The sequence below is a fragment of the Camellia sinensis genome, chromosome 9, assembly GCF_055761805.1.
Source record: "Camellia sinensis isolate YWXY chromosome 9, ASM5576180v1, whole genome shotgun sequence".
NCBI classification, from domain to species: Eukaryota; Viridiplantae; Streptophyta; class Magnoliopsida; order Ericales; family Theaceae; genus Camellia; species Camellia sinensis.
In genome coordinates, this window is record NC_138969.1 from 122,305,756 (window position 1) to 122,377,844 (window position 72,089).

The following is a 72,089-nucleotide window of genomic DNA, read 5'->3' on the forward strand; positions in this document are numbered from 1 at the left end:
TAGTCGTTTGGATGTGCCATGTAAGCACAGCTCTATGGACAAAGTTTTGAACTACTTCCATTTGGCCCCCATTAACTCTGTTAAGACACACTTGTTTTGGTTTGAGGCCGTAGGTAATCTTATGATTACTGGCCGGTTATGTCCTTAACCCACGTGGGTGGGTTCGGATCATGACAAGATCATTCTAATGGTTGGCATATACAGGAGTGGTCTCTGCCTCACTATATTATCCAATCATCTGCTTAACATTGCTTGAGGTGGCTTGGTACTGTTTCAGCTTAAGTCATCTAGATCTGTGGATGCTATTTGTTGCACGTTTCGCACATTTTGGTTTCACATCAAAGATCCTCATACATATTATGGTTCTACAAGTATGGCACCGGCATGTTCCTTCAAACCCAAACCCAAGCATCTAAACAAAATTGCATCAACTGAAATTAAAAAAAGAAAAGAAAAAGAAAAGAAAAGAAAAGGTCAACAACTGAAGTTCACTAATTTTTACTAATATTAGTAATTGAATAGCATGACAGAAAGGCACCACTTTTGAAAATTTAATAAGTTGATCATCTTATGTAATTGAACTAATCCAAGTTGGCGCCTTTCACAAGTTGCTGAAATCCACTAATCCACTTGTGTACTTGAACAACATGACACCTGTAGGTCTTCAAAAATTAAGACACCAATTTGGGATAAATTTTCTAACAAATGAAAAAGCTGTGTCCCTGTTCTTTCACACAAAAGAAAATCTAAAAATTTCAATACACACATTGGTCCATTTATTCCTCTTAAAACAATCACTCAGAAGAAAATGAAGTATAACATCAAGTGTAGCAGTGACACTAACAAACCATACAAAGGATAACATCAAATGTAAATACAAGCCATTAACATTAACAAAATGTGGAACTACAAGCCATTAACATTAACATCTAGCCATTAACATTGACATCAAGTGAGGTCATAGCAGCAACATCACTTTCTAGAAGCAGTTTGCTTCACAGTTTCAGCTGCTATGACTTCACTTTCCAGCCCAATTTCAGCATCAGTTTGCTTCACAGTTTCAGCTGCTATGACTTCAATTTGCAGTGCATTCCATCTCTTTCTGCTTGTCGATAGCCTAAAACGGAAAAAGACAGAATTTTCCAGAATTTTCAGCAACTAATGCATGCTTTAAATAGAATTTTCAACAAGTAAATACATGCTCTAACAGAATTTTCAGCAACTAAAAAGACAAAATTTTCAGCAACTAAAAATTAAAAAGACAATAAGGACGAACCTGACTACACGTTGAACTATTTGATTCTTGAGAATATCGAAACCCAATGTCATATCCACATGAACCTTGAAGTAGTGACTGGAATGTTGGTTGAGCAGAATACCATTGAGGCATTGAATTTGGCAAATAATTTGGCACTACATACATCTCCCGCAAATTGTTCGCCTACAACAATGTCATTTATTAGGCTTCGCAATCATGGTTTGAGTCACATATTATATCCACACAAAAAATACAATGTTAAACTAGCACTTACATGATATATGGGATACATCAATGGCGGAGGAATAGAATTACCACCCATGGCCAAAGATGGAGAAAGAGGATGAAGGGGAGGAAGAGGTTGAAGAGCAGGAACATGTTGATGAACATAGATATCTCCTCCAACAGATAATGGAGAAGGTGTAACTGTTGGACTAACTATTGGACTTGCAATAGATTTTAACGAAGCTAAGCTGTTAGCACAGGATTTTTTTTTTTTGGAGTTCGCCACCAACGCCGCTTCGAATCCACCTTTTACCCTCTTTTTGCCCTTACTAGTTGCCACCCTTTTCTTCAATCCTTTTGGTTGTACAACATGATTGACATCTTCGCAATCCACTTCAAAGCTTTGGGTGTCATCATCGTTACTTACTTCATTTCCAACACCAAAATGAGCACTTAACTTGCGTTCAACATGTGCACCTAATGTAGCAAGATGTGCAATACAAAAACTATAAGTTTATTCGATTTCAGCAGCTCTACTTGCTATTGCTCTAAATGTGGTCATCAATGTCTTATACCCCGAGGCTTGTTGGAATTTCACATCTACTTGAATGTCATTCCCCTTAATGTCCTTCATAGTTTCGGCTCTTGCTTGTTTGGTCCGCCTCTTTAGAATGTATTGTGGAGAAACCTCTTTCATCTTCAATATGTCTCTAATAACCTCCAATGAGTGACAACACAAGATTCCTTCCCTTTCAAACTTTCTACAATTATAACCCAAAGAGCTATCTCTCTCCATCTTCACTTTCCTTGCATGTTTGTTCCCAACATCAACAACTGTGTAAATGGTACTAGCCTCGCCATATTCAATTGCTTCTATGTCCGATTCAATAGATCGAAAGTACTCATTTTGAAATTCCTCAAAAATCTTTTTTGTGTACACATTACCCATTTGAATTAACATTCTTATTGTTGCTTTCACCTTTGGCAACCTTTGGCACAAAGCATATCCTGCTTCTAACTCCTTGTATCGCTTCTTGTAAAGTACCTTTTCGAAATGCATGAAGAATTCATTTAAATTAAAATCAGAACGAATGTAATCCTTCAAAAAAGCATTAAAAGATTCACTAAGTTGTGTGGTACTCATTCCCGCAGCCTATGTTGATCTAACATATGGCTAGCCCCATTTTTCTTTCACCGCAAAAGTCAATTTCAACCAATGGTTTTCATGCGCATCATATTTATCAAGTATTTTTGCCCACTCTAACTTTCATTGATTTGCATCTTCAATGTCAAAGAAGAATTTATACCTTTTACTCCCTTATCTTGGAACAAACAATTAACATGTTTTAATGCATTTTGCATCAAATGCCAAGTACACAATCGGTGACTCGTGTCAGGCATATGATGGGTATGGCTTTAGCCATTGTAGCATCTTGATCGGTGAATAAAGTTTTTGGTGCCTTTCTTGACATAGCCTCTAGAAAATTTTGAAACAACCATACAAACGATTTGGTGGTCTCATCATACAACAAGGCTGCACCAAATATGACTATTTCCCTATGATGGCTGAATCCCACAAAAGATGCAAAGGGTCTATGTTCTTTGTTTAACTTGTAAGTCGTATCAAATGTGACAACATCCAAAATTGGGCATAATCCATGATCATTTGTGCTTCAGCCCAAAACATATTTGTTATTTGCTCCTCATTATCTAACTGAAAAGCATAAAAGAAGTAAGGATTTTGCAAAGATTTTTCTTTAAAGTATTGCAACACATTGCCTACTTTCTCATATGGTAAACTTTGTTGTCTTTTGGTTCTCAAATAATTTTTTTGATCTAATTTTGTAAACCCAAGATATTGCCTCCCACCAGCTTCCCTACCCATGAGTTCAAAAGACTGGCCTAAATGAAGACCAGATTGTGCTACCAAATCTAACTCAATTGCTTGGGTAGTCGATATCTTTCTTTGTGACGGTAATATGTGGGCACACTCGAGTGATACAAGATCATGGTTGTGTTTTTCTTTGAAATCAGTCACAACAAATTTCCCAATACCCTCATCTAATTTAACATAAAGTCGAGCCTCACAACCAGTCATAGTTTCAGCTCTAGGGTTTTTTTGCTATGGGTCTCGCTTGTCAACCTCCCAAAATCCCTCCTTGTTGCAAACCAAAAGTCTACAAATAAGTTGGTTAGTGAACTTGGTCTTCCTACAATAATCCCTTCTTATGCTAAACCCCATTCTTCTTTCATATGTATCATAAAAATCATACACACATTGTTCAAAATCAAATGTCATTCCCTGTTTTGGCTTCCAAGCACAATCATTCTCAGGTTCCATATCCATATCAAAATGCAACTGAAAACCAATATAAATAAAATCTTAGCTACATAAATAAAATCTTTATTTCAGAGACAAAAAAAAAAAAAAAATTCTGCACTATGATCAGAGAACTCACTATCACACTTGGATAAAGAAACAAGAAATGAGAACTAAGGAGTGAGACCCAATTAAGATCAAATAATAAATCAATTAAACTATATAATCCCAAACTTCAACTACTTGGTTCTCTTTAAAGTGTCTAAGAAAAGGTATGCAAGCCAAGTACCTTTGGTAACACTGATTCATGGGCAACAAGAGTCATTTAGTTTTGGGTTGGGTCACTACACAAGGTTTGGCAAGCCTATTGTAGCTCAACGGATAGGAAATAACATAAAAATACAAATTGTGAACTTTAAGAGCCTGATCATCAATTATAACAAGTGAATTTTTTTTATCTCTCTATATGTTCACATCAAGCAATGGTGCATCTAACTGCCCTAAACAACATTGTCAATTTTCATTTCACCTTTCGGCATACAAAACTGCCACATTAAGCATGTTTTAACCAAACAATGTGATTGATTCCAAGAGTAACAAGCTACACTTGAACAAAGTGTCAAATAGTAAGTGCTTGTCATATATTAACAATCAAGAGCAAGACAAGAAAGTACCATACACTAAATTTGCAAGCTTAATGCACAACTACAGATAGATCTATATACAGACATCTACACAGAGACATTAAGTCTTAGAAGACCCAAATTGTAAAAGGTGAATTTTCCTCCATTTTAGTCAAACCCAAATTGTAACAATTATAACAAATTGTAAAAAAACAATGTCTAACAAATTGAATTAACAGTCATGACTCACGGCAAAGTCATCAATTATAACAAATTGTAAACCAATGTCTTTACAAAGCTTAAACATAAAAAAAAAAAAAAATTTCGAGACACAAAAAAAATATTCCAGAGAGATAAACTTATAGTCCCATGAAGACTAACTTCTAATTTCAGTTTGAAAAAATTCCAAACAAACACACAAAATGCAGTTCAATTATAGAGACAGAGATAATGAAGACTAACCTCTGGTTTGCGAAGTGAGGGCAGACAGAATGAGGGCAAAGCAATGGGTTCGGTTTGGGGAGTGGGTCGCTGTAGAGAGGGTCTACCGGTAAGGTGGAGGAGAAGAGCGTGACAGCCCTGGTTTGCCAAGTAGACAGAGTTTGTAACGGTAACGAGAGTGGGTCACCACCGTTGGATCTGCAACGATGTCGAGACTGGGTCGCTGCCGATATTCGGTCGCTGGTGAGGATGGGTTCGACAGAGAAGAAGGAATGAGTATGTGTTTTTGCGAGTGTGATTCCAAACCAAAATCTGTATAACCTCTATATAGGCCATGTTTTGTTTTGGGCGAGAAAATGAAATTTCAATTTCATTTTTTTTTTTACTTTTAATATCCGTTGGATCTACAACAGTTGATCTCAGTCGTTGCACATAGGAAATCAAGGAGGATATGCAAGGAGGGGATCCAAACTCGAATGGTTTTACGATTCAGATGCATTTGCAAGCAGTGGTGCTCTTCAATGGGCACTCCTGAATTCATGAGAGAACACCTGAGGAAGTCAAAGTCATAATCAAATAGTAATAATAGAAGAATCATGATTGCTGGTTACCTTAGTGGCAGTTTCATGTTCAATTCATTGTTGGTTTATTCGAAACCACCATTCAGCAACAGCTTAGTCGCCTACAATAATTATCCTTGGAGCAATTGGAACCCGGCCAGGATTTAAGGTAGTTGTGATGGATTATTTGTTTGACTACCAGAAGGGTACCAGGCATCACATTTGGAACCCTTCAACAAGACTTTGTCCTTTGTTTACGAAAAAAAGATGGTGTGGTTTGGGGTTTCGTCTTTTGACTTAACCGATTAGACTGAACCATTTCGGTTTGACTAACTCGTCAATTTAACCGTGATTTCTCATATTGATTTTCTTAATTTTAAACAATCAAAAAAATCTCCACTTCTATTTAACCATATCAAAATAAAACTCTAATTAGTTAATCATTTATTTTATAATCCTACATTGGGAGAACAAGGAAAAAATGAGTTGTTTCACTTATATCAAGTGAATCTTATACTCTCATTTAATATCGTAGTGTTGTACATAATTCAGTTCAAGACAGTTTAAATTTTAAAATAAAAACTTTAATTAGTTTATGATTTATTTGATAATCCTACATCGGAAGAAGAAGGAAAAAATGAGTTGTTTTACTTATATAAAATGAATCTTATACTCCCATTTAATATTTTAGTATTGTGTATGTTTTAGGTCAAGACAATTTCAATTTAAAATAAAATTTGAAAATTTTAATTAATTAATTTTTGTGTAAGTTAGCTAGTCTTTTGACCTAGCTGATTAGGCTGAATCATTTTCAATTAGACTGATTCGGTGGTTTATCAAAATATATTGGTTAGATTTATTTGATTCGAAATAAATTAAAAATTGACTTGCTTAAAGATTTTGATTAGAAATAAACTTTTGGCACAAACAATTATTAACTTTTATTTTAAAATCTCACATCAAAAAAAAAAAAAAGGAAAAAAGGGAGTTGTTTTACTTATATAAAATTAATCTTATACTCCTATTTAATATTATAGTGTTGTGTATGTTTTAGTTCAAGACATTTTAAATTTTAAAATTAAAATAATATTTAAAAGTTTTAATTAATTAATTTTTGTATAAGTTGATTAGTCTTTTGACCTAGCCGATTAGCCCGAACCATTTTCGGCTTGCCTGATTCACTGGTTTAACTATGATTTAAGCGATTATATCAAAATATATTTGTTAGATTTATTTGATTTGAAATAAACTAATGATTAACCTAATTAAATATTAAATGACTAATATTGTTTCTTTCAAAATAAAATTCTTGTCTGAACAATTGTTAATTTTTATTTTACACAATTCCACATCGGGAAAAGAAGAAAAAAAGTAAGTTGTTTCACTTATATAAAGTAAACATATGCTCTAATTTAATATTGTAATGTTGTGTATGCTTCAGTTGAAAATAATTTAAATTTTATAATAAAATAAATTTTTTAATTTTTAATTAATTAGTTTTTGTGTAAGTTTTTTGATCTTTTGACTGATTTTAACGATTTTATCAAAAATATATATTGTTTTATTTCTAAAAGGTTTATTTAAGTTTTATGACAAACTTTAACATAAAATAAACTAAAACTAAAAAATTTATAAAATGAAATTTATTTTTATTTTATCATAAATATATTATTTTTTTAATTTATTCTATTTTTTTTCATCTTTACCAATTAAATTATGACATCTATTTCTTATTATGAATTTAGAATATACAATTAATGTCATAACAACTGCAATATATATATTCTAATAAAATGGTTAAAATTTAGTTCATTCTAAATTATTGTTCTATACTTTTAAAATAAATTTTATGTTCTAATTTAACTTTAAAATTATTTTTAATTATTTATTTAGCTTGTGTGTCGCATGGGTTCATATGCTTAGTATATATTAAGGAAAATAAGATTTCTAACTATGAGAGTGGGGGTTTTTAACTATGAGAGCTCTACGAGTTTCAAAACTCAAAACCAATTTTGTTGATTTTTGGCTATTTTTTTAAACAAGAAAAATATTAATTGGCTACTAAAAATTAAAAATTTAAATCTAAATCATAGTCAATTCATTTGTTATTTCATTTATTTGTATTCGGTGATACAAGCCTACGAGCTTGTATTGTAATTCATTACATGTACACGAGAGAGGATATTGTAATTTATTCATTCCTAGATGCTTTTGCATGTTTATTGTTATTGAATAGACTGATTTAAAGGAAAATGTAATATTATCCGAGTAACAAAAGTCAGGACGTTACAGAAATAATAATAAATCCTAAAATAAACCAACCAACCAACCAAACCAAGTCTTAAGTCCCATCAGATGGAGTTGGCTACATGAATCATTCTTCTTCACTTGGCTCTATCAATAAATCCTAAAATAACACAAAATTACATATTTAACTCTTAAAATTAAGAAATCCTAAAATCAAGCCAAAATAAAATAAATCAAATTTGATTCTTTGTCTTCTTTGTCGCCTGTGGGAGCCGAATAATTGGGCAGAATCAGAAGCGTACGCTGTAAAAAATGGACGCTGCTCGGCTCTAACCTGCACAATTCGAAGGCCGACTTCAATTAACCGGCCGAGTAACTATGGGGCCGAACAAATAAGCAGTTTGTGAGCCAAAAGTGGACCAGGCCCTGAGACTATAAATAGAGGGACAACAGTTAAAGAAATGTATGTGAGAACTACTCTGCTTAACTTAGAATACAAGTTATCTTGAGTATAGAGACTGACTTGACCGTCGGAGTGCTAATTCCGGCACCTCCGACCGGGGCGTTTATTCCTTTTCAGGTGACTAGCAGAGGATCATTGACGTCCTCCATGATTAAAAGAGTATTTCCAAACCACTTCCCCACACCCCGTCCCACATATTTAATTATATATATATATATATATATAACTTAAAATTGGATTATGTATATAGTTTATTTAAATTTTAATTTTGTATATATAGTTTATTTAAAATTTAATTATCTATATAGTTGATAGACCTATAAAATTTTATATGGGATAAACTCTTCTTCATAGTTTATCTCTGTGTACCTATACATACCCCTCTTGTGGGCTCTAACCTTGGCACACATGAGAGAAGCTAAGTATATAGAATCAGTCATAGACAAGGCACAAAGGCCATGTTTGTTTGGGTGGACATGAGCTTGGGATTGGACTAATAGTCCAATAAAATTATTAATCTGATGTTTGGTTAAACAATTGAAGTACGGACTAATTATTTTAAACTTGACTATTAGTTAGGATAGGATACATAATCCAACCGATTCGTAGTCCTAGGACTATTAGTCATGGGAATGTTAATCCAGTCCGCCCAAACAAACATGACCAAAGGGTGTTCTCACTTGTGTGGTGATCGTCACAGTTTAAAAACAATGTACTTTTCAATTTTCATTTTTCATTCCAATTTCCTTCTTTTCAATTTTTCTTTTCAATTTTTTTCCCAAATTCATAAATCAAACATAGCTAAATGTACGTATTAATTTGGTTGGGGGCGTCATTTCTTTAAACGCCCCAACCTAAAACTATAAATTTTGATATTTTATGTTGAACACCTCAATTAATTTCATATTTACACTTCCACACCCACTTGCCGTCAGGCCTATTTTCATCGCTAGAGCCATCTTCTGCACCTTGCTCCGCCTCTCATAATCCCCTCCACCCAATTCAAAAATAAGCTTGTCGGCAACCTCTTCCATGCCACCCTCGGCAACCATGCTGCTTCCCTCTCTTTGCTGCCCCTCTAGAAACCTTCACCATTTTTTTTTTGTCTTTGTGTCAAAAACCCCTCCCTCATTACGAAGCCCTAACCTTGCCCCCTTGCTCCCGTCTCAAAACCCTAGATCTAAAACCAATCTTGATTGCGAACCCTCTTTTCTGCTGCAAAACCCTAAAAGGAAATGAAAGGCAAAGAGGCGATGATAGGAACAAGAAGAAGTAGAAGAAGAAGAAGAAGTGAGATAAGGAAATGGTTTCGGCGAGTGTAAAATATAGTGGCAACGACAACGAGAAGTAGAGAAGGTGGTGCGACAAGAAAAGTGGTTGGGAACGACTAATCAGATCTGTGTGGTTGGCCGGAGGGTGATTAGAGCTGGAAAGAGATGGTCAAAGTTAGAATTTGAGTTTAGTCATGAAAAAACTTTAAAATAAAACTTTAAAAAACTTTAGAATTTGAGTTTAATTTGAACAATGGTAGGTATCATGAAAAAACTTTCATGAAAATGATCATGAAAAATTTATGACTCTTGGATTACACTTAAAATAAAACACCACACACTAATCAAGGTAATCTAAGGGTCATAAATTTTTCATGATCAGTTTCATGAAAGTTTTTTCATGATCCCTATCTTTTCTCTTTTGATAATTTGATTAACGAGTAGAATATTATTATTACTATTTTAAATTAGAGTGCCCAATCAAATTAATGAAGATGCATTTAGTCTCCACTGAATTGGTGGTCCCATAGAATTAACAATTCCTACCATTTCTCTACAAACAAACATGATTCAAGTGGAATTGACGGATTGTTTATTCAATCCTCCTACCAACACCAAATCAAACATGGGTGAAGTGTGTTAGCAAAGACTTTCCAAGGCAGAACATTCCAAGAAGATGTGTATAGATTGTAACTCTTTTCTTTCTTTTGACTTGGAAGGTTTCAATTGGTGGGCCGGGTGGGTTGCTTTTTGTGGGTCATATAGAACCTTTATGTTATGTTTGGTTGGGGGATTTAGGGAGGGATTTGGAAAGGAAAAGAAAAAAAGTGTGTGAAACTAGGTGAAATATAGGTTTATTTTATTCATATTTCACTTAACTTTTCCCTTTCCCGTTCCCTTTCTAAATCCATCCTCAAATCTCCCAACCAAACACAACATTAATGTTCATCCGGTCCTTTTTTGACATCATCAGTGGGAAACTAAACTTTTGATTTTGATGAATCAATCAATCAACATTACCTTCAAAAAGAAGCTCCATATATTAGTTTCGATTATATTCGATGAACAAATTTTGAAGATCTTTTGAAACAAAAGCGCAAATAAAATTACAACTGAAAGGAGTTTTATCAAACAAAATTGTCAATTATAAAAACCTAACATGTGTTTTTATAAAAATAAAATAAAATAAGGAAGTGGATAAAAACACTCATTGTTTAAGAATTGTTTTATGTCTTTATGCAAAAAATAAATGTTCAATATATTTTAAAATGAGAAGTTAATGTTGACAAAGTTTTCTGAAAATTGTTTTTAGGAAAAGTTTCTCAAATAACCTTTTTTTGTGTTTTCTAGAAAATAAAAACGCAAACAAATAGGCATCTTCTTATTTTTACCTTTGTCAAACTAATAATATTATATGAAGAAAATGGAGGTAGATTATATGTTGCACAAATTTGAGGACATGAAGGAAGGGAGATGACCTGAAAACATTTGTGGGGTAGGAGTTTTGTTTCTATTGTAGCTTCTATATCCCTATTGGTTTCATACAACTCTTTTGTCAGGTAGATGAAGCTTCCTGTTGCGAAAAAAAGCAACTAACGCCGGAAAATATAACTTAACAACCTAGCTCAAGCTCAATTCACAAGCTCAGCAGCTCAAGCAGCCATGACTAGCTCAGCAGCTTCAGTTAGATAGACTGTTAGTTTGTTACACTATTAGTTTGTTACAGATATTTGTTATAGATATCATTAGTTAGTTAGTTAGAGATCTTGTGTATATAAGTGCTTGTAATCACAGAATATGAATAAGAAAAGTTTATGATCTTTCTTCATGGTATCAGAGCTACCCTAAAGCTCTCACGGGCTTCATATCAACTCATCCATGGCTTCATCTGTTTCTTCATCTCTTCCTCCTAATCTCAATCTTTTGATCTCCAATCTGAACTCCTTTATTACAGTCAAACTTGATTCTACAAACTTCATTATTTGGTGAAGTCAATTTCAAAATATACTTTGTGCAACTGAGCTTTTGGATTTTGCATGGGTCTATTCTATGTCCTCCATTGTTGATCAAGAATTCAAGTGCTGAAGAAATACTGAATCCAGATCAAGCAAAAATGGAATGTTATTGATGCACATTTGCTTAGATATATTACAACAACTCTTACACCAGCCATTTTCACATCAGTTCTTCATTTGCAACATAGTGCAGAGGTATGGGAAGCATTGTGTAAACGTTTTACTCTGCTTTCTCGATCTCACATTCCTCAAATGAAAAACAGATTGAATAATTTGACTAAAGACTCTGAGTCTATTGAAGATTACTTGAGTCAAATTAAAGAACTTGTTGATCAATTAGCTTTAGCTTCATTTCCTATTGATGAAGAAGATATGGTGTTGCTTACTTTAAATGGCTTACCTGATGAATTTGATGCTCTAAAAACTACCATTCGTGCCAAAGCTGAAGCTATTTCTATGGCTGAATTGACCTTTCTTTAGTGTTTTGAATCTATTCACATTGAATCTAAGCAAAAGAAGAGTCAGAACAATCTTGCATCCTTTGTTGCTTATACTGCTACCAGAGGTTCTCAGTCTAGCTATCATGGTTCCTCATCTTCTAGAGGACAATCAATTCACAATTACAGAGGCAATTCTCGAAGTTCTTTCAGAGGAGGCAGATCATACAATAGAGGCAGAGGCAGACAATCTTCAATTCATTTAGGACTGATCTGTCAAATCTATGGCAAAACAAATTATATTGCTTCAGATTGTTGGCATCGCATGGGTACAACCTATCATCAATCTTCTTTTGCATCTTTTCAGTCATAGCCATAGTTTGCTTCTTCACCAAAAGCTTATGCTGCCTCTGCTCAATCTGAATCTTCTCCTTGGTATCTTGATTCTACAGCCTCTAATCATATTACACATGATCTTGCTAATCTCAGCATGTATCGGCCATATCAAGGTAATGATCACATCACAGTTGGAAATGGTACATTACTGCATATCCAACACACAGGCAAAGGTATTTTGCCTACTCATTATTCCTTCAAACTTAACAAGATTCTGCATGCACTTATTTCCTCTAATCGTGTTTCTGTGCGTAAACTTACTCAAGATAATGATTGTACTGTCACATTTGTTGATTCTTCCTTTGTGATTCAGGACAAGAAATTGAAGGCAATCTTACACTAGGGCTCTAATGCTCATGGTTTATATCATTTTTCCATTACTTCTCCTGTTTTGCATTCATCTATGTCTTTATCTCATGCTTCACTTACTTCCACCACTGCAGCTGTTTCTGCTCCTGTCTGGCATAAGAGATTGGTCATCCCTCTCCGTCGAAATTTGTACATATGAAAGCTCATTTGCCTGATCTTGCTAATAAAACTTTGACTGCCTTGTCTCCTTGTGTTCATTGTTGTGTGGCCAAAAGCCATAGACTACCATTTATGCTTTCCAACTCCACTGTTAACAAACCTTTATCCCTCATTCATAGTGATGTTTGGGGACATTTCTCCTTTTTGTCTACTTATAAATACTATGTTCTCTTCGTTGATGATTTTAGCAAATTCATTTGGCTTTATCCTTTATGTTACAAAAGTGAAGTGTTTTCTAAATTTTTTGATTTTATGGCTTTTGTTGAAACTCAGTTCTCTACTAAATTGCAAGTTTTCAGGACTAATGGAGGCACTGAGTTTGCTCATAATCAAATGACAAATTTCTTAAACCAATCATGGTATTATTCATCAAATGTCTTGCCCATATACACCTCCTCAAAATGGAGTTTCTGAAAGAGAGCATAGGCATATCATTGAAACCTGTATTGCCTCATTACACCACTCATCTGTTCCTAGTTCTAAGCTTTTCAATCAATCTCGCTATGAAATTCTTTTTCATTTTGTTCCTGATTACTCCATCTTTAGAGTCTTTGGTTGTCAATGCTTTCCATGGCTTCGACCTTACACTTCTAACAAACTTTAGCCTAGATCTACTGTTTGTGTTTTCCTTGGCTATCATCCCTCCTTTAAAGGGTACAAATGTCTTGATATTGCTACAGGTAAAATTCACATTTCTAGGCATGTTCTTTTTCATGAAACTGGTAGTAGTTATGTTCTTCTTCAAGAGCTTATTCATCGTATGCATGCTGCTTTAGCCATGAAGGAATTGGGGAACATCTCTTACTTCCTTGGTATTTCCATTCAGTCAGTTGGGGCCAACTATTTCTTATCTCAATAGAAATATGCCTATGATATTCTCATCAAGGCTGGCATAACTTCTTGTAGCCCTGCAATTCCCCTATTTCAGTCAAGTCTGCCCTTGATCCAGCTTCTTCTCTACCATTTAATCAGCCACAATTATATAGAAGCCTTGTTGGTGTTTTGCAGTACCTCACTATCACTTGACCTGATCTTTCTTTAGCAGTTAATCAGGCCTATCAGCATATGCATGATCCCACTAATGGTCATTTTGCTTTGGTAAAACGTATTCTTCAGTTTTTTAAAGGGTCTCTCACTCATGGCCTCACCTTTGCCCCCAGTTCGTTTACTCTTCAAGCATTTTCTGATTCAAATTAGGCAAGTGATATTGTGGATAGAAGATCTACCTCTGGCTACTGCATTTATCTTCGATCTAACATTATTTCCTGGTCTGCTAAAAAGCAACCAACTATGTCTCAATCCAGTACTGAAGCAAAATATAGGGCCTTAGCCCATGCCACAGCTGAGTTGAGTTGGTTACAAATGTTGCTTCATGATCTTCATCTTTCTCCTACTCCATCTCTTATTCTCTGGTGTGATAACCTCTCTGCTATTGCCCTAGCCTCCAATCCCGTGTTTCATACTCAATCTAAGCATATCGAGGTCGATTGTCACTTTATTCGTGACAAGGTTGCTGCCAAGAAAGTTGTTCTCCAATATGTTCCTACTGAGGATCAAATAGCAGATATTTTTACCAAGCCTTTGTCCAGCTCTTGATTTCATTTTCTCCAGCTCAACCTTCTAGTTGCTCCATCTCCCATTAGCTTTCAGGGGACTGATAACAACCCAGCTCAAGCTCAAGTCACAAGCTCAGTAGCTCAAGTAGCCATGACTAGCTCAGCAGCTTCAGTTAGATAGACTATTAGTTTGTTACAGATATCATTAGTTAGTTAGTTAGAGATCTTGTATATATAAGTTCTTGTAATCACAGATTATGATTAAGAAAAGTTTATGATCTTTCTTCACATTTGAATACTGATAAAAATATAGAGGTCTATGCATTGCAAATAATTATAGATATATATGTTGATAGACTCAAGGATCTATATCCAAACCTGTATGATCTCAATGATGACATTACTTCCCTAAACAACATGTATCCTATATCGCGGCAATCCAACCACAAAGACCATAATACCTACCAACATGGCAATGGCTGAGATCCCAAATCCCTTGTCCCATACCTTGTTGTCTTAGATCCACACAATAAGTGTTAGACTAACAACAGTACCAAGGCATCCAGCTAGTAAGAGCCAATTGAAGAAGCTGGGCATCTCCCTAGCCTCTTTCGGATTTTTCTCTTCGAATTGATCGGCATAGGCCGGCGACGTCGCTTTTACTCCAGTACCAATGGCCACAAAGTAGAGTGCTACGAATAGGAGTGCAGCGTTGCCTCCTTTGACTTGCGAGCAATGTGTTGTTGGATCATAAATGTTGCAAGGAGGTGGTATGAGTTTGGGGAAGTGAGCTTGCTACAAATCACAAATGGTTATCACTTCATGTTGTCTCCTCAACATTAATATAAATATATGGATCTCATTGTCAAATCCAATAACAACGAAGGAGATTATCAACATGGCAGGCAAAACCCTATTGGGTATGCAAAAATTTCTCATTGATCAGGTGACAAGCAGTGAGTGAAAATGACTTTCTTACGATTTTTTGTTATAAAAAGTTGAGAATTTGTGTGTGTGTGTGTGTGTCCGTGCGTTCAATCCTTCAAAAATTATTGTATCTAATATAATGGTTCCCCCAAATTAAATCTATCATTCCCAAATTTTTTTTGAAAAGTCCACTCCGTATAAGAGCTGTCCTTCAAAATTTAACATCTCATGTAATGAGCCATACAAACATCTCATGTATTGTTACATTATACAAATGTAATGAGCCATACATATAAAATTTAACATCTCGTGTTACGTTGTACTTAATTTTTTTTTTTTTTTTTTTTTTTAATTTTGTTTGTTTGCACTCACTGATTTACTTTGCACAGATGCTAAATACGTTCCTCAATATTTTCTTTACACTCAAATGTACAATTGCTTATTCATACAAGGTCTATCATACATAGAGTGGTATGGAAAAAAATTTGTATTGGTGTATTTAGAAGCTCGAATTAATTTGTTTGTTGCACTCTCTCATATTCTCTCTGTCTGCACTCTCTTCAATGTTCAAACATTCGCTGTCTCTCAGTTTTTCATTTTTTGAAATCATTTTTGATGTTATTTATATTATTTAGATTGAATTTTGTCAAACAGTCATGAATAATTTTTTCTTTCCTCTTCATTGTTAGTTCATGGATATTATGGAGTTATCACAAAAACAAAAAAAAAAATAGTCCTGACTCTTCCCCTTGATTCTGTCCTATGGGGGCTCTGTTTTCCAGCAAACTTCAATGTCATGTTGCTCGAAAAATTACCTAAAGGCTACAAATCACTATGCAGGACCCCAAAAAAGTACCTGAAAGTGTTTTTTTTTTTTTTTTTAAAAAAAAAGAGTATATTTTATAGATTTAAACTTACTACAGTATGGGCACATCCAGAATATATTACAACTAAAAATTTTGTTTATTATTATTCCATTCCATTCCATTCTGTCTCATTTGAATAAATTATTATTCCATTCCATTCTGTCTCATTTGAATAAACCAAATAGGAAATTAAGAATTAGGATAACTATTAGCAATTTTGCGATTACTTAAAGCGAGCGAAGCGGTTAGCATTCCTCCATGTTTGTTCCTCTTGGCTGTTCTACCCTTCCAATCTACCTAACCCACAACAAACTCAGCTTTCTCCTGCAAGAGATTTGGAGAAAAATAGGATTAAACCAGAAAAATAAATTCAAAACCAAACAGGGTACTACATGAAATGAAAAATAAAATCCACATACCATAGCTAATAAGTTTTCTGAACCATCTGCAAGAAAGAATATTGGAAAGGTAAGAATGGTGGAGATTAAACTAGAGCAGTGTATAAATAGGGCTTGAAAAGGCCATCACATGAAAAAAACAAAAACAAAATATGTATATATATACACAAAACAAAAACAAAAACCAAAATATAAAAAGACAAAAAAAGTATCATTGAAAGTGAGGTTCACTCGCCATATATATTATTAGAGTGGAGCTATTCTAATCCAAAAGTTAGATCCATTTTTCAAATTCGATAATGTAACAGTTTATTATAATATCTAAAGTAACTATTTCTCTCAAGCCTTCTTCAACCAATCGTCTCTTTTACACATCAACGGGTATTAAAATGAGTGTTGAACATAGGCTTCTATTATAAAATTCTTATTGATTACTAATATCACGTCATTGGTAGCACGATGAGACTTAAAATTTACTTCATTTCATGTTAATATGTCTGCCTTCAGCTGAATGTTTGTTGTCAACTTTGAAGAGAGAGATTGATGAGTTATGAGTATGATTCTAAATTCTAGTATCAGGTAATGTAACGACATTGATCGTAGAGTATTGGTATCGGTAATATCGGCCGGTACGTATCGAAAATCAGATGTCACGGCCAGGGGCGGAGGCACATGAGGCCCAGAGGGGTCACGTGCCCCCCCTCAACTTTTGAAAAACTATTCTTTTGCCTCTAATAAAAATATATATTTCAATTTAATTCAAGTAATATCTTGAAATTTTTATATCACTATTTTCTTTACTTTTTTTATAAAAAAATGTTTAATTATGCTAAAAAACATTCTTATAGATTTTATAGTAGAGAAATGTTATATATCACTAATATTTTGTCACTATTTTATATCACCTCTTACACGACACATAATTATTACACAATTAATGACAAATATTGCCATGTAATTCAATTATTCAAAACAGTGAAAAAAACAAGTAATATATAATAGTCTCTGTATATTATTTATTCATCTTTTTCTCATTTCTTTCTCTATCTTCACTATATCTCTTTATATGTTTGTATCTTAATATAATTTCATTCTTATATTTTATGAGTGTATATGTAATTATTTTTTAAACCATGATGATCATCATATATAAAATAAATTAATAACAATAGAGTTAATGATTAGTTAACTTGATCTTATATTTAAATATAACTTTTGCATCGCACTAATTTTTTGTCCTACCATCAAATAAAAATTAGGTTAAATTATGATTTTTGTTAAGATTTTAATTCAAATGTACCTCTTCTAAGCAAAAATCCTAGCTCCGCCATTGGTCATAGCCGTGAAATTTTTTAATCGTTTTTCAACACTTTCTTTCTCATTGTGGTGACTATCAGCTCGTCACCAATTGAGTAACTACTTGTATAACAGTTACACCCCATTACGGAATGGTTACACCCCGTCTCATGACATGCAGGTTCAAATAAATATAGTGCACATTAAAATAAATAAATAAATAAATATTTAAAATATAACATATTTATCATAAAAAATAAAATTAAGAATTTTTTAAATATTTTAAAAAAATAAATCCAAAAAATTTTAAAAATACAGCTCAAAACTCTTTTTAAAACTTATAACTAAACAAATTTTCTCTTTTGAAAACTCAATTCAAAACTCATAACTCAAAATACGATTCCACAATTTTAAAAAATAAAATAAAAAATTATTTTTTTGAATTTTTTCTTTTAAAAGAGAGTTTTGAAAAGAGTTTGATTTGGAGTTTTGAAAAAAAAAAAATTTGAATTGAGTTTTAAGTTGTGTGTTTGGTTATGAGTTTTGAAATTAATTTTTAAATTGAGTTTTGAGTAATTTTGAGTTGTGTTTTTTTGTTATAGATTTTGAAAAGTGATTTGAAAATTTTGCTTTTGGAATTTGGAATCATGATTCCAAAGGCAAACCAAACACAGCCATTAATTTTGATTTTTTTGCACTAAACTAATTTTTCTATTTTTTAGAAAACAAATTATAAAAGCTCACCCAAATAAAGAGGCATTTGGGTGGGGTGTATTTGAACATTGATTGTTGTACATGGTGATATGATGAAGAAAGGGGACAGAAGGGGCTCATGGAGGTAGAGAGGTGCTAAAGGTTAGGGCAAAGAAGAGACTGAAGGAGCAATGAAAGTTTGCTGATAAATTTGAAAAGGAGAAAGAGATAGGGGTTAGAATTTTGGGGTTTGGGTTTGGATCTTATAAATTTGGACAAAATTTGGTTTTGGAGGCAAATTGAAAAAAATTACGAACATTAAAGGTCAAAATAAAAAATTGTGAAATTTAAAGGGAGCAAAGTATAATTTAATCATTTTGACATGTAGTGCCATGTAGCATTTTCCATCCAAAATTGGCCGGAAGTTTGTTTTGAACATACATTGCGAAAAACTACAAATGTTAGGGGCCAAAATGAGGAGTAAAAAAAATTAATGGTCAAAGTGAGAAAATTATAAAATTCAAGGTGGCAAAGTATAATTTATCAGTAAAAATATTTTTTAAAAATAAGATTTTAAGCCTTTGGTGTTTGAATTTAGTAATATTACGAACTCAGACTTAATTATTTTGAAATTACTTAGAATTATCTTCTTATTATTTAGATTTATTCTACATATAAATCTTATACTACACAAATTTAATTTCTCCCCTACAACCATTCACCCAGAAAAATCTATTTTCTTGATTCCTAGAGTAATTCGTTTGATTTATGAAGTGCAAAAACAAGCCTTTTAAGTCTATATCATGCAAGGCTTTAGCTATATTTATGATTTTAGAGAAAGTCTATGCAATTTTCCAAATCAGATTGAAAAGAGTGGTGCGTAATATTAATACAGAATAAAATGGCAATGGTTGATATTGTCATTCAAATTAAAAGTGTCACATCGCCAAGGCTATTCATGCGCGTTAAATAATTTAGACGTTTGAGTTTTTTATCTAATTTCACAGTATAATGTGAAATATAGATAAGAATTTATATTTGATAATTTTATAGAAAATTCATATTACTGCAAAAAAATATTTGCTAGAAATAAATTACGCTATCAGATCTCAAGTTGCCACCTAATATTTTAGGAAAATTAGAAAATTTTTGACTCGTGCCAAGGCTACTGTTCGATATAATCAAAGATGCTTGATTCGAAACCTTAGGTATAAAGGGAGAAGGTCATTAATTGAACACCCACACTCACCCGATCAAAACATTAGCTTCTATTAAATCATGATATAATTTTTATTTACTTTATATGCTCATTTTTTAATTTATTTAATAAATTCTAAAATTACTATATGAAGCAAACAAATATAAACTGTGTTGTTCATTTTGGAACGGTTCGATTTCATTATTTTGAAAATGTTTTGAATAGTGTTCAAAAAATAGAAAATTGAATTTTACAAACATGAAAATCAATTTTATTCCAAATTGAACAACACAACTTTCACCCATCGGCATGCATAAAGTTATGTCAAATAAGCAAATAACCACATGGTAAGATATTAAACATAGTAAGAAAAACACACACAAGCAGGATGCTAAAGCATAAAAAATTACATATTTACTGGCGTCCCGTGAACAATTACAAACAAAATTAGCAAAATATGCATAATCTTATGTAGAAAATCTTAATACAATATATACACAAGAATGCAACTAATGATTTGACTTTTAATACATGGAATTTGAATCATCTCAAGACAATGCACAAAAATTCCATAAAAATTGACTAACTCACAAATGCAAAATTAGTCGAATCTAAATGCATTAAATATGAATGTAAATCATAGATATGATGAAAAGTAAAATATGATGCTATTTACACAATATGGTATGCGAGTAAATAAAAGGGATTGAAAAAAATAGAGTTGGAAGACATACCTAGAAAGGGATAGAAAGAAGCAGACTTGAAAATTATTACAATACTGAATAATTACAAAATCAAATAAAAAGACGTGAGATTAAGAGATTATTACAATACAAACTGAATCTAACAAATAATACGAATAAAAAATAAAAATAAAATAAGTTACTATTGATTCACCGATTAATATTCTTCCAGCGAAACACTACTCATTCGAAAATTATTCAAATTTTATAAAATAAATAATTCAAATTATTAAAACAAAATTGTGATAAGCCTCATAAATCCAACCAATTGTCTCTAGAGAAGCATAACCCTTACGGAAATATTTTATTTAACTCAACATCAATTAATCGAAGAGACTCTAGAAGGAGAATCTTGACTTTGGTTTTTTGGTTTTGTTTGGGTCGGTCAGTAGCCAGGGAACCAGCGTCGCTGATGCTCTGAGAAAAGCCGCCAAAGTCCTCGAAGACCGCCGTGAGCGAAATCCAGTTGCCAGCATAATGTTGCTATCGGACGGTGACGATGAGAAGGTCCAGTCACAGAATGGAAATCGACGGCACGGATCAGCTCAATCGTTGACCCGTTTCGCTCATATTGAAATTCCTGTACACTCTCTTGGTTTTGGAGGGAAAGGCTGCTACAGCCACGAGCCAGCCGAGGAAGCTTTCGCTAAGTGTGTTCACTAAGCGTGGTGGTTCAAGATCTCCGTATTGAGTTCCGCTTCGCCTCCGGTTCCGATCAGAGATCTCGGCCGTTTATTCTTGCAACGGAGGGCCCACAGCGCTCAGCTCTGGAACTGTTCGACTCGGTGATCTCTACGCGGAAGAGGAACGAGAATTACTCGTCGAGTTGTGAGTCCCCACACCTGTAGTTGGGTCCCACTATGTGCTCTCAGTTCGATGAGTTATAGGGACCCAGCAACTCAACAGATGATCAACGGTAGAGAACAGGCTTTGTTGGTCCCACGCGCACAAGCCGTTGGATCAGATTCAGTTAGAGCAGCAATAGGCTATCCAACGGCAGAGGGAGGTGGTGCTTACGGATGAGAATGGGGAGCTGCTGACTCCATCGTCGGCTTGGAGAGCCGCTGAACGGCTGGCTAAGGTGGCTATGATGAAGAAGTCGTTAAACAGAGTCAGCGATTTGCACGGCTTTGAAAATGCTAGATTTTAAATTCATGCAAAACAAAATCAATTTTCAAAAAATGTTGATGCTATTTGACAGAAGAAAAAAAAAAAAAAAAATGAAAAAGTTTCTTGAAAAATTGGTCACTGGTATTTTGTCTTCCTAGTGTTGAGAAATATGTTTTTAGAATTGCAAGTTTGAAGAAAATATATGTTGGTGTAGCATTTAGAAGAGAAGTTATCAGATAAGTTCTTTTGTCACATTTTTTTTTTTTTAGGTCCTCTATTTGCTATACATGCACAATTCTTTATTTTAAGGCTTCTACTTTCCTCTTCCTTTTCCTACATGTTTAGATCAGATGGACTCCAACAGGCAAAAAATGTTGAGTATTATGTAGCACATCTCTAAATTAAATTGAAAATTTGATTTTAAAAAAGGAGAATTTGGTGATAGCCCCCTCACTATCTAATTTGTCTTTCAAAAGGACAAGAATTATATAAGTACTTTCAAAACCTCCTCATATTTTAAAATTTGTTTCTTTTACCATATTACCCTCATAAAATTTTATTTTGTATGAAAGTAAAATTTTACTCTGTATAAAAGTAAAATTTTACTCTGAAAAACGAGTAAACTGTGAGACTTTGAAGCTAAAAATAAAATTTTACTCTGTATGAAAGTAAAATTTTACTCTGTATAAAAGTAAAATTTTACACTCTGAAACTAAGAGTAAAATTTTACTCTGTATAAAAGTAGAATTTTACTCTGAAAAACGAGTAAACTGTGAGACTTTGAAGCTAAAAGTAAAATTTTACTCTGTATAAAAGTAAAATTTTACTCTGAAAAACTAGTAAAATGTTAGACTCTACACAAAAGTAAAATTTTACTCTGTATAAAAGTAAAATTTTACTCTGGTTCTATCAAATGAAAAAACAAAACAATAGAACCAGAGTAAGATTTTACTCTGGTTCTATCAAATGAAATTTGATAAAAAAACAACAAAAATAAATCAAAAACAAAACAAACAAAAACAAAACAAATTAATCAACAAATCAACATATCTAATTGAGAAGAAAAACTTCTAAAACTCAATCAACAATCACAAATCTCAATGAAAAGAATACATATGTTCAACAACACTCATACACACAAATATATATATATATATATACATATATTCTCAAAACCTTGAATGAGGAATGTAACGACTGCGAGATCTTCAGATTTGGAGATCGTCTTCATCGATTTTGTGAAGTATGATCGATTTGGAGATCGTCTTCATCGGCTACGAGCTCAGATTTCAAATTTTTCATACGTATGATACTATATATATAAGGGCAATATTGTGATAAAAAAAAAAAAATTATAAAATGTCCTTATTAAGGTAAGCATTTCTTACTCAGGGACTTTTTGAAAGAAAATTAATTGAGTTATCCTTTATCCTAATAAAAAGGCCTAAAAAAGGGGTTCCACCAAAAATCCCAATAATAATAAATTTCAAAATATTGTTAATGTTATTTAAAAAAAAAAAGTATATATGCTTCATCCAAATATTTTCACTGCTCACAATTAAAACTAATATACCCTTATTTAGTTTATTAAAAAATTATTTACAATCAAGTTGTTATATAAACAAATCAAATTTTAATATATTTCCAAACTCATTAAAGTTTTAAATTAAATTTAAACAATTCAGTACTCATGACTCGACTCCTTTCGTTTTCCATTTTAATTGGATTTGCAACAATGTGTAGTCACATGAACCGTAACAGGTAAAAATGTTAGCATACCTCTAAATGAAATTGGGGAAAAAAAAAAAAAAAAAAATATTGAGAGAGAGAGAGAGAGAGAGAGAGAGAGAGAGAGAGAGGAAACAACGAAGTGCTACATGGATAGAGGGGTTTGGGTGGGCATGGTCCATGGATAACAGGGACAAAAGGGTACGGAACGGCCTAGCCCTTTCTGCAAAGTGTATTATTAGAAAGTTAGTAACCCCACACGGAATTGTGTGGGTCTGGGTCTGGGTCTGCCTTGTCTTCCTTTCTTTACGCTGTGTTTGGTTGGGGGATTTGGAAAGGGAAATGGAAATGAAAGGAAAAGGAGAAAGAATTAATAGAATTCCAAATCCCAACTATGTTTGGTTGTGTTGGTTATAAAATAGAATTGATGTCCTAAAAGGTCTCCTATTTCTTTATTTATTTCTCACCCCCTTTCTTTTCCCATATATTTTTTATTATAACCAAACATAAATAGGATTACATTTCTCATTCCTTTTCCAAATCCCACCCCAAAAACCCCAACCAAACACAGCATTACTTTTTCCATTTCATTATGAGAGAGAAAAAATATATGAGATGATGACTCTATTTGTATTTGACAACGTTTTTACTCTTAATCATGAATGGTAAGGTTAAAGGTGCATCTTTAATGGAGTTCAATCAATTTTTGAGTTTGAAACCTTCATAAAAAAATATATTATTATTATTATAGAAAATAGTCTTCTTTTTGTTTATGTTATATATATATATGTAGGCTTGTATTAGCCAACATTTAAATATGTGTTGATTAATGATCAAATAATATATATATGGATTGCAATTACACTCTATAGAAATTTAAGAAATAAAATTCAATAAACTAATTTGATAAGTGTCAAATCAATTTTTAATATATATTTGCAAGTTTCATATAGCCTATTCTTATTATGATTTTTTTTTTTTTGGGGGAGGATAAAAGGTACAACTTATAAAATTGAATAAGTATATTACAAGAAGTTCCTTTAAATATGTGTTGATTAATGATCAAATAATACAAGGTGATTGACATATATATGGATTGCAATTACACTCTGTATAGAAATTTAAGAAATAACATTCAATAAATTAATTTGATAAGTGTCAAATCAATTTTTAATATATATTTGCAAGTTTCATATAGCCTATTCTTATTATGATTTTTTTTTGGGAGGGGGGGGATAAAAGGTACAACTTATAAAATTGAATAAGTATATTACAAGAAGTTCATTTCATGTCTGTCACTGGTTTATTAGCAATACAAGAAGGTACTTAAAGAAATGAAAATCAACAGTGATATTGGCTCATTTTGGGAAGTGGGTTAAAAGCCACTTCTTAGCTTTTAACCCACTTCTCCTCTCACATCAAAAAGTCAAAAAAGTCAAAAAGTCTACTTTTAATTCACTTCTCAAAATTAGGGGTGTTCATGGGTCAGTTCGGCTCGGGTTTATCCTTAATTCATCAGCTAAACCGACACATTTGGGTTATAGAATCGGCCATCCGTCATCCACCGAACTACTATTCGAAATCGACCGAATAGAAGAGATCAATTTGGCGGTCGGTTCGGATGATTTCGAATATCTAACAATTTTTTAAAAAAAATATGAAAAATGAAATAAAATTTCAAAACAACAAATTTAAAATTATATATATATATATATATATGTATGTGCAGACCTATGAAAAAGAATGGAAGAGAGGAGAATATAAGAAAGAGAGAGAAACGGGGGGAAGACTTGCCATTACCCTCAGTGACCGTCCACACCACCATTCAACAACATCACAATCATTGCTCATCGTAATCGCAATCGCCACCATTGTTACTGAGCTGAGGAAGATAGTGAGAGATGGGTTTGTCATGAGAGAGAGAGACACGAAAGGGGAAAAAAACAAAGATGAGAAAGACTTAGATGGGTTTGTCCCTCAAAAGGAGAGAGAAAGAGAGAGCCAAACGGGGGAGGAAAAAAAAAAGCACATAAATAATAAAGGATGGGTTTGTCTTTCAAAGAGAGAGAGAAGAGGATGGAGCTGAAAGGGAGTAAGAGGGAGATGAGAGGTTTCAGAAGAAGAAAGGAAATGAGAGAGATGAAACATGATGATGTGGGGCAGACAAAGGGGTAGGTGGGAAGTCAGATCTATCACTTGGGAAGATGATAAATGCATTGGGAAGATATAAAAGTTTTCTTGAAAAAAACAATAATGATGTTATACTTCTGTTGTTTTATTTTTCTAGGCAAGTAAATCCCAAGTAATGGTTAAAAGTATATATAATACACGTATATATTTTCGGTCGCGTCGGGTTGGGTGAATATTTTTTAAATAAATCCGACCTCCGATCGAAAATTAAATAAAATTGAAGAATTTCAACCCCAGCCAATCGTGAAGTTGGTCGAAACTGCCCGTACCATGAACGGGTCGGTCAGGTTGGGTCAATTCTACGAGTAATTCGGTTTTTTGAACACCCCTACTCAAAATAGACCATTGTTGCCCATGCTTGTAGGGAGATCAACATATTTGTTCGCCTTTCGATAGAAAAAATTGCCCAACAATGGGATTCATTACCGCTTGCAAACATAATAAGAATAAATGTTAAATGATTGAGAAAATGAGGATATAATAAGGGGGAAAATATAGATAAATGGTAGTTTTAAAAAAAATTTATAGAACTTTAATTAATAGTATTGTCATGACCTAAATATGTCCTTAAAAGTTTGGCTCATAACCGGCCAGTAATCACACGATTACCTATGACTTCATACAGAAAACAAATGTCTTTAATAATGGGGCCTTAAGCGGAAGCAAATTAAAGAAATAACGTCCATTGAGCGGTGCTTAAATGGTCAAGATAAAATACTTATTTAAAAGGAGTCAAGGCATTAAATTACACATCCACAAAACCAACATAACAAACACCAGACAAAAGTCTTAACATAGACATAAAGTCAAAAGACAGCAGTTCCATCTTGGAGTTTCGACATGACAGGTCCTCATAAGCAATTTCTTGAGGCTGACTCTAAGGTTGACCTCTAGGCTGATCATCTACATACATACCACATAGAGAGTGAGTGATGCTCAATGAATAATAGTAAAGTAAAGAGAATCAAATGAATAATCTTGCATTAATAGAAAACATAGTATGTGAACACAATACATTTCCACAATTGCATCCTTCACAACATTATCCATAATTACATTTATAGAATGGCCTTAGGCCTAACATATTAAGGAACAACTTCAGGCCCAACATATAACAGAATGGCCCCGGGCCCAGATATGTGTCACGACCCAAACCCGCCCCTATGGGTTTAGCACCGTAACCGGCCAGTAATTCGTGATTACCGAAGGCCTGCTTAACAGTCAGACAATAATACAAAGTACAGGGGTATGGCGGAAGCCAAAACAGTAAGTAGACAATGTCCAATGAGCTGCGACAGTCTATATGCAAAAAGACTTTTCATACATATATACCATTAGTGCAAAACAGTATGTACAACATTTACAATCATTCAGGACAGGGACTTAATCCCTACTAAAACAGTACAGTAACAGTCAATACAGTCTATACAAAAACAGAATAGAAAGGGGGAAACTAAAACACCCCCGTAGCCTTAGCTTGAACGCACTCGGAACCTCGCAGTGAGGCACATAGGTTGGCTTGACAAAACTGGAGTTTACCCCGACGCTTCTAGCAACGATCCGGTGCCTGTACACTTACATATATTTATGAGCAGTGAGCTAAAGCCCAGCAAATAACATAATGCGTAAAGAGATTAAGAATGAATGTCCTTACAGTATTGAAAACAATCATTTCAATCAGTATGTCAGTTATTCAGTCGTAACAGTCATATGTGGTACATCCATTAGCATAGCAGTACAATAAACAGTAGGTCTTAAAAGACCGAACAGTCTGTGATGGCCATCATAACAGTAAACAGAAGTTCCAAGATAGGAATTGACAGAGATCTCTATAACCGTAACAGTAACAGTAACAGTAACAGTAACAGTAGTTGCTAAGGATACCACAATACAGTTCAAAACAGAGGACAAACATTCATTCAGTTAACAGTAAATAGTTCAGAAAACAGTTCAATTGATCATTCAGAAAATGTTCATTTTCGAATATATCTTTACAACATTGTTACTCACAGAGTTCTAGGCTACAGATAAGCTAGAGCGCGTCTCCGGATGCCAACCCTACACAGTTACAGAGTGAACACACACTAAGCTACACAGTTGGAAAAATAGTAACTTAATCCCTATCTTGACTCGGTGTGGTTCTACATCAATATCCTCATTAAGATGCCTTAAACTAGGCCTAAGAATGCCTAGGCTGGGATGGGAATGCAAAGATGCATTTTAAAAGAATTTTTAGAATTTTCAGAAAACAGGGGTCTCGCTCGAGCGTCGATTACTCCGCTCGAGCGGACATGCAGACAAAGGTTTCCGCTCGAGCGTAGACTTACCCGCTCAAGCGTACTGAAAAATAGTCAAATGTGCTGGATAGGTGAAATTCACGCTCGATTGGGTGCTTGACACCTGCTCGAGTGTAAGACACAAGGTCCCGCTTGAGCGTAAATTACCCCGCTCGAGCTAACTTAAAAACAGTGTAAAGTGCTGGGAGCACGAATTTCACGCTCGAGTGCCAGTCACCCCGCTCGAGTGTGAGTTCAAAATCTGGAATTCTCAAATTTGAACCTCAAGCTCAAATTCAACTTCAAATGTAACAAATTCGATTCCTTTGGGCCCATTTCTTGGAAAACACTTGTAAATACATAGTATGACATGATTCAAAGCTCAATTTATAAAATCAAGGCCCAAAGGTGAGGGAATTAAACCCAATTTCAAACAATACTTCAAGAACATGATGAATGTGTAACATGCAAGACTTTAAACCACTTTTAAGCTTTAAAAGCTAGCTCAATTGAGCCAATTCTTTCCAAAACATGATGGAATCATGGACTTTAACATAAACATGAACATGCATGCACCTATTGCCATGAAATCAACATCCAAATGCAAGGATATAAACAAGCATGCAAAGATTAAGCTTTCATTCAACAATTTAGCACCAATTCTAGACTCCACCCTCAAATGGACCATGAACCATGCAAGAACAATCTTAAATACATCAATAAAAGGTTGAATTTTCTACCTTGGGTCCCCCAATTGCAAGTCTAGAAGCTCAATCAAGCAAGAACTCCTTTAATCTTCTTAATTTCCAAGCAATACAAGATGAATTCACTCCAACTCCCTATCTCTCTCTCTCTCTCTAGTCGGCAATGACAAGGGAAGAAGCTGAACAAATGTTGTGTTGGCTGAATAATAAGGCTTCGATACGTGTTTGACTAAATGGCCTACTTAATGGCATGTTGGTAATTAAGCCAACTATTGCAATTTAGCTCAATTCAATCTAATTTAATCATACCAAATCACTTTTCAGATAAATACTCCAAAAAATCCTATAAATTCTAATGATCATAAAACATCAATCGATTTCAGATTCGGCCACCGATAAGGCCTTCAATTCGCAATTTAAAACATAAAACATAGACAGATGAGTTTAACAGTCAAACAGATAGAAATGCTTTTAAACTAGTACATTCAATCAGTCAGATCAGTATTTCAGTCGATTCAATTACTTTTCATAATCAGTCTCAGCTTAGCAGTAATCAGTAAGGTTATCAGTAATCAGTGGTGAGGGTCATTACAATACGACAAAACGGTCATTAACCCACATATATCAAAACAGTCTCAAGTCCACATATGACAAAGCAACTTCAGGCCCACATATATCAAAACGGCCTCGGATCCAAACGTATGAATATATGTTACGGAACGGTCTCAGGCCCACACATTAACAACTATTCAAAACGACCTCAAGTCTAATCATATATTATCATATCATTAACTAGAACGGCCTTAGGCCCACACATGGTATAGAATGGCCTCGGGCCCAAACATATCATAGTATAAACATAACAATTTTAGGTCCACATTGCATATGTCATATAACATTCATGGAACTCATTCATTTCGATCAAAACACAATTCTAGAATGAATCACCGTTTATGGATCAAAATAATTAATTAAGAATATATTTTTACAATATTATGTTGATCATGCAGCGGTCCTTTTGGCAGGTGACCTACACAACATAACACATATACGAATTCGGTAAACAATTCATTCATTTCTTAGCCTTTTCCTTTATTTATTCATTTTGCGATTCGTTTGTTTTCCGTTCATCTTTAGACATTGCAAAGGGTCAAAACATGCTCACAAATAGATTCATAGAGCTAGAAGAGTTAACATAAATTGATAGATTTTTTTCCTTGTTTTTTGCACATGTGGAAGCCTCTCACCGTACATGCGGAAGGTGCCGCACCTGCAGCCGTATGTGCAATTAAAGCAGAAGCGAAGCTTTTGTTTCACCATGTGTTCCGCTCGTGCGGGACTCCTGGCCGCATATGCAGTTCTGGTGGGTAATTTAGCCCAGTCCGAAAATGGTACAAAGTGTAATCTTTCATACTCTTTTTTAAGCCCAAATTCATGTAAAACTAATTCAAAAACAAGATAAACTAACATTATTCAAGTGTAATTTCAACTCACACACATCAATCTTGCTTCAATGTCAAAATCAAGGTCTCATATTTTTGATAAATTCAAGAGTTACATAATCAAGCTCAAAATACATATAAACATGGATGATCTTTACACAAATCTGTGATATGAACTATCTAGAGCTTATTTTATGAAATATTCACAAGATTGAACTCAAAACAAATAAAGTTAAAGAGATCAAGGCTCAATTTCTTGAATTTAGTTCAAACAATTACACAACCCAAAACCCTAACTCATATAGGTTAAAATCTCCAATTTCCTCTTGATTTCAAGCAAAAGATGAGTTATTTTACAAGGATTCTAGATAGATTTTCGTACCTTAGCTCAAATCTTGAGTTTTCCCCTTGAATCTGTCAATCCTTATGCTTCTCTTCTTCAACTCTAGGAGTTTTCTTCTTTCTCTCTCCCTAACTCCCTCTAGCAAATGTTTTGTTGATATAAAATGATCTCAAGACTTACTTAAGTCTTACCATCTATATACATACACCCATAACTTTGGCTAATTGAACTTAAATTAGTTTAATTTAGGTTTTAGGCTAATTAAACTTAATTAATTCATTACGAATCGCAATTTTACAAGATTTCACAGTAGCTTCTAAAAATCATCCTAAGCACATATATGAAGTCAATTTTGATTTCTGGCACCTCTACGGTTTTCAATTTTCAATTCAAAGTTGTAATTGTAACAGATTTTTCCACAAGTAACAGATATAATTCCAAAATCACATAAATCACATAATTAAATATGAAAATTCATATAAAAACATATAATCACATTTATAATTAAGCACAATACGGATTGAGTTATCACAAGCATTATAAAGTTTTAAAGTTTTTTTATTATTGATTTTTAATAACTTTTTTTTTTTGTTGTTGAAAATAACACTCCTTTGATATTTTTCCAAACACCCTCCCCCCAAAAGTTTTTCGATGTATCAGATTTAAGAAAGGAGCCTATTTATGTAGGATTTTGAATGATTACCATTTCTAGCAATAGGTAATGTTAATGTATATATTAAATTTAGATTTATACTTATATCCTTATATTGTAAATATAAGTTATCTTGATCTCTCTCTTCATCTCTATCTCTATCTCCTTCTATACTTATCCAGGTTTGTGTTCAGCCTATGAATATAGGCTTTCTTATTGTATTCAATTCAATTCATATAATACAGATACACATTTTCCATATTTCTTTCAACTACTCTAACATGGTATCAAAGCACTAGGTTTTACACCTATAGCCTTTTTTTTTTTTTTTGTGCTTAGTGCCTTACATAATGGCACTACAGCATTCATTCCATTACCCATACACTTTATTATCTTTGTTCTAGCATTGCTTTATCGTTATTTTTAGACGATTCCAGTGGCCATAAACACAAACCTGTGACAACCATCATCTTCTTCTCTTTCAAACGATTCTAGAGCCACCAACCGCACCCCAAAAGAAGTCTACATGCGCTCTCACGCTCCACTTTTTTATAGGCGCGTCATTCACGACGCCACCAGTATCCACACGCACTACCACGCACCGATTGCCACATGATCACATGCCACGCATCTCTCACGCGCTCGTCCCTCTGCTACAATCGTCACTGACATTAGCCCTAAGCACGTCAGCGTTATCACCATAGTGCGCTACACGCGTTTGCTGCTATTGTGCGCCACGTATCCTCCTACTAACGTGCATCACGCATCTGCTGACACCTCTGCTACTATCATGCGCCGTGCACCCTCTTGCTAACATGAACCGCGCACCTGCTAATGCCATCTAGTCCCTGCTGACATCATCACTGCACACCAGACCCCTTTTCCAGCTATTTTCGACCTCCTGGACTCACCTGCACGTTCTGTTTTGCTGATTTTTGCTCATATAGCACTATTTTTCTCTATTTTACTTCACCAAACCACCGTTATGGATTGTCCTGATGCTTCTCATCCAATCTCTGTTATCCTTGGTGGCTCCAACTATGTGTTATGGGCCCAGGCCATGTCCGGTTTTCTAAAAAGGAAGAAACTCTGGCGCATTATCACTGGGGATGTGGTTTAACCAGTGAAAGAGGTTCATGAAACAGTTGTCACATATGTAGACCGTTTGGAGGACTGGGACAGTAAGAATTACCAGATCATCACTTGGCTTTGGAATACTTTTGTTACCTCGATCAGTTTACAATTTAATCGTTTTCAACTTGACTTCGTAACTACTCCTGCCAAAGACATTTGGAATTTTTTAACAGAACGTTATCAGACTACTGGTCTTGCTCATTAGTATCAGCTTCAAAGTCAACTTCATTGCCTGCGTCAAGAGCCTGGTCAGTCTGTTAATAATTTCCTCTCTCAGATATATTCTGTTTGGGACCAGCTAGCTCTCTCTAAACCTGCTTGGCCTCATATTGAGGATGCTACTTTATTCACTTAGTATCGTAATCACCAACGATTGGTTGAGCTTCTCATGGCTCTCACTACCCAGTTTGAGCCCGTGTGTGCATCTCTGCTTCATCGCACTCTATTGCCCACTCTTGAGCAGGCTCTTTCTGAGTTATTATCTGAGGAGACTCGTATTGGCCCTCTGCAGACTCATCATGTGGATATAGTTCTTGCCACTCCCCAATCACTGAGTTCCTCTTCACCAACCACCCAGCGGCCCACTACTTGCAATTATTATCAGAATCGGGGCTTTCTTTCTACTCATCTTTTGTTTCATTGCCTAGTCAGATCCTGTCGATACTGCAACAAGATTAGTTCTGGTCATCTGCAACAAGATTGTTTTCGCAATCCAGACTGCTCATCTACTACTCGTGGGACTTTATCACGAGGTCATTCACAACATCTCAAGAATCAGTCTAGATCTCTACCTGCTCATCGCACTATTGCTGCTGCATCTGAAGAATTTTCTGAGCCTTTAGATCTAGTCACTCCTGTCTTTTCCCAAACCAATGTTGAAGCCATGTTCAAATAGTTTCTCACCACCTATGGTACACCTCCTTCTACTTCTCTGTCTGTGACTTCAGGTATATCTCCCTGGTATTTTGACTCAGTATGTTGCAATAATATGACTTCTAGTTCTATCTTATTTTCTTCTATTTCTCCATATTCTTCTATTCCCTCCATTCATATTGCGGATGGTTCTCTTATGTCTGTAAGTTATATTGGTTCTGTTTCCACCTCTCATCTATCCTTATCAAATGTTTATCTTATTCGTGCTCCCACTTTAAATCTTATTTCTATTAGTCAATTATGTGAGCTTGGTTGAACTGTCACATTTTCTACTATGGTTGTTTGGTACAGGACCCTCAGAAGGGACACACTCTTGAGATTGACCATAAGCATGGACGTCTCTATGAGCTCATTTATCTTCATGTTCCAAACTCCACTCCGATAGCTGCTCCTACATCTGCTTCCAGCATGTCTCCTTTTAATATTTGGCATTGTCGTTTAGGACATATTTATGTTAGTCGATTAAAATCTTTAGTTTCTACTGGTCAGTTAGGTCATGCCATTCCCAATACTTTGGATTGTTTATCTTGTCAACTTGCAAAACAACCTGCTTTATCATTTAATGCAAGTACTTCTGTTTCTTATGCACCATTTGATCTTATCCATTCTGATATTTGAGGACCATCACCTACTACCACTATGGGGGGATTATGTTACTTTGTTTTCTTTGTTGATGATTTTTCACATTTTACATGGTTATTTCTTATGAAAAGTTGATCAGAACTTAAACAACTCTATTAGAATTTTGCAAGCATAGTCCAAACCCAATTTTCTAAAAACATAAAAAATTTTCGATCTAATAATGCTATGGAATATAGGGATCTTGATTTTCTCTCTTTCCTTCAGTGTCACGGTACTTAACCTTATCGTTCTTGTGCTAGCATGTCCTAACAAAATAGTCGTGCTGAACGGAAGCATAGGCATATTCTTGGCATTACTCACGCCCTTCTTATCTGTTTCTTATGTCCTGAATATATTTTGGGGGAAGCTGCTCTTACTATTGTTTGCACTATCAATTGTGTTCCCACTCCTACTATCCATAACCAAACTCCTTATGCCCGTTTGCATGGCACTAGTCCTCCATACACAAATCTTCGGGTTTTTGGGTTTGCATGCTTTGTTCTCATCTAATCTTATGAACATACCAAACTTGAACCCCGTTCTCGTCTTTGTTACTTTCTTGGGTATGGAATTGAACATAAAAGCTATCGTTGTTGAGATCCTATCTCTAAATGTCTTCGTATCTCTCGTCATTTGGTTTTTTGGAGCATAAAATGTTTTCATCGTTATCCTTGTTCTACTTATCATCATCTTCTACTTCTATTTGGTTTACTAATCCTTCTATCGATCTTTTCTCTAATGCCTTTGATACAGGTTTCTCCTCTTTAGAGACTCTTTTGCCTACACCTGATCCTGTCCTGACTGCTCCCTCTGATGGTCCTATTGAGTCTCCTATCACCTTACCAGATCCTTCTCCCACCGGTCGTCCACATCGAGTAACTCAACCACCTGTTCATCTTCGTAATTATATTGTCGGGTCTACTACCTTTTCTACTTATGAACCTACTTTCTATCGTAAGGCTTGTACTAATCCTCATTGGCAGGAAGTTATGACTGATGAATTACAGGTTTTAGACAAAACTCATACCTGGGATGTTATTGATCTTCCTTTTGGAAAGATTGCTATTGGCTGCAGATGGGTATACAAAATCAAGACCCATTCTGATGGCTCTATTGAGCGCTACAAAGCCCGTCTTGTTGCCAAGGGCTTTACCCAGGAATATGGCATTGATTATGAGGAGACTTTCGCTCTGGTTGCTCGGCTTACCTCTGTGCATAGCTTACTTGCTATTGCCGCTGCTCGCCACTGGGATCTCTTTTAGATAGATGTCAAAAATGCTTTCCTTAATGGTGATCTTCTTGAGGAAGTCTATATGCAACCTCCCCCTGGGTCTACTTATTCGGCTCATAAGGTTTGCAAACTACAATGTGCTCTCTATGGTCTCAAGCAAGCTCAATGAGTGTGGTTTGCAAAATTTAGTTCCATTATCCATGATTTTGGCTTCACCTCTAGCTCATATGACTCCAGTCTATTTGTTCGAACCACTCCTCATGGAACCACTCTTCTTCTTCTTTACGTGGATGATATGATTATCACCGGTGATGATGTGGCTGGTATTTTTAGCCTCAAACAATTTCTTAATCATCAGTTTGAGATGAAGGACCTTGGTACTCTTAATTATTTCTTAGAGCTTGAAATCTCTCATGATTCCAATAGTTATTATTTGTCACAAGCCAAATATGCATCCGATCTTCTGGCATGTGCTGGTCTTACCGATTGTAAGACTATCTCTACTATTGTTGATCCTCAGACTCGTCTCATTCTTCTCTCTGATGTTACTCTTTATTTCCTGTTGGTCGGTAGTCTTGTCTATCTCATTGTGATTCGTCCTGACATTGCCTATGTTGTCCATCTTGTTAGTCAGTACATCTCGGCACCTCGCACCCCGCATTACACTACTTTAGTTCGCATACTTTGCTACCTTAAAGGCACTATGTTCCATGGATTTCACTATTCTGCCCACTCTTCTCTCAAGCTTCATGCCTTTTCTGATGCTGATTGGGCTGGGGATCCCACTAATCGACGCTCCACCACGGGTTTCTATTTCTTCTTAGGAGATTCTCTTCTTACTTGGAGCAGCAAGAAATAGTCCCTCACTGCTCGCTCTAGTACTGAAGCTGAATACTGCGCTCTTGCTGACACTACTCTGGAACTTTTATGGCTTCGTTGGCTCCTTGTTGATATGGGTGTTTCTTCCCTTAGGGCCACCTCTCTCTATTGTGACAATCAGAGTGCCATTTAGATTGTTCACAATGATGTCTTCCATGATTGCACCAAACTTATTGGGATTGATTGCCATTTCATCCGACAACATGTTACATGTGGCACTGTTCATCTTCTGTCTATTTCTTATACTGATCAACCTTCTGATATTTTCACCAAGGCTCATCCTCCTAGTCGTTTCATTGATCTAATTTCCAAACTCAAGTTGGTTGATGCTTACCCATCTTGAGTTTGAGGGGGGGCTATTAATGTATATATTAAATTTAGATTTATACTTATCTCCTTGTATTGTAGATATAGTTTATCTCTATCTCCTTGTGTCTCTATCTCTATCTTCTTTTATACTTATCTAGGTTTGTATTCAACCTATAAATATAGGCTCTTCTATTGTATTCAATTCAATTCATGTAATACAGATACACATTTTTCATATTTCTTTCAACCATTCTAACAGGTAAAATGAGGGTTGAAATTTTAAAATTTTCAATATCCTTCTTATATATATATTTCAACCGCTTAATAAAGTGGTGGTTGGATATTGATATTGTGAAAACATGTTACAAATGTTATTAAAAAATTATATATTTTTTACACAAAGTTTGTGTCAATTTGTTTCAATTTTTTTTTTTAAATAATATATTTGTGCGACGAAGATTGAATTGGTATAAAATGGGATTTAAGTATAACCTTGTTTGGGAACATGCTATTTTAGTATCTTTTTGATTTTTTTAAATTAAAATATGAAATAAAAAAATTAATATATTTGTGATAATTTTTTGACTTTTATGAAAAGATGTGCAAAAAGTGAAGAGAAAAAAAAATCTTTAATTTTTTGGTATAGGTTGTTGATTTTTTAATTTTTTTAGTGATTTTTTAACTTTTAGGCTAAAAGGTTGAATTTCCAAACGAGGAATTATAAATTAATATCTTTGAAATAAATTTTTTTAATTTATAATATTTTTGATTTTTTTTGGAGAGTTATATATTAATGTTTGAAATAATCTAAATAAATATGTATTTTTGATTTTTATGAAAAATGTGTAATGTGATATAAAATTAAAAAATTAAAAAAAATGTACTAAAATAACCTATGCTAAGGGTTGTTTTGGGAAGTTAGTTAAAAGTTAATTTTTTTTATATTTTTTTAAAAAATGTGTAAAAAAATAATATAACCCAAAAAAATTTAAAAATTGCCTTTTCACTAACTTTTCAAAATAAACCTAAATAGATATGCATCTTTGAAAGTGAGATGCATTACAGCTGGCATATATAATAAGTACAAATGTGAAATGATAGTAGGAAATGAGGCTTACAGCTGGTTTCTTGTGCTCCTCAGAGGGGTTTAGTCTTCTCATATACGATATCCCCACAGTTCGGAATCCCATAGTTCTGAATTTGATTTCACAATTGCAATGTGAAAAGAAAAAAAAAAAAAAAAAACAAATGAGTCTAAATCCAGCAAATCTTTGAAAAATCCATTTACAATCAGAAATGCCAAAAACGGACTGTATTACCAGATTTTAGAGTCGCCACCTAAATATTTTTTAAAAATTTAGGAAACCCATAACTTGTGCCAAAGGCCACTTGTCCATCATAACTAAAGTTTCTTGGCTCGAGAACTTAGGTATAAGAGGAGAAGGTCATGAATTGAGCACCCTATTCACGCGATCAAAGGTTGGCCTCTACTAATCATGATATGATTTTTATGTACATTATATGCGCTTATTCTGATTATTAATGCTAACTTACTATGTGAGGCATACAAGCATAGACTATTTCTTCCACTTTGGAATGCTTTGATTTCATGTTTGTTTGAAAGATTTTTAAATATGTGCTACTTGGAAAAGTGAGCTCATATGTACATTAATTAAAATCATCCTTATTTAAGCGAAATAGCATTCATCCACGGGCATTCAAGAGGTATATTAGATAAGCACTTAGCCTCATGGTAATATGTTTGATATGGAAACACAGACATATATGCAATATGCTAAAGCAAAAAAACTCACCTAGTACTCAACCAAGGCAAGCCAAAGGAAATTAAATAATAATTAGAAAAATTCATGCTCTAATATTCAAAATGACTAATGCAACTATCAGATTCGGCTCCTTAACATGACATGTGGATCAATTCAAGGCATATGGTACCGCATGTATTTGAGTGTGATGAGCCAAATCTTAATGTATGGAAAAATGGATGCAAGTCATGGTAATGATATGAGACCAAAAAATATGATACTACATGCAACAATAGTAAGAAAATAAATAAAAGGGAGAAAGAAATGGAGGTTGGAAGCCATAGACAGTATTACAAGTGTTACAATTTGGCTATCGCACAAGAGGGTCCGAATGAATGTCCTAATTAAACTAATTATTACAAACACCAAATGAATAAACTAAATTAACTAGCTATTGCAAATTATAATGAAATTAACTAATTAATTTATAGCACACTAAGTATTAAAGCACTAATTTAAAAGACTTAAATGGGAAACGAGGACCCGTACACACGTAATCAAGAACATCCTCCCGAAAACCTCTTTGTTTGCTGCCAAATTCTGTTCTGTTTGCAGCCATAATATAATTCTGTTTTTGCTTCAGCTTCTGCTCTGTTTTGCCACAAAAATACCACTGCCTGTACAAAGTGGTGGTCGGCTGGCCTTGGAAAGTGGTCGGCTGTACGGACTAGTGGCCGACCGACCACTGCCTTTGAGAACTGCCCTCCAGCCACAAAATCAAAACTGTAATAACCTCGATCCGTAATTAGCTACTAATCCATATTTAACGATGCTAATGAGAGAATTAAAATAACTTATGTGTTTATTTTGTGTTTTCCATGATTTTGGCTTTCTATCTGTTACTTATAGAGATATCTGTTTGGAATTCCACTTTAATATGTAAATTGAAAGCTTTATCGGTGGCCGAATCTGAAATCGATTAATGTTTCATGCTAAGTGGAATTTATGGGATTTTATGGTAGATTTAATTAAAATCCGATTTGGTACAATTCAATCAGATTAAATAAGCTAAATTGCATTAGTTTGGTTTTATTACCAAAATGCCATTAAGTGGACTTTGCTAGGCCAATTGTATAGCCTTGATTCACATGTGTAGCAACATTTTGTTCATTTCACCTGGAGCAAACCGTAGGAAAGAGTGAGAGAGGAGAAAACTTGGCTTCAATTGAAATTTTCTTGGAGATTTAGGAGATTGAAGGGTTCCTTGCATAATTGAGCTTCCATTCTTGAAATTGAAGACCTAAGTAGGATATTTATGAATTCAAGTCATTTCTTGCATGATTTTTGGAGGAATAAGAGCTTAAGGTCAAGAATTAGTTTTAAGTGTTGAATTGAGTAGGAATTCATGCATGCATGTGGACATTGTTGAGTTTTGAGGTTGATTTCTTGGAAAGCCTCACATGCATGTCCATGTTCTAGCTTTGGTCCATGAATTTAGCATGTTTTTGGAAGTTTAAACTCATTTGATCTTGTATTAGAAGCTTTGAGTTCAATTGAATTCATGCATGTTACATTTAAATTATGTTCTTGAAGTTTTCCTTGAAATTGTGTTAATTGATCTACTCTTGGGCTTTGATTTTGCAAATTGATCTTCAAAACATGTTATATTATAAGTTTAAAAGTGTTTTCCAAAAAATTAGCCCAAGAGGTTCGGATTTAATGCATTTAAAGTTGATTTTGAGCTTGAGGTTCAAATATGGAAATTCCAGATTTTGGACTCACGCTCGAGCGGGGAACTCCACGCTCAAGCGTACACACTGAGTTCATGCACTTTGCTCGAGCGGGAAATGCGTGTGTCCAATACTTTGCATGTGTTTACAGTCCGTTCGAGCGGGGGAATGCACGCTCGAGCGAGGACTTGTGTCTCACGCTCGAGCGGGTATCGAGCGCCCATCGAGCATGAATTTTGTGCATCCAGTACTTTTACAGTCCGCTCGAGCGGAGGAATCCACGCTCAAGCAGAGCCTTTTTGTCTGCATGACCGCTCAAGCGGAGTAAGCCACGCTCGAGCGGAACCCCTATTTTTCTAAAAATTTTGAAAAGTGTTTCTAAGTGCATCTTTGCATCCTCATTCCATCCTAGGCATTCCTAGGCCATGTTTAAGACTCTATAGTGAGGATTTAAGGTTAAAAACACACTAAGAACCAACGGCATAAGTTTTGTGCAATTAGAACGTATATTTCAGGTGTGTGTCCGTTGTGTGTTATGTAGGTCATGTGCCGCAGGTCGTGTGATCAATCTGCTCCGTCTGTCTGTCTCAAGGCCCACTGTGAGTAATAACTCTGTAAAGTTATGTTTAACCTAAGTATTTTCTGACTGGTATGGTGTAATTTGTTTTCTGAAATGCTATCTTATGAATGATGAATGAATGTCCAATTTTCTGAAAAGTATTTGTGGCACCCTTAGTTTACGTGGCCCTTGCCCGGGGGTAACAATACCGTGGCCAATCTGCACGTGGCCCTTGCCTGGGGGTAACAATACCATGGCTACTTGCGCACAAGATATGGACTTTTATGGTCGTTGGTACCAACTATGTATGTAGGTCTCTGGACCAATCTGATTTGATAGCTAATGGGTGTACCACGTATGATCTTATGCAAAATCTGAATATGAACATAAATGTATATCTGAATCTGTTTCTGATTTGAAGTCTGGATATGTTTTGATTTGAGTACTGCATCCTAACTTGTGCTGGACATTATTCATAAAACCCCTTTACTCTGTTATTATTCATTGGGCTTTCGCTTACAGTTTATATTATGTATGTAGGTGAGCCGGCAGATGACCAGGGCCAGAGTTGACGACCTTTTGTACTGTTTTTGTCAGCCAACCGTTGTGCCTCACGTGGAGGTTCCCGAAGCGTCCTGTGTTAAGTTCTATGGTTTCTGTTTATTTAAGACTTCATTTGATGTCGTTTGCTGTACTGAAAATACTGTAATTATGTGTGGGTATAATGTTTGACTACCGGTTATGTATATAAAGTTTTAAATATTCTGTTTCATATTAGTCAGTACAACTCATTGGACAACTATAATTATGTATTTGCTTCCGCTAGCCCTTTAATTTTGTTAATCTGTTCAGAGGCCTTCGGTAATCCAGGGATTACTGGCAGGTTACGATGCTAAACCTACAGGGGCGGGTTTGGGTCGTGACAGAGTGGTATCAGAGCACGCGTTAATATCTCACACACTTGTCCATTGAGCATTAGAATGTCTACAACGGATTTAAGTTTCATGCATCTAGTAAGTAAGTAAGTAAAAAGTTGTGCATTCAAGAATATGTATATACGTTTGTGTAGTACGTTTATGTACTAAAACTAAGAATTAAGAACTATTGTGGACTTTTGATGATTATAAGGAAACTGGATTGAGGGATCTATGTGAACATGAACGTATGAGAGTAAAGGATCATGTGACTGTATCGGAATTGAAATGAAAGTATAAACGCGTCTGATATGAAATGAAATGTGAGAATAGTGAGAACTTTCCTTATCTTATTAAACACCCTATTTGTGTGTAGCCAATGGAAAGGACAAGGAATGTAGACGAATCTGAATCTTCTTACGCTAGAATTAGCTGAATGGAAAGAATGGTTAAAGCCTTAACCGAAAATCTGCAACAACAGCAACAAGGGCAAATACATGTACCTGAACCAGCTAATTATGATATAGTAACAATGACATAGAAATGTTGTGAAATGTCTAATGTTCTAAGTGAATCAAGAGTTTGACTAAAGCATTGGTGAGAATAGGCATGTTGATTTGTGGAAACATAGCATTATGCAAAATCAGAGTCTTCAATGAAGGTCATGGAAGCTATATGCACTATATGTTATACTGGACTATGAGAATGCTTGGAAAATTGAGGAATTTGATGATCAACGAGATGCGTGGAACTATGGTGATTGAGGGCGAGAGAAGTCATTTGATATGTAAGATAGTACATTTTAGTGGGAACCTATTATGTGGAATAGTGAACCATAGAGTCTCATGCCTTTGTAGAATGACCTTGAAAGTCTGATTGGAACCACGTTTGGCCAGTGTGCCTCGAATTAGAAATTTTTGGTAAATTCCTTGGGAATGAATAAGTCATCCTACCAGCGTCCTTATACGTCTATGTGTGTATGTCTACTTGTGCTTGATATGTGCTTTGTAATATGATTTGAGTCAATTAATTAACCCAAGTATTGTCAACCATTTTCTTAGGTTTAACCTTTCCCTTTCATCAATAGGAGGAGGTGGTGAAAAAGTATGAATGAAGTGGAAATTGAATCTTTATCAGCAATTGAATCTTTGTCAGCATGATGAGGTTAAGTAGAAGAAGTACTAGAGAACGTAGTGAAAGCTGTGAATCCTACCGCACATAGCAAGATCAAAAGGGAGAATTAAGTGTGGAAGTGAAAAGTGAACCAAGGGAGAAAATTAAGAATTTTGTGGTAGGAAAGACGAGCAATTGCAAGTAAAGTTGTAAAAAAAAAAAGTAAGTTATCCTAGTATGTTATATGTCACTAGATCTATTGGGGACTGTGTTATTGGATTACTGGAAATATGAGAAGTCAGACATCAAATAGAAAACTGTTCCAAACCTAGGGGAAAGCTCAAATAATTTAATTGGTTAAGTATAGTATTTAAGTTCAAGTAGGACTGCTTGAAGTTGACAGTTTATGTGTAAGTGGTGTTTAATAACGCTATATTATGATGTTTTGATAAGGCTTTGCTTTGCTGTGTTTTGGAAAAGAATCTAGCTTGAATGATGTCCATTAGCTCTGTATCAGGTATTAGTTTCTTTTGATGACATTCTTGAAAGGTCCTTTTGTGCTAGGGGACGTTAAGCTTATGTAGCACCTTTGTTGAGATATCTCTTTGCCATCGACGGTTTGGTGTACGAATGGCCCCACCGACGGTCTGGTGTACAGGTGGGTTGTCTAACTGATTCCGGGTCGGCCACTGACGGTCATGATCGGGTGTGCTTCGATTTCGGGGCAATTATTCCTCTGTTATGTCAAGAATGTCATCCTTTGTGTTATGTATATGTTAGTAAACAACCCTAGAGGCTTTGAAAGATTTTGATTGATGAACTCAATCCATCTCATGTTTTGTTACCAGTTATGTTATGTGTTATTTGATTAAGACGGAACCGATTTGTTGGAATCATTTAGAACTCAACCGAGGTTGCTAAAAAGGAAATTATCATTAGAGGAGTGCTAAGATTTGAACTAACTTAAAGACTAAATGATTTGAGCCAATGAAAATTTTCCTACTTGATATCTGAAGAAGTGAGACTTCATTTACTGAAATTATATTATTATGGAACTAGTGAGAACATTGATAGTGACTAATTACGTTATATTGAATTATAAACCTGGAAGAATTGACAGGGTTGGACTGTGATTAATGAACGCTTTGAAACCCACTTCTTGTTACATACCTGTGCGCCCGCATGTGAACTTACTTGGAGAATGTAACATTGTATTTAACCTGAACTCTTCGATAGGAACTATTGTGGTACATAACTCTGATGTGATTTGAGAACCGAGGAACTTGGAACAACTGTAGAACTACTGACTATGCACCTAAGCGAATGGAATATGAACTATAGAATTAATATACCCCGTTGGGAAATAATAAGGCCAGAACCTTTATCTGCTCTAATGTGATAGAACCATGGTTTGATGAGACCTTTGTTTACTTGAGAGAACTTCAGTTTGATGACTCACACTTGAACTTTGATTTGATATGACTAGGTAGAACTTGCATCTGCTATGACTTAGTTGAACTTTCATTGATTTGATTTGAGGAGACCCTCATTGAGAGCTATTATCTGATTGATTACATTATGGGGGATTGTGAATTGCTTATGATGAATAACAGGGCCGTGTTGCTAAGGGAACTAACCGAATGAGAATTAGAATTAATCTCGAACACTTAGGAAGAATGTGAACCGTCAACAGCGGACTATGTGATTATAAATGACTTTTTACCATATGCCTATAACCGATTAGAAACACGCGAATGGGATTATGGAATTTGGTAACTTATGCTTGGAGAATATTAGAATACTGTATATATGACATGCGATTAATTACCCGGTATTACCGTTTCGACCCTGAACTTGTTTGACTAGAGAATGATTACTTTGGTATTATTGTACTTCAAAACTGATGGAACTTATTGTCAGCAGACTCGTTCGACTATAAACTCTGACTACCTGGGAGGATATGCAATCAGTATGACTGCTTCTGTATTGACATATAGTACGATTGAATCTGTGGAAACTGAGGTTGATGAATAGTATATGAATGATTACTTTAGAATCTCGTCTATTGCTATGAGATTAATGTACGAAGTTGCCTGGTACTCCTGATAACTTTAGCATGACCTGGACCGACTATGGTGGATTACCGAATTGAGAACCAAATTGATTAAAGACCGAGTGAATGACTCGGAAATGAATAAATCAGATCTCTGTAACTTAACGGGGGAAATTACTTATGAAAATGGAAATAATGCAGATCTATAACCCCGATATAAGTACTGTGAGTAATAGTACAGTAAAATTGTGTGTAACTGTATTTATGTTCTGTGTCACGAAATAAGTTTTGTTTTCTGAAATGCTATAGGCTGCATACTGAATGCGTGTTCAATCTCTAATATGTATTCGTAACTCTTGGTATTATGTGATATCTGTTAGCTGTTACCCGGTATCGGAGGTTCTTTTATGGAACTTATTTCTATCTGCAATCTGTTACCCGTACCGGAGGCCCTGTCACGGGGGCTCAGCTTCTGTTCTGTTATGTTCCCCGGATTCGGAGGTTCCTTTATGGAACTGGTTATTTATAACCATCACATGTCTGTATCTGTTCTGTATCTGCTATGTCTGCATCTGTTCTGTATCCGCTCTGTTAGTGCTAGTGAATGCACTACGTATGCTTAAGCAAGACTTGTGACATCTGTGTATAATCTGGACAAGAAAATAAACATGAACATGTATATGATTTACGATTCTGTCTCTGTACAACGCTAAGGTTGAGGTTAAGTTATGAGCATATTTATGATTTTGGTCATGTTTCTATTTTATTAAGAGTTAAAGTTACATTTGCGTTGGGCATCATTTCTTTTAGCATATGTTAACTCAAGTTTGGAGGACCAAACTTTTTAAGGTGGGGAGACTGTAATAACCCCGATCCGTAATTAGCTACTAATCCGTATTTAACGATGCCAATGAGAGAATTAAAATAACTTATGTGTTTATTTTTTGTTTTCCATGATTTTGGTTTTCTATCTGTTACTTATAGAAATATCTGTTTGAAATTCCACTTTAATATGTAAATTGAAAGCCTTATCGGCGGCCGAATCTGAAATCGATTAATGTTTCATGCTAAGTGGAATTTATGGGATTTTATGGTAGATTTAATTAAAATCCGATTTGGTACAATTCAATTAGATTAAATAAGCTAAATTGCATTAGTTTGGCTTTATTACCAAAATGCCATTAAGTGGACTTTTCTAGGTCAATTGTATAGCGTTGATTCACATGTGTAGCAACATTTTGTTCATTTCACCTGGAGCAAACTGTAGGAAAGAGTGAGAGAGGAGAAAACTTGGCTTCAATTGAAATTTTCTTGGAGACTTAGGAGATTGACGGGTTCCTTGCATAATTGAGCTTCCATTCTTGAAATTGAAGACCTAAGGTAGGATATTTATGAATTCAAGTCATTTCTTGCATGATTCTTGGAGGAATAAGAGCTTAAGGTCAAAAATTAGTTTTAAGTGTTGAATTGAGTAGGAATTCATGCATGCATGTGTACATTGTTGAGTTTTGAGGTTGATTTCTTGGAAAGCCTCACATGCATGTCCATATTCTAGCTTTGGTCCATGAATTCAGCATCTTTTTGGAAGTTTAGACTCATTTGATCTTGTATTAGAAGCTTTGAATTCATGCATGTTACATTTAAATTATGTTCTTGAAGTTTTTCTTGAAATTGTGTTTAATTGATCTACTCTTGGGCTTTGATTTTGCAAATTGATCTTCAAAACATGTTATATTATGAGTTTACAAGTGTTTTCTAGAAAATTAGCCCAAGAGGTTTGGATTTAATGCATTTAAAGTTGATTTTGAGCTTGAGGTTCAAATTTAGAAATTCTAGATTTTGGACTCACGCTCGAACGGGGAACTCTACGCTTGAGCGTACACACTGAGTTTATGTAGTCCGATTGAGCGGGTAAATTGACGCTCGAGCGGGAAATGCGTGTATCCAGTACTTTGCATGTGTTTACAGTCCGGTCGAGCGGGAAAATGCACGCTCGAGCGAGGACTTGTGTCTCACGCTCGAGCGGGTATCGAGTGCCCATCGAGCGTGAATTCCGTGCATCCAGTACTTTTACAGTCCGCTCAAGCGGAGCCTTTTTGTCTGCATGACCGCTCGAGCGGAGTAAGCCACGCTCGAGCGGAACCCCTGTTTTTCTGAAAATTTTGAAAAGTGTTTCTAAGGCCTCGTTTGGGAACAGACTAATTTAGTAACTTTTTGGCTATTTAGCTAAAATATGAGCTAAAAAAAACTAGTATGTTTGGGATGACTTTTTGGCTAATTACGAAAAGATGTGCAAAAAGTAGAGAGAAAAGAGAATCTTTGACTTTTTTGTATGAGTTGTTGGCTTTTTGGCTAATTTAGTAACTTTTTGGCTTTTTGGCTAAAACAGAGCCTTCCCAAATGAGGCCTAAGTGCATCTTTGCATCCTTATTCCACCCTAGGCATTCCTAGGCCATGTTCAAGACTCTATAGTGAGGATTTAAGGTTAGAAACACACTAAGAACCAACGACATGAGTTTTGTGCAATTAGAACGTATGTTTCAGGTGTGTGTCCGTTGTGTGTTATGTAGGTCACGTGCCGCGGGTCGTGTGATCAATCTGCTCCGTCTGTCTGTCTCAAGGCCCACTGTAAGTAATAGCTCTATAAAGTTATGTTTAACCTAAGTATTTTCTGACTGGTATAGTATAATCTGTTTTCTGAAATGCTATCTTACGAATGATGAATGAATGTCCAATTTCCTGAAAATTATTTGTGGCACCCTTAGTTCCCGTGGCCCTCGCCCGGGGGTAACAATACCGTGACCAATCTGCATGTGGCCCTCGCCCGGGGGTAACAATATCACGGCCAATCTGCACGTGGCCCTTGCCTAGGGGTAACAATACCATGGCTACTTGCGCGCAAGATATGGACCTTTATGGTCGTTGGTACCAACTATGTATGTGGGTCTCTGGACCAATTTGATCTGATAGCTAATGGGTGTACCACGTATGATCTTATGCAAAATCTAAATATGAACATAAATGTATATCTGAATCCGTTTCTGATTTGAAGTCTGGATTTGTTCTGATTTGAGTACTGCATCCTAACTTGTGCTGGACATCATTCATAAAACCCCTTTACTCTGTTATTATTCATTGGGCTTTCGCTCACAGTTTATATTATGTATGTAGGTGAGCCGGCACATGACCAGGGCTAGAGTTGACGGCCTTTTGTACTGTTTTTGTCAGCCAACCGTTGTGCCTCACGTGGAGGTTCCCGAAGCGTCCTGTGTTAAGTTCTATGGTTTCTGTTTATTTAAGACTTCATTTGATGTTGTTGGCAGTTTTGAAAATACTGTAATTATGTGTGGGTATAATGTTTGACTACCGGTTATGTATATAAAGTTTTAAATATTCTGTTTCATATAAGTCAGCACAGCTCATTGGACAACTATAATTATGTATTTGCTTCCACTAGCCCCTTAATTTTATTAATCTGTTCAGAGGCCTTCGGTAATCCAAGGATTACTGACCGGTTATGATGCTAAACCTACAAGGGCGGGTTTGGGTCGTGACAAAAACAGAGCAAAAATAAAATGTTTCCAGGAGATGTTTATCCTCTTTACCCTTTTCTATCATGAAGAGGATCAAGGGAAGAGTAGATTTAATTCACAAATCATCAATTGTTGCAAATTTATTGCATGATGATCCATGAACCAATAGGACAAAGCTCAATAAATGGAAATAAAAAACCAATAACACCTCCTCCCTATCATGGAGTTATCTCAAGGAAAGGGGTGGACATTGCTTCTTGAATCATTGAACATTATTAAGAGTATGTAATGATTCAAGATGCAATAGGTTCAATACAACGTCCAATTGAACCCAACTCAATTTTATTACCTTTTTTAAAAACCCTTTTTACACCAATTTTATTAGCCTGTTTTGCATTATCTTTCCATTCCTTATCTTTTATTCATTTTTGTCCGAAAGTGATAATTACGTCCACTAAGTCCAAAAGCAATAAAAAGTATCAAACATTGACTTAACTCAAGAAATGAGCTTTTCAAGCCCTTTTCTATGGAGGAAATTACAAAGGAAGAGCCAAACTCATTTATAAGCGATAATGAATTCTAAGTCAAACCCAAAATGAGCAATAATGATTAGTCAAACTCAAAGAGAGCGATAATGACTCTAAATCCAAACTTGATAACAAGCTATAATGGCACTTTCCTGAGTGATTTCCAAGGGTTTAACTAGAAATTTAGTCCCTTAGAAGTAAACGCACCGGTGATAAAGAGAAGTCACAAAGAGGAGGTTGTGCTTAGCATGAGAGAGATGTGATGCCTTCGTAATGAACCTCTGAAGAGATTAAACCATTAAGCATGGAAAGTCTATTTCTTATGCTTGAACAACAACCTTTTGTTAAACTCAACTCATTAATCAAACTAGACAAAAAATAGAGGAAGGTTGCAGAGATGATTATGCAAAGGTGATTACAATAGTATGAGTATTTATGAAAGCAATAAAAAAAAAAAAGTGCACGAAAGGACTATCAACTCAAATGGATTGATGGCTACACCTATGAGTACTTACAACAACACATCTACAATATTTAAAGCATACTTAAACACACAAAATAACACCAAAACAACACTAAAACAGTGCTGAAAATCAGGTTTTTGAAGAGGAAAAAGTGAGGAAAAAGAGGCTAGAGCCAAGAGGTTTCAAGCAACCAACAAGCCTAAGGAATGGTGACTAACTCCTTCTCTTTTTTGTGGCTGAAAACCACATTTTTAAGCTCAAATAAAATCTGAAAAATAATAAGAAAAAGTAAAGAAAAGAGATAGAAAAGATGGTATAAAAGCTCAAAGTATGCCCTTTAGTTCACAAACCCCAAGTTGAACACTCTCAAGAGTTGAAATTTGTGTTCAAGAATCTCAACAAAAAGCCTCAAGTTTAGGCTTAGGAAGTGTATGGATAGTGTATGTATATTGCAAGAGAGAGAGAGATAGTGCGTTGAACAAGTTTTGGCTCTTGGCAATTTTTTCTAACCCCAAACCATGAGCGTTGAGCTTGTATTTATAAAAAACACCTTCTCACATTAGAAATATCTGTAATGAGACAGCTGGTGCAAGGCATGGTCATGGGGACAACTGGCTGTCTCAAAATATTTGCTATCGCTGAACATGGCCGGCCAACCAATATTTTGTACGGCCTACTCATTAATTGGCTGGCTTGCCAATTTAATTAGCTCCACTGCTCATTAGTTGGCCCCGTTGCTCACTGAGTGGTCAGGCTAAAAATGGGTTTTGGTCCAAATGGGATGGAAGGCTTGGGTTTGAAGCTCGAAACTAAATTCTTTTGCTGAAGATTCGAACAATTTGCATAAAGAAACTTTCATCATCGAGTGTTCAGATTGAGGCGCCCAAGTCTTAAAAGCGGTCAAAAATGGGGTGTCTATAAGGCTAAAATCTATATATTATATAAGGAAAATGGAATTTTAGTGAGAAGCCTTGTGAAAGCTTTAATATCTCATACTAATTTTCTTGATTTTCTTAATTTTAAACAATTAAGAAAATCTCCATTAACTAAATTTTATTTGATAATCTCACATCGGGAAAAGAAGGAAAAAAATAAGTTGTTTACGTCATATAAAGTGAATCTTATACTCTCATCCCGTTTAATTTAGTGAGAAGCTTTGCGAGAGTTTCAATATCTCATACTAATTTCTTAATTTTCCTAAATTTAAACAATTAAGAAAATCTCCATCGGTTAGCTTTTATTGAATAATCTTTTATTTTACAATCCCAAATCGAAAAAAGAAAGAAAAAGTAAATTGTTTCACTTACATAAAATGAATCTTATGCTCCCATTTATATAAGCAAAATGAGATTTTTAGTGAAAAGGCCTATAATCAATACCATTTTATTTATATACATATATATATATATATATATATTTTCTTCATTTTAAATAATTAAGAAAATCTCCAATGGTTAGTTTCCATTTAACTTTTATTTTACAATCCCACATAGAGGTTTTGATTTTAAAATAATTTTGTATGAAATTTTGAAACTCGCATAATATTTAACTTTAAAATAATTATAATCACACATTGAGAAAAGAAAAAAAAAAAGTGAGTTGTTTCACTTATATAAAGTAAATCTTATACTCTCATTTAATATTATAGTATTGTGCATATTTCAGTTCAAGATGATTTAAATTTTATTAATTAATTAATTTTGTTGTAAATTGGTTGGTCTTTTGACTTAGCCAATTAGGCTGAATCATTTTCGGTTTAACTGATTTACTAGTTTAACTGCAGTTTTAGTTGTTTTATCAAAATATATTGCTTAGATTTGTTTGAATTGAAATAAACTAAGATTGACCTTATTAAAAAATGAACGACTGAGATTGTTTGATTAGAAATGAACTTCTCGTCCAAACAACTGTTAATTTTTATTTTACAATCTCACATCAGGAAAAGGAGGAAAAAATGAGTTGTTTCACTATATAAACATTATACTCTCATTTAATATTATAATATTGTGTATGTTTTAATTCAAGACAGTTTAAATTTTAAAATTAAAATAAAATTTAAAAATTTTAATTAATTAATTTTTTATATAAGTTGGTTGGTTCTTTGACCTAACCAATAGAGTGAATCATTTTCGGTTTGACTGATTCGCTAATTTAACTGCGATTTTAGTGGTTTTATCAAAATATTTTAGTTAAATTTATTTGATTCAAAATAAATTAAAGATTGATCAGATTAAAGATTAAACAGGTAAGATTGCTTGATTCGAAATAAACTTCCCTCCCAAACAATTATTAAATTTTAAGCAATTAAGAAAATCCTCATTGGCTAGCTTCCATTTAACTTTTATTTTATAATCCAACATCAAGAAAAAAAAAGGAAAAAAATGAATTGTTTCACTTACATAAAGTGAATTTTGCTCCCATTTATATAAGCAAAATGAGATTTTTTAGTGAGAAGCCTTATGATCAATATCTCAAACTAATTTTTTTTTTATTTTCTTAATTTTAAACAATTAAGAAAATCTCAATTGGATAACTTCCATTTAACTTTTATTTTACAATCCCACATAGAGGTGTTGATTTTAAAAATAATTTTGCATGGAATTTCGAAACTCTCATACTATCTCTCCTTAAAAGTATTCTTTATAAAATATATAAATATATCGATAATTTCAGTGTCACTCTTATTGTTCCTTAATAAAAAAATTGTGAGATAATTATGATAATTTTAAATTCGTATTTAAAACACATAAATTATGAGATAGATTATTATAATTACAAATTTATATTGTGTCGATTTTAAATTTACATTAATAGATTGTTTTCCATATTTAGTTACAGTTTAAATTTTAATAAAATAAAATTTAAAAATTTTAATTAATTAATTTTTGTGGATGTTGGTTAGCCTTTTGACCTAACTGATTAAGCTAAACTGTTTTTGGTTTGAATGATTTGCTGGTATAACCGTGATTTTAGCGGTTTTACATGTTACAATAATTTTTTTCTTACTCATTAAGTTTTTAAAATTTCTTTAATTATTTCCCTTTCAAAAACCAATATGATAATTTTTTAAAACTCATATATTTTTATTTTAAAATAGTGAAGTATTAGAACTATGTAATTTTTTTTGAAATTTTGTTTATAACAAAGCATAATCTTAATTATTAATTGTCAATATAACAATTTTAATCTATCTATACTGTATATTATAGTAAAGGAACATTTGAAACAAAGTCCTTAAATTTATATATAAAAGTTTATTTACGAGGGACAAAATATAAAAAAAAAAAATTAAATATAATTATCGTATTTTTAATAAATAATATATTATTTTATCACATGCTATAAATTTTTATTTATGAGAGACAAAATGTAAAAGAATTAAATATAATTATCGTATTTTTAATAAATAATATATTATTTTATCCCGTGCATAGTACTGGTGATATGCTAGTTTGGTGAAATGTGAAAGAGCACCATCATAACACCAGGATGGAATCTGTCATGAACTAACACCAGGATGCTAGTTCAGTGAAACGTAAAAGAACAGCTATATATTATATAAGGAAAAGAGGTTTTTAGTGAGGAGTCTTGTGAAAGCTTTAATATCCCATACTAATTTTCTTGATTTTTTTAATTTTAGACAATTAAGAAAATCTACATTAGTTACTTTTTATTTGATAATCTCACATTAGGAAAAGAAGGGAAAATATGAATTGTTTACTTCATATAAAGTAAATCTTAAACACCTATCCCATTTAATTTAGTGTGGAGCCTTGCGAGAGTTTCAATATCTCATACTAATTTTTTTGATTTTCTTAATTTTAAACAATTAAGAAAATTTCTATTGACTAACTTTTATTTTACAATCCCACATCGGAAAAAGGAAAAAAAAAAAAGAAAAAAAAAAAGTGAATTGCTTCACTTACATAAAATAAATACTATGCTCCCATTTATACAAGCAAAATGAGATTTTGAGTGAGAAACTTTATGATCAATATCCCATGCTCATTTTTTTTTCTCTTAATTTTAAACAATTAAGAAAATTTCTATTAGCTAGCCTTCATTTAACTTTTATTTTATAATCCCACAAAGACGTTTTGATTTTAAAAATAATTTTGTATAAGATTTTAAAACTCTCATAATATTTAACTTTAAAATAATTACAATCCCACATCGTGAAAAGAAAGAAAAAGTAAGTTGTTTCACTTATATAAAGTGTTACAATCCCACATCGGGAAAAGAAAGAAAAAGTGAGTTATTTCACTTATATAAAGTGAATCTTATAAAGGGGATTTTAAGGAAGAAGTCTTTTAGAAGCTCTAAACCCTCATTCTAAAATTATTGAATTTTCTTAATTTTAAACAATTAAGTAAATTTCCATTGGCTAGCTTCCATTTACTTCTTATTTTACAATCCCACATCGGGAAAAAAAGGAAAAAAGTGAATTGTTTCATTTACATAAAGTGAATTTTATGCTCCAATTTATATAAATAATTGAATTTTCTTAATTTTAAACAATTAAGAAAATTTCCATTGCCAAGCTTCCATTTAACTTTTATTTTACAATCTCACATTAGAAAAAGAAGGAAAAAGTAAATTGTTTCACTTATGTAAAGTGAATCTTATGCTCTCATTTATATAAGTAAAATAAGATTTTTAGTGAGAAGTCCTATAATCAATACCATTTTTTTCCCCTTAATTTTAAACAATTAAGAAATCTCCATTGGTTAGTATAGCTCGACTTTTTCGCACCCCCTTTCGGAAAATGAATAAGCCCTACAATATCGAACTCCTGCGGTTTTGAATCTGATTTCACAAGTGCAATGTGAAATAGATACACCAAAGAGTCTAAATCCGACAAATCTTTTGGAAAATCGATTTTGATTCGAAATGCCAAAAATGGACTGCTTTGCCAGATACGGAGTCACAACCTAAATGTTTTTGGGAAATTTAGGAAACCCATGACTAGTGCCAAAGGCCACATGTCCGTTATCATCAAGATTGTTTCGGCTCGGGAACTTAGGTACGAGATGGGAATGTCATGAATTGAGCAACTCCGTTCGCCCGATTAAAGATCGGCCTCTACTAATGATGATATGATTTTTATCAACATTATATGCTCTTGTTCCTGTTATTATGCTAGCATTACTATGTGATGCGCACACACACAAGTATAGACTAACTTTGCAAGAATTAGAACACTTGATTCATGTTCGTTTTGAAAATTGTTTCGAATATGTACCACTTGAAAAAGTGATCGCATATGAACATTGCTCAATTTATCCCAATTCAAGCAACAAGCCTTCATTTACAGGCATTCAAGCAATTGAACACTTAAGCACTTAGCCTCATGGAAAGCATGCTAGATAAGGAAAAAAATCACACTCATGCAATTATGCTAAAGCGAGTAAAGGCTCACCTAGTACTCCAAGCCAAAATAACAAAAGAGTTAGAAAAAATACATGATTCCTAACTATGCAATATGACTAATGCAACACATGCGATATGCAACCTAAATAGGCTTGGCTACTTAGCATGACATATGAATCAATTAAATAGCATGCGGACTAAGAACGTATTCAAAGAAATATTTAAACTAACAATGCAAGTTAGAATGATGTGCCAAGCCTCGGTGCATGTAAGACAAGTGGATGCAAACGTGAAGAATACTAAACAAAACATGATATCCCTAAACTAACTATCATAAGCTAGTAAATAAAAGGGAGAAAAACATGGGGTTGGAAGACATACACGTTATTACAACTTTGCGCTCTCACGAAGGAGAGTCTAAATGAACTAACCTAATCAACTAGCTAACTATTTAAGCTAAGCTAATTATTACAACACAAATTAAATTAGCTAAACTACTTAACTAATTATTACAACAACAAATAAATTAACTATTCTAGTTAATTAATGATTACAACATTACAACTAGTTAACTACTTTAACAAACTAATAATTACAACACAAGTGCAATTAAAAGAAGTAATTAAGCTACACAATTGAGTACTAAGCTAACCACTCCATCTCAGAAAACGAGGAATGTTCATATGCATGCTCGGTTTCCACTAGAAAAGGCCACTGTTTTGCTTCCGGAAAGCCTCTGTTGCACAGAGAACACATACACTGTTGCCCACTTTCAGAATAGCTCTGCTCTGCCTCAAAAACCCACTGCTGAATTTTGCTTCAGTGGCCGGCCGGCCATGGAAAGTGGCCTGTCAGCCACTGCTGCCTAGTTCACCTTGCTATAGTAGAGAATAAACAGAGCATGCACATGGTATTTTCAAGGGTTGTCTGCACAATTCACCCCTCCATTTCATGAACAAATCGAAGGAGAAGTAAACTTAAGCCACAAACCACCAACTCAAGCAATTTCATTGCATGATGACTTATGAATCAAAGTGTACAAATTCAATAAATGCAACAAAATAAGACACAAACCTCCTTCCTATCATGCGTTAATCAAGGGAAGTGGTGACCTTGGAAACTTGAATCATTTCATCACTGGTGAGTATGAAATAGCCAGAGTTTCCATGTGTTCAATAAACGTCCGATTGAACACAACCAAATTCTTATCTTGCACCATTTTAGCCTCAATTTTAATTACTTTATTTTAGATTACCATTCATCCTTTAGTTCATTGAGTCCAAAGGTGAATTAAAAGTCCTCTAATGGAGTGAAGCATCTAACCAAGAGTTAACTTAAGACATGAAAGAGATGTCATGCCATTGATAGTGAACCCCTAAAAGGGATTAAACCATTAAGCGTGACAACCTCAATCTCATGCTTAAAAGAACAAAAGGCTTGAAACAACTCTCAAAGCAAAACAAAAGCCAAGAAATGAGGGAGGTTGCAGAGATTATTAGTGCTGAAAATAAGTGAGAAAAACATAAATAAATGCCATCAACTCAAAGGAGGTGGTGTCTAAGGCCTAGAACACCAAACTCATGAGGACTATTACACTAAAAATGGCTAGATTAATATGCTAAAACATAGCACAAGCTAGGCTAATAAGCAAGACACATGGTGGGGAGGCTAACTCCTCCAAATTGGGACTTCAAAATATGATTTTGGCCACTGAAAATCAGTGTTTAAAAGCTCAAAAAAAGATAGTATAAGGTTGGGAAACACAAGGGCAAAAGCCTCCTAAACAAGGTACAAAGAAAGGTGAACCGCCCCTCAACCTTTAATGGCCTTAGGACCTAAGTCTCAGCCCAAAAATACAGAAGTTTTACAGCCCAAAAATAGTTGGAAAATCGCAAGAAAAAGAGTAGACAAAGCAATCAAATAGGCAAAGCCTTATACCTTTGAAGAGGAAAACCAATTCCAAGCAACAAAACCAAACAAACAACACCCTCAAGAGCTCCAACAAGCCTCAAAGACACCTCAGCTCAAATATGGAGAGATTTGGTTAAGGGTATATAGGCAAAGGTTGAGAGTATATAGGCTAAAGTGTGAGAATTTGCTAGAGAGAGAGAGAGAATTGTAGAGAGAGAGAAAATTTTGATCTCAAATTTTTCTAACCATTAAACATGAGAGAGAGGCCTCCTATATATAGAAAACATGAATTCTCCTCAAGAACATCTAACCATACATGTGGGGGCAGATACATGTATCTGTGCAAACAGTTGGCACAACTGTCACAAAATATCTGCAAAAGACACTAGTGGCCGGCCGGCCATCATTGGTGGCCGGCAGGCCACATCATTGGCCGATAACCAAGAGTGATGGCTAGTAGCCTCTAGCGGTGGTTGGCAGGCCACCAGAAGCTGCAGGCTGGAAGAACCAAGGCTTGGTCCAAGAATGAAGCAATAAGGGTGTAGCGTTTGAAAGTCTCAAAGCTGTGGCATTCTACTGAAAACTTCGAGCGCTTGATAAGCAAATAAACTCATCATTGGGTGTGCAAGCAAGGACGTCCAAGTCGTAATGGCCATAAAAAATGGGGTGTCTACAGTTGCCCCTCTTTGATAAAACTCGGAGTCATGAAATGACGTGAGTGAATGTCAAAGCCCGAAGACGACCCATTTTGACAAGGCCGTAAGACTTGGACAAACAATCAAGACAAAAGTAAATGGTTGCGCCTGCAAGCTGCCTACGTATTCCTTTGCAAGGAATCAAAATAACGTTGTTCTAGGGCAAGATGCAAAAGATAAGCATGATGCAACTTTGAAAGTTGGACTAACATGCTTCACAAAGCCGGCTATTTTGATAACTTATGATCATGCATGGTGATGCAATAGGCAATAACAAATGCAATAGGCAATATGACAATATATGATATATGAATGAGTAGCTTCAAGCTTAAAACCAACACAGGTTCCATGCAACAAAATCTAAACACACTCTAACCACGCCAAAACACGGGACGAAGAAAGAAAACACCGCTCAGGGTTGCGTTTCACGCATCCTGAGAAACCAAGAAAACCACTCGGGGTCGCGTTTCACGCGTCCTGAGCAATAGAAGAATGAAAACCGCTTGGGGATACATTTCACGCATCCCAAGATAAAAACCACTCAAAAGTTGCATTTCACGCGTCCTGAGAAACAAGGAAAATTGCTCGGGATCGCGTTTCACGCGTCCCAAGATAAAACTGGACCAGGGCCACGTTTCACGCATCCTGAGAAACAAAAACCCCTCAGGGCCATGTTATACACGTCTCGAGATACAATCCGCCCAGGGCCGCATTTCACGCATCCTGAGGAACAAAAACCGCTCGGTGCCGTGTTTCACATGTCCCAAGATATAACCCGCCCAGGGTCGTGTTTTACATGTCCTAAGAAACAAAAACCGCTCGGGGCCGTATTTCACACGTCCCGAGATGAAACCCGCCCAAGGCCATGCTTCACGCGTTCTGAGAAACAAAAACTGCTCGGGGCCGTGTTTTACACGTCCCAAGATGAAACCCGCCCAGGGCCATGATTCACACGTCCTGAGAAACAAAAATCGCTTAGGGCCATGTTTCACACGTCCTAAGATGAAACCTGCCCAGGGCCACGCTTCACGCATCCTTAGAAATAAAAAGAGCTCGGGGCCGTGATTTACACGTCCCGAGATTAAACTCATCCAGGGCCGCGCTTCACGCGTCCTGAGAAACAAAAATTGCTCGGGGCTGTGTTTTACACGTCCCGAGATGAAACCTGCCCAGGGTTGCGCTTCACATATCCTGAGAAACAAAAATCACTTGGGGCGTGTTTCACACGTCCCGAGATGAAAAAGAAAGGCATGCAATAAATACACAAAAGTGAACATGTGCGATGGATGCAATCTGTGAGTGAGTGCGATAGATGCACAAAATGAACAAGTGCGATAGACGCACAAAGATGCCCTTATCTAGAACTCCTCTGAATGAACTGTACATACAATATCATTTGCCTGCGTTGGCAAAAGAAGAAAGAAAAGAATTGTACAGTGCGATACAGTGATAAAGCATATTCTATGCAAGATAAACAACTGAGATACGATGTTAAGTGATGGTATGTTCTATGCAAGGAACAAGATGCATATTCTATACAAGAAATAAGAGCGAATTTTATACAAAATTGACAACATGTTCTATGACAGCATGTTCAATGCATGAATTGACATCATTCTATGTATGAATTATACACAAATGATGCAATGCAACATGTGTTGCAAGAGATGCATGCAACATATGTACTATGAAATGCATATTCTATGCAACAAAAGAGAGCAAAGGCATAAAACGAATAAATTAATACTCAGTGGCACCTCTGATTTACATCTCGGAGGAATTGCAACATGTTCAAAAGGATACACCTTGTTCAGAGTAGTAATCGGGACACGTTCACACACTGGAACACATCTGCAAGCTTTCAAAACAAAACCCTCCATACACTAATCAGTAAGAAGAAGCATAGATCAGCATCAAGACACAGAGGAGGGCCACTGGCTATCCACTGGCCACAAGGAGAGGCTTCCGGCCACCTGCCAGCCATTAAGAAGCCTTGTCGGCCACTGATGTGGCCTGTCGGCCACCTGCTAGCCACCAATGGCAGATTCGAAACAATTTGGTCCTTTTACGCACGGGTCTTTAAATATACCTTACAACACTTCATTTCCTCATTACCCTAGGTCCAAAATTGCTCTCCCTCTCTCTCTAGACACTTCTTCTCCCCAGATCCAAGCATTTAACGCATTTTCCAACGCCCCACATGAACTTCATTTGCTAAACCCTATTGATTCTCTTGTTTTTGAATCGAACAAAATTTGAGTTCGACACTTTTTCTCGAATTTTCTCTCTTCTAGGCTTGTTCTCCTCGAGTTTCTCTAGAGTTTTGTGGACTTTTCTCAGCTTTGACTTTTTTCTCCCATTTTCTCTCTCCTAGGGTTGACTTTTTCCAAGTTTACCCTATTTTCTCCATTTTTCTTCACTCTTCACCTACTTTTCACTCATTTTCTAGATGGCAGATGATATACCACATGACGGAGCCCCCCCGAGGTTCCACCTGCATTTTCACCCGTTATCGGGGCAGATGAGCTAGTTGTTGCCGAGGCTGGTAAGGTTGCTCAAGGTCTTGAGGCTAACCTCGAGGCGGAGTTTGAGCCTGAGATTGAGCCAGAGCCATTACCATTGAGGGTACGACCTTTTGATCTAGAGAGATATCAACCCCGTACACATATCCTGCCACCTGGAGGAATCAGGTGCTTTAGTGACTTCACTTGCGGTGTACTGGAGGACCTCCTGTTGAGGAAGACGGCTTCTCACCTTTCATCCTGCGCGACTGAGGTATGAACTCTGTTTTCATACATTCCTGCCTTTCTTTCCATTGTATTTCTTGCACTGCCTTTCATTTGACGGTACTTTCATCGCTACCTGATCTGATTCATTTGTTCTTTGCCACAGAGAGAGTCTTGTGCCTTCAAAGGGTACGGAGCTACGATTGCACGAGATTGGTACGAAGAGCTCCCTGTTGGAGTTCGCGACATTATGGACGAGGCTGGCTTTGGCCTTTTCTGTTTCGGCCTGATATGGGTCATCGCGAGTCATCCTCTTCTAGGAGCACTTATGGAGAGGTGGTGGGACACCACCAACTTTTTCCACTTCTCCACTGCCAGGGAGATGACGATGACTCCCTACGACTTCGCCATGACTATAGGCTTAGGAGTAGGGGGGATCCGATCCCTTTCCACACCGACATGGGGGACTGGGAGGTGGCCTAGATCGAGCTGCTGGAAACGCGTCCACCTTTATACCGGACAACTATGGTTAGATATAGCTAGTTTGTTAAGCAATTTCGAGGGAGCGAGCCTAAGACATTAAGGAGACAGAGTAGTACGCCAGGGGTTTCCTGATGTTTGTCCTCGGTGCCACCTTGTTTTCGAACAGGTGGAACACCGTGGGCTTATATCTATTGAGCACCTTAGTGACCCTTCCTCGAGTTCGCTTCTATGATTGGGGCAGAGCTGGCCTCGCCACCTTATATGGCTACATGAGTTCTACCTCCTGCCTGAGGGGATAGCTGATCAGAGGCTACTAGCGACCTTGGGAGGTATGCATCTCAGTTCCCTATTTGCACTTTACATTTTCTACTTTACTTTTTCTGTTATACATTTGCTGCTTTATATCTATTCCACACTTGTGCTTTCTACTTTGCACTTTCTATATCTATTCATGTTGTATGCTTTCTACTTTGCACTTTTTATATCTATTCATGCTGTGTTGATCACATATCACTGTATTTTCCTTGCAACTGTGGGTTTACGCTTATTTTCTAGCTCTTGCCCTAGAGCCCGTGGAGGAGCTCCCCCTAGTCGTTCCTTACTCGAGGCGGTATGATGGCAAGTGCCAGTGCAGGACTCATGAGACCTTTACATTCTTCCGGCACTACTTTGACACAGTGGTTACCCACGAGGTAACCCGAAACACAGTCATTTTTTCTTAACACTGTTCTTCTTCAAACTTTTAGCAACTGACGGCAACTAACAATCTGTATGCTCTTGATTTGCAGATCATATAGCAGCCTTGGGCCATGATGCCGGCTGGGGTACGGGATCAGTATGCCACGGCCTAGGCCACTTCTCGTTTTCGGATCCTTCTTGAGGGCCTAGTCTGCCAGGCTTGGTTCCTGAGTGAGCAGTTCGTCCGCCAGACCGTAGGCTTGCCGGATTCGATCGTTCCGATGGCACTATCGGAGTCCATGAGATTAGCAGACAGCCTATCCATTGACGCAATTACACAGTTTATGGTGGGCTTGGATGCTGATTACTTCAGGGTACAGAGCGACTAAGCGACCTTCTTTTAGACCCACCTCATGCCACCTCTGATAGGCGTTTGCAGAGGTGAGGGGGTGAGGGCTCCTGCGGTGAGAGAGGCGCCCAAGGCGACTAGGGCGACCAGGGCCCATGCTAGAGGGTTCCCCGTGCGGAGCAGAGCACCCGTTGGCCAGAGCTTTTCACTGCGTTCACATGCTAGCAGCACACGGGGCTGCTTACCAGGTCCCGATTAAGACTGCAACGGCTGAGCATGAACTTGTCAGGGTTCGAGGCCCGACTTAGGTATGGACCATACTTTTGATTTGTATCCCACATTTCATTTCAAATATGTTCATTGTAGATACTGATTATCCAAATGCATTTGCAAGCATCCCTAGACTACACGGGGAGTTGTCTCGAGCTGATAGCCTCCTTGATGGGCATGTTACAGAGGAGGGAGACGCTACTCAGTCTCCACAGTATTCAGGTAATTTCTTTTAGTTTGCACTTCATGCTACCATTTTTCCACTGATACACTGGCATTTAAATTGTAGTCATTCCCAAACTGCACTGATACACACTGCATCTGATACACTACATTCACTTACTATACTTACACATTGTTACTGATTTCTGCATACATTCATTCTGCATACTATGCTTGCATCTGATACACACTATAATTGATATGTTGACAATTGTCTTTTCAGATTCCAACTGTACCGATAGCTTCGGTGGTAGCACTAGCACCGGCAGTACCTCCTCCAGCAGCAGGGAGGAGAGGCAGAGGTAGAGGCACTCAAGGCCAGAGTAGTCCTCCAAAGCCCATCTTGAGTGATGATGATGCTGAGACCAATGACTCTGAGGAGGCAGCGAGTCAGCATTCTGAGTTATCTAAGAGTGAAGACGATGATGCTGGCTTGGGTTCCGAGAGTGGAGGTAATGATGCTGAGGCGGGCTCCGAGGAAGAGAGCGGAGATGATGCCGGCTCTGGTTCTGGCTCAGAGACTGATTCACACAGCGGGGCCGATGGAGATAGTGCCCCCGAGTCCTCTCCTCCGAGCAAGAGGACGAAGAGGGCCTCTCGGGCCTGAGACGACTAGCACTGATCTTTGTACTTTGCTTAGTGTGGACGCGCCCCGAGGGCCTATGGTTACCACAATTCGGACTCAAATGTCATGGTTCTGAATCTAGTCCCGCAAAGTGTAATGCGAGATCGATAAATCACCAAACAGTCTAAATTCGGCAAATCGTTTTGGAAAACTGATTTTTAAAAAAGAAATGTCAAACATGGACTGCTTTGCCAGATACAGAGTCGCCACCTAAATATTTTATTTTGGAGGAATTTAGGAAACCCTGACTCGTGGCTAAGGCCACGTGTCCGTCATCACCAAAGTTGCCTTGGCTCGGGAACTTGGGTATGATTGGAGAAGGTCATCTATGAGCACCCCCGCTCGCCCGATCCGAAGATCGGCCTATACTAAACATGGTATCGAGTTTTTGAAAACACATGCGTTCTTATTCTGGTTAATTAGCTAATCTTTACTACGTGATGCGCGTAACACACAAGTATAGACTAGATCGCCTAATTTGGAACAAAGCATCGCATATCTGTTTGTTTGGAAATGGTTTTGAATTTGCTACTTGCAAGTAGGCTAAAACACAGATTTCAATGAATCGTTCCAATTCAAGCAATCCAACCTTCACCCACAAGCATTCAGGCAGTTATATCACATAAGCAATTAGCCTCATGACAAGCATGCTTTCATGTTAGCACTCACATACATGCAAGATACTAAAGCATAAACACTTACAGTGTACTCCGAGCCAAAACAAAGAACTAGTTAGTAATCAATGCATGATCCTAATTCATGTTAAGATGGCTAATGCAACATATGCAAAATGCAACTAGAATAGGCTTGGCTATTCTAAGATGGCATATGAGATGCGACAATTCGATACATGTATTCAAGTAGGAATTGAAATACGATGCAATTGATATGATGCGCCGAGCCTAGTGCATGCAATATAGATGAATGGATGCAAACATGCAAGCATAAGAATGCTAAATGAAATATGCCCTAAAACTAACCATTGTAAGCGGTTAAGTAAAAGGGAGAAAGAAATGGGGGTTGGAAGACATGCATCACACACACGCACGCTTATTACACAATTGCGCCCTCTCGAGGGAGAGACCGAAAGAATAATACAAATTAACTAATTAACTAACTAACAAGCTAATTAATTATTACAAAACCAAATGAATAACTAGCTACAACTAATTATTACAACACTTAAATAATTGACAAATTAATTAAGCTATGAAGACAGTAAAGCAGCCTCGGGAAGAGGGACGAATGCATGCTCGGTCGGCTTCGCTCAGAAATCCATTGCCATGCTTCATGTTGCCTCTGTTTGCACTGCTCTGTACCTTTAAAAACTGTGCCAACTTCTGTGACACTTCTGAACCACCTTGTGGGCATGCTGAGAGGCCATCAGCCAAAAGATAGGGCCATCGGCCATGGGAAATTGGTCATCGACCAAATATAAGGCTCTCGGCCAAATGCTGTTAGCTGACCGGCACTGAATATAGCCGATCGGCCATCTCTTCCTGCTGAATGCTTCTTTTGCCGCAACACAGGACAGACAGAACATGGCAATACATTTGTAGGACAATGTTTGCACAACCACACCCCTTATCATGTTTGAGACTCAAAGGAGTGTAGTTCTCGACCCTCGGACCATCAATCATGCATTTCGATGCATGATGGCCAAAGAGGCCAAGTGTGCAATTCAATATGGAAGTAACAACATGCAAGGGAATGCAACTAGCATGCAACAACATGCAATGGAATGCACACACATAAGGGGCCCCAACCTCTATCATGCTTGATCAAGAGGCAAGGGAATGCACACACAATGTAATGCAAGCAAAGCTAATGTAACATGAGCATGTCAACAACACTGCCATGTAATGCAACTAGCATATAACAATATGCAAAGGGGCAAGTATGTAACAACATGTTAATTAGCAAGCATGTAACAACATGCAATTTGACAAGCATGCAAACATGATGTAATAGGACTAGCATGCAACAACATGCAATGGAACTAGTATATAACAAGCATGCGATAACATACAAGGTAAGCATGCAACGACATACGAAGATGGACTTAAATCAAAATGGGAGGACCTCGGCCATGCCCAAATCAGTGTCCAAAATGCTAAGAAATAATGGACAAAAGCACATACAAACATGCACATGTAATGGCCTATCACCTAGGCATAAAAGGGTAGCTTTCAAGAGCACTTAAAAGGAGACAAATATGGGCATGTGACAAACATGGTAAGCTCTGAAATTATGTTAGGAAAGGTGCCAAACCAATCAAACAAAGCAAGCAAATCATACAAGAAGACTTAAGGCTCAAGGTTAGCCAAGGGGTTCAAACCATGGCTATGCAAAACATGAAGCAAATGGAAAGTATAATCCAAAACAGTCCTAGATTATGTCAAAATGAGCCTAAAACATGCAAGGACCAAAGCCAAAATAAGCTAGAATGGAGGGCATAAGGCATGATGCATGCAAGGCCACAAAAGGGGTGTTACACTACACCAATCAAAACCAAGCATGTGATGACTTAACCAACAAAAATTAGAGTTATGGCTTGTCAAACCAACACCAAAAATGGGCTAATACCATGTCAACACATGCTAGAATAACAAGCTCACTCATTAGGCATGCAAGACTAGTAAAGAGGACTTACACTACAAGTGTAAGAAGCAAATGAGGGATGCTCTAACCAAGTAAAAACAGAGCCATATCATGGCAAAATAAGACCCAAAACACACTGAAATGGTGGTCCAAAAGCCTAGGCAAGATGGCATACACATGGGCTCTTTTTTAAGGCATAAGACACCAACTCTCCAAAGCATTGAAAGAGTGACAAAAGTGAGTGTATGGAAACATTATATGGACTGAAATAACATTTCAAATGATGCCAAATCATGGAAATAGTCCAAGCAATGCATGTTAATGGACTCAATACACAAAGCTAGTGAGCAAGATTGAACCATGGCTATACAAAGCAATGCATGCATGGCCAAAACAACATGAATCAGACGCTAAACATGGCAAAACATGAACAATATATTCTTAGAGTTGAGCCAAAAGCATGCTAGAATGATGATCAAAAGCATGATACACATTAGGCTAGTGAATGGAAATGCACTACAAGTGCATGGAGCATGCAAGAGACCATCAAACCAACTTTAGACAGAGTCATGACATGCTAAATAATGACCAAAAACATGCTTAAATGGAGCCCATACATGCTTACAAAACATGCTACTTCATAAGGCATATAAGGCTAGTTTGCAAGAATTACACTACAAGTGTATAAAGCATGCATAAGGTGACCAAACCAGCCACGGACAGAGTTAAGACAGGTCCTAAAAGTCACAAAAAAGTGCCTGAACTAAGCCTCAAAATGTTAGAAACACATGCTCATTTGATAGGCCAATAAGAGATGCAAACAAGAGAAGAGGAGGGGGGACAACCCCCACCCATTTGAGCCCTCAAAACAGGGTTTTTACCACTGAAAATCCTCTGGATTTTAGTGGTGAAAAGGCCATGAAAATTTATTTTGAAAGGCCTTAGAAGATGGCTCAAAAGCTATACAAGCTAAGGAACAAAAGGGAGAGACAACCCCCTAACACAAAATAGGCCTAAACCATCATTTTTAGGACTAAAAAACAGAGATTTTCTCAGTTCAAAACCAAGCCAAAAATAGTTTGCAAAGGTGGTAAAACAAGCATGCAAAGTTGGCCAAGATAGTGTACAAAATGAGCTTAAAAGAGAGAGATGCTTACCCATGAAGCATAGCTGCAAAACAGGTCCAAACTCTGAGCTAAAACCAGCTTTTGGAGCTCAAAATGATCCTCAAAGAACCTCAGCCCAATGGTAGTTGAGTTTGATCAAGGGTGCCTAAGCAAAGGAGAGGTATATCTCCAAGTATAGCTCTTGTTATGCACACAAAGGCAAGAGAAGGAGAGAGAGGCAGAGATTTGGCTCTGAAATTTCTAGAGAGAGAGAGAGGGACTTTTTAGAGTGAGAAGCTCCCAAACTTGTCCAAGAAGTTCTAAGTCTTGAATATGAGATTTTTGGCTTTATATATAGCAAAATAAGAGCTTTTGGTCGAAATATCTCATTTGGAAATATCTGATGCAGTGTATAACAGTTGGAGGAGAAATATCTGTCAATTCTGGGCTTTATGGACACTTTTGGCCGACCGGACATCTTTGGTGCTGAGCGGCCACCATTTGTGGCCGATAATGTTCACTTTTGGCTGACATATAGCTGCTGAGGTCAAATTGTGGCCATTAGACTTCCGTAGAGGTCGATGGAGAAAATCAATGCTGGTCCCTGACTTGAAGAAAGCCTAATTCCTTCATCTGGACTCCTTTTTAGGTCATTCTTGAGCCTAAACTGTAGCCCCAAAAGTCTTCTTTCCAAATTTGGAAGCTTCACCTCAAAATTCCATGTGTGCTAAGAGATATCCATCTTTTAGTAAAGGTTGCTTAATTTCAGTCCAACCAGAACGATACCCAACTTCAACTAATCATATCTCCCCCATCCGGACTCGGCTTTAGGAGATTCTTAAGTGAAAAATGAAGCCCCGGAAGTAAGCTTTCCAACGATGGTGGCCTCATAGCTTAAATCCAAGTGTATAGACAGATAGGCCTGATTTAGTGAGGACCGATTGACTCTTTCTCAACGATTCATACCCAACTTCTTCCTCAGCTAGGTTTCTTCCCTCTTCTCCTCTTTTCTTCAACTCCAAACCCCTAAACAAGGTGTTTTGAAAGATTTTTCAAAGATTTCAACTCTATTTCATTCATTTCTACTTTGTCCTTGCTCGGTTTACCGAAAAGCACAACATTTGACAAAATGCGAGCCTCGAAATATCGTAGAAACTTTATTTCAAAAATATTTTGAAAAAGAGGGTTTTAAGGTCTAAAAACCATTCAAAATAGCTTTGGTCCAAAAAAGGGTGTGAAGTTGGGATTTGACTCTCTCCTTGCCGAAGAAATCGAACCTTTGCTCTGCATTGCTTGCATCACTAAGTAAACTATCAATAACGCCCAAGTCTTAAGGACGATCAAAAATGGGTTGTCTACACTTAGTTTCTTTTTGTTTAGTATCATTAGCACATGTATAGCCTCAGATAGGTTTTATTGCTTTCAAACTTGTACTCTTCTTTTGTAAAAATCATGATCGGAATAAAACCTCGCAGTTTTTATAAAAAAATGTTGTTATTTTTGCATCATGAGCACCATATTTGCATGAAAATGGACATGGAATTGAAGTTTCCAAGAGAACGCTTGATTGAAACAATGTTCTTAATCGGGTATTAAGCTGACCACCAAACGAAATACAAAAAGAAACATACAACTCAATAAGCAAAACAACAACTTGAATACAAATAAACAAACTTGCTAAAACCAAAAAAACGCAAAACAAGACCTTAAAATACAAAGATCAAGACAAAACGCATGTTTCCAGCACTGCCCGGCACACAGGTGGACAACAGAGCCTGAAAAGAAGGCTGTTGACCACAAACAGAGCCTACCGGCCATATGCCGGCCACAAGAGGTGGTCTGCCGGCCACCAATGTGAAGCACCTCCAGATTGTTGACAGCTGGCTTCCACTCACTGCCTTATCTTCTACAAAAGGTTAAACTTCGTGATTTCTCCTTCAGACCTTCATTTCAACTGCAAATTCTTCACAAATGGAGCCATTTCTTGCCGAAAATCTCACGGTATGGATAGCGACTATGGAAAGTACGAAAAAGGTGAATTTTTGGGGTTTCGGCTTAAATACACTTTTTCTGCTAAGCCGTACTCCACTTTTTTTTTTTCATGCCGTGTCTAAATGCTAGGACCCGATTACACATGTCTTTCGCTTTGGGGGGCAAGAAATATGCCAGACAATTGAAAAATTCCACGCACTAATGGAATCTTGGCGCAATGAGGAAATCAGACCTCAGTCTTGTTTTGGCCACGCCCAAACTTTGGGACAGATGTGTGGGCTTACCCTGCACGAGGCTCAATCTTTGGCTCGCAACGGAGAACTTGATATACCTAGCCTGATTCATTGATTTTCTGATATTGGTGACAGAGGTGACCTTCTCTGGTGGGGTTTTCGACAACATGCCCTTTGCTTATGTATGCTTGCTCATTTCCTTCTTACCCTTGGTTTCGGTGGGTCTAGCATTCAGTTGACCGAAGTCGCCCAAGGTTTGAAAGAAGGCAAAAATTGCATTGGGTTGGCACTGGCCGAGACCTTGATGGGTTTGGATGCTTTTCATCGGAGGGAGACCACCAAATTCGCGAGAAGCCCACTACTTCTTCAGGTATTGTTTCCCACCTTTGCTCATATATGTTTCTCGCATCTCTCGACACTCATGCTCTGTTTTTCTCTCAAAGTTCTTTTCTCACTTTTCTCTCAACATACATCTCTCTATTCTTTAATCTCTTTTTTCTTTCTTCCCTCCCCAAGTGTGGCTTATAGATAAGCTGAAGGTAGTGGACTCTTGTCCTGAGTACTCAGCTTGAGGCTATTTCTTCCACCACCGACTAGTGGATTTCCCCAACGAGAGATGGTGGTACGAGTGGATGTGCAACAGGTTTGCTACTGACATAGCTTGGCATTGTCCCTGGCTTAATCTGCCCGAGATGAGCTACAGCATGGCTCGGCAGCCTGGCATACAATTGATATGTCTTATACATTGTGTGTTCTACTTCCCTTTCCGGTTCAGATGCCAGTTTGGGCATGACCAGACTTGTCCAGAGGAGGGGGTAGAGTACCCCATTTCATTCCCCATCTATGGTTTTCACTTGGCTAGGTACCTCACTACTTGGAGGACGAGAGAGCTTCTGACCCTTGCTCCTAGCTTCAATTGCGCCCTTTCTGGAGAATGTTTGGCTTGGCCCGAGGAAGAGGCACAAGTCGGGCCCACTTTGGGTTCAGAAGCTTCCACAAGCACGAGTAGAGGAAGCAGGAGCACCTGACTCATCTATGCCCCTAATTTATTGCTTTGACCTTTCTTTTCAAGTTTTATGATGTAATAAAAGAAACTTTGATTTGTGTCAGAGTGTTGGAGAACTTCATGTTGAAATCAATGAAATTAAAGTTGTGAGCACTAAAAATTTTCCTTTTTGTCCAAAAATGGTCTAAATTGTAAAAGGTAAAATTTGAACAAAATTAACTTTTATTAAAACTTTCCAAAACCATTTTCGACAAGGATCACCACCTAACATGCACGGAATCAATCCTCGAGATGTACAACCTTGAATCAAAAGATCAAAACTGCCCCTTGATTGAACGCCACTGCTCTGCATTGCAACTAGCTCTTCTTTCAGAATAAAGATTACAACTGAACTTTCAGATAAAGGATAGACAAAGATGACCTGATCAGACACATGGATAGGACAGTTGAGTTGGACGGCCAAACTTCAGGATGAAGTTGCCTATGTATCCCAAAAAAATGGGAATCAAGTCTTACATAGTTCGGTTCAGGTTCACTCAAGTATTAACTCTCTCTGTTTGCGCTCTAACTTTTGCCAAAGTCGCCCTTTAGGATTTTCAACCTTGCGAGCTCAGTTTTTCTTTATTTCTAATTTTCCATGCCCTAAATTTTGCCTAGGTCGCCCTTCCGGGTTTTCATCCTAGCGAGCCTCTCAGGCATAGTATTTCTTCAACTTGTTTTGATCGGTTATGAGAATTCCAGGCCATCCAGGTCCATGAGAATAATAGCTCCATCCGACCAGATAGTTTTGATGATGTAAGGACTAGTCCAATTGGGTCTGAACTTGCCCCTAGGGTCATGGATGAAAGCTTAGTTATATTTCAGCACCATATCTCCCTCTTTGAGATTCTGGGACTTAACTTTCTTGTTAGAAGCCTCAGCAATTCGGCGCTAGTAGCCCTAAATGTGATACAATACTTTCAGCTTGCTCTCATTAAACAACATCAACTCCTCGAATCTGCTCTACTGCCAGTTTGCCTCTGCTATTTGACACTCAACCATAACTCACAGTGACGGGACTTCTATTTCAATTGGCAAAACAACCTCCATCCTATAGACAAGAGAATAAGGAGTCACCCCTATAGACATCCGGATTGAAGTTCTGTAACCCCAGAGTGCGAATGGCAATTTGTCTTGCCAATCCCAGTAGGTCTTAACCATCTTCTGCAAGATATTCTTGATGTTCTTGTTGGCAGCTTCAACAGCTTCGTTGGTTTGCAGCCAATATGTAGATGACTTATGGAAAGCCACATTGTATTTCTCCAACAAGTCTATCACCTCTTTTTTGAAGTAGGAGCCATTACCTTATATGATCTCGTTTGGGACTTCGTAGCGGCAAATGATATTGTTCCTGATGAACTTGGCCACATGCGATGCTTTCAACAGTACATAGGACTGAGCTTCCACCCACTTTGTAAAGTAGCAATTGCCACTAAGATGTATTCATGCCCATTCGACCCTTTTGGTGTGACTGCACCAATGACATTGATTCCCCAGACTAAAAAAGGCCATGGAGAAATCATGTTGTACAGCTTTGATGGTGGAATATTCATGCGATTGGCATGAATTTGGCATTTGTGGCATCGCCGAACAAAACCAATACAATCCTCCTCCATGGTGGACCAGTAGTAACCTTGCCTGAGAATCTTCTAGGCTAACATCACTCCATTCATGTGAGCTCCGCACTCTCCTCCATAGATGGGCTCCATTAGGTGCTTTGATTCCTCTTCTTCGACACACAACTTGTGCATTCCCAGATGACCTCTCCTATATAGTTTACCTCCGCAGATAATAAATTGGATGGCTATTCGCCATATTCCCCTTTTGTCCTTAGCAATTTCCCCTAGTGGATAGATCTCATTTTCCAAGAAGTTTCAAATATTGTAGTACCAAGGGTTCTTGTCTTGCGCTTCATCTATTACGGTGATAGTTTCGTAGGTCGGCGTGTATCTTTGCTTAATGATGATCGGACGCATCCAGACTCCCAAAGGGATGTCTAACATAGAAGATAGAATTGATAAAGCATCAGCGAACCTATTGTTCTCTCTCAGTAGATGCGTGAAAGTCAGCTTTTCAAACCTAGGAATCAGAACGTCCAAGGTTCGGTGATAAACCTTCATCTTTCCTTCTTTGACTTTTCAATCTCCATTTGCTTGAGAAACAACTAGGTTCGAGTCCCTGATAACATCCAATCTTTTTGCCCTTAGTTCTAGGGCGGCTTCTAAACCAGCGATACACGCTTCATATTTTGCTTCATTGTTGGATACCTTGAACCAGAGTTTAAAGGCTAAAGGTATATGGGAATTGTCGGGTGCTATTAGCAACACACCTATCCCATAACCATATTGGTTGGACGCTTCGTCAAAGTACATCGTCCAAGTCTCCTCCTCAACTTGCAGAATGGCTTTATCTGGGAATAGGTATTCCACCGCTTTATCCCCTTCTACTGGGTGATCTGCTAGGAACTCCGCTACTGCTCTTCTCTTGACGAACTTGCGAGTGACATATTTCAGATCAAATTTGGAGAGGAGAAGCAACCAACGGGCTAGCCTACCCATAAGCGCTGGTTTCTCAAAGAGATATTTGATGGGATCTAATCTTGAAACCAGGATTATAGAGTGAGCTAACAATTAGTGCCTCAACTTCCTGGTAGCCCATACCAAGGCTAGGCAAGGTTTCTCCAGCAGCATGTAACAGGTCTCGTACTCTAGCATTTTCTTTCCTAAGTAGTAGATGGCTTTCTTCACCTTGTCCTTAGATTCTTGAGCGGGCATGCAGCCTATAGTTGTGTCTGTTACTAACAAGTACATAATTAAAGGCTTTCCTGGCTCTGGCGACGATAACACAGGCATATTCTGAAGGTACTCCTTAATCTGCTCAAAAGTAAATTGCTATCGATCATCCCATCAGAATTTCTTTCCTTTCTTCAGGAGACCAAATAGTGGTTCACAAGTCAAGGTTAATTTGGCAATAAACCGTCTTATGAATTGATAGAAAGCCTTGTACCTCATTTTCAGTCCTTGGTGGTGAAATTTCTAGGATGGCCTTAATTTTGGAGGGATCTACTTCGATGCCCTTCTGTGTGATCAAAAAGCCCTGCATTTTCCCTGTTGT

The 72,089-nt window shown here is 36.3% G+C and overlaps 1 protein-coding gene and 1 pseudogene across 1 annotated transcript; one reads left to right on the forward strand and one right to left on the reverse strand.

Annotated features, from left to right (window-relative positions):
- Positions 1-3,089: 3,089 nt before the first annotated feature.
- LOC145799720 (protein FAR1-RELATED SEQUENCE 5-like) lies at positions 3,090-3,581 on the reverse strand. Its single transcript, XM_082889352.1, has one exon. The coding sequence runs from the start codon at positions 3,579-3,581 to the stop codon at positions 3,090-3,092; it is 492 nt and encodes a 163-aa protein (XP_082745478.1).
- An 11,657-nt stretch (positions 3,582-15,238) lies between these two features.
- LOC114289557 (E3 ubiquitin-protein ligase WAV3 pseudogene) lies at positions 15,239-21,873 on the forward strand (annotated as a pseudogene).
- The last annotated feature ends 50,216 nt before the right edge of the window (positions 21,874-72,089 follow it).

Excerpts from the sequence above, each read along its gene's own strand:
- LOC145799720 (XM_082889352.1), bottom strand. The coding sequence starts at position 3,581 with ATGACTGGTTGTGAGGCTCGACTTTATGTTAAATTAGATGAGGGTATT.